At 42.9% G+C, this 60,948-nt stretch overlaps 1 protein-coding gene across 2 annotated transcripts; it reads right to left on the minus strand.

Moving 5' to 3' along the window:
• Positions 1–17,628: 17,628 nt before the first annotated feature.
• On the minus strand, positions 17,629–60,608 carry LOC122554888 (diamine acetyltransferase 1-like). 2 transcript variants are annotated; one of them, XM_087993091.1, is made up of 6 exons: positions 60,183–60,608; positions 34,851–34,902; positions 34,688–34,771; positions 31,542–31,643; positions 27,371–27,411; positions 17,629–18,248 (listed from the first exon to the last, which is right to left on the minus strand). In XM_087993091.1, exons 2-6 carry the CDS (start codon positions 34,879–34,881, stop codon positions 18,078–18,080), a joined length of 429 nt encoding a protein of 142 aa, XP_087849217.1. In that variant the 5' UTR covers positions 34,882–34,902; positions 60,183–60,608; the 3' UTR covers positions 17,629–18,077. The 2 variants fall into 2 exon arrangements, with proteins under 2 accessions (XP_087849217.1, XP_043556195.2); XM_043700260.2 differs by having other exon boundaries at positions 60,104–60,576.
• Between the last annotated feature and the right edge of the window lie 340 nt (positions 60,609–60,948).

Genomic DNA, 60,948 nt, shown 5'->3' on the forward strand with positions numbered 1-60,948 from the left:
GACTAGGAGAAAGACCTGGATCTCTGGTCTCATTCCATGACATTCTCAACTCTTTTTTGCTAAGAGGCCCACTTGATATCAACATTATGGGTACTGTTTAAGACACTCCTCAGTATTAATTCCATCAGATTCTTACACTGATATACAACACATTACAGCGCTCCAACTGACTGTGTTCAACCTTTCTGCATCTCACTCTACCCCCAGTGTCCTTCCTCTTCCCCTTCCAGCACTTATCACTAGGAAAGCTAGCAACAGGATGCACTCAACTAGGCAGATGAACTTGTTCTGCTGAATTTTGTCCAAACTCTGCTGGAAATTCTGGAGTTGGTGTCATTGGCTAAAAGCAAGTCAAGATGAGGTCCCATTGCAAACTTGAGGTGAGACCCTGACATGCAGACTTGAGGTGAGGCCAATGCATGTGGACTGAAGGCAAGGTCCGGCACAGAGTTGAGTTCACTGAGGCTCTGCCTTACTCAGAGTTGCTGGCTTTGACACCCAGTTCCTGCCACCTTCCCATCTCCACCATACTATGGAGTTACACGGATTGGGGTAAAAGGACTACAGATTGTGTACTTATTATTTCCTTACTTTTCTATTTTATTCTTCTGCTGGATTTTTTATTTCTTAATTTCTTTCATTTTATACCAAAGAATTGCTACTTAAACATCTGTCCCTAGGTATCATTTGTATGTAAGATGGTGTCGTAAATGGCACCTTGTAAACTTTTCACTATGTTCATGTGACAATAAGGCGAATTCTAATTCTAAAAAGTGCTGTCACATTTGCTTTCCTCTGGTTCCTGCTTGCCCAGTTGACTGCAAGTCAGTTTCCTATTTTGTCATTTCCATACTGGCCAATGGAGTTAAATTGTCAGTTAATGACAGTCTTGTGATGTGAATCCAACCCTGCTAGGAATTCCAGGACTTTTGTAGCTATCTGGAGTAAAGCTTCATTTTCAAAAGTAAACAAGGCACATCTTTTCATTACATTAGCACAACTCTCCACCTTCTGTACTTCAGAACCCTCAAGGCTGAGCAAATATTAAATTCACAACATTCCATCTAAAATAGTGAAAAAATGCTCCAGACTCCATGAATCTCATTCATTCCCCTATGTTGAAGCACCTCACTGTTTAAATTCAGCACAGTTTTGTGGAATAAACTGGGCCGAACACCTCTCAAGGGGCACTTTTCCATCATGTGAAGATCTCCTTCCTCTGGTTAAAAATCACACAACACCAGGTTATAGTCCAACAGGTATAATTGGAAGCACTAGCTTTTGGAACGCTGCTCCTTCATCAGGTGGTTGTGGAGAATAAGATTGTAAGACACAGAATTTATAGCAAAAGTTTACAGTGTGATGTAATTGAAATTATATATTGAAAAAGGCCTGGATTGTTTGTTAAGTCTCTCATCTTTTAGAATGGGCATGTTGGTTTCAGCTCTTCCCTTCGCATAAATCTCTTCCTGTCTCCCCCTCCTCCCAAAATCAGCCCCAAATCTAGATATAATTTGTGAAATAAGCTGCTAATTAAGGCCTTGACTCAAGTCACCAGACTGAGGCTCCCCACGCTGAGTTCAAAGGCCACTATCACCGCCAGGGTCTCTCTTTTCACTGAGACTGTGCCTTACTCAGAGTTTCTGCCTTTGACACCCAGTTCCTGCCACCTTCCCATCTCCACCATACTATGTCAGTAATCCTGGACAAGTGTCAACCCAGAGTAAAACCTAGCTTGACAGAATTTTCACTTTTGCTTCTTGTTTACCATTCAGGTCAGTAACTGAACATATTCACAGAAGTAGTTGCCAATGCACACTTCACAAAGAAACGCAGTTATTTATTTCAATGAGTTTATTACACACATCAAATAAAATGACAAACTGTTACATTAATCCAGCAAGGTAATTGCCCTGTTTTTATTTCTAAGCTCTGCCCAGATGGCCTTACTGGAATACTTTTCTAGGACATCCACCTTCATTACTCAGTGATTCTTTATTAATAATGCATTCATCCACCTCTGTAATTACCCCACGTATTGTACCCAAAACTTTTATACACTGGAATGTTGAGCTGTCAGTCCTGTCCTTCCTTCAATCATGTCTCCATATCTGCAAGCATATCATATTCCTACGTACTGATCAATACTCTGCGTTCATCTGCCTTACCAGTCAAGTTCCTTGAGTTGAAGTACTGGTAATTCTCACATAAAATATGTTTCGGCAGCATGATGTAGCTATAATGTCGCTGAAGAATTAGGGAACGGTATTTTCGAGAATGCTTACCTCTGTTTGCAATCAGTAGTGATTGTTTTGCTTGCTTCGTTCTGTATATGTGTTAATGTCAGCGTCAAAGTTTTCATACTGCTATGCACATGCACAGATATCAGTTGTCGTCAGAGCATGTGAGAGTTACAGTGCAATACATTGAGCAGCTTCATCTCAAACATTAAACTAATAAATAGAGTTATAGAGATGTACAGCACAGAAACAGATCCTTTGATCCAAACCGTCCATGCTGACCAGATATCCCAACCCAATCTAGTCCCCACATGTCAGCATCTGGCCCATATCCCTCCAAACCCTTCCTATTCATATACCCATCCAAATGCCTTTTAAATGTTGCAATTGTACCAGCCTCCACCACTTCCTCTGGCAGCTCATTCCATACACGTACCACCCTCTGTGTGAAAAAGTTGTCCCTTAGGTCTCTTTTATATCTTTCCCCTCTCACCCTAAACCTATGCCCTCTAGTTCTGGACTCCCCCACCCCAGGGAAAATACTTTGTCTATTTATCCTATCCATGTCCCTCATAATTTTGTAAAACTCTATAAGGTCACCCCTCAGCCTCCAATGCTGCAGGGAAAACAGCCCCAGCCTGTTCAGCCTCTCCCTGTAGCTTAAATCCTCCAAACCTGGCAACATCCTTGTAAATCTTTTCTGAACCCTTTCAAGTTCCACAACATCTTTCCAACAGGAAGAAAACTAGAATTGCACGCAATATTCCAACAGTGGCCTAGCCAATGTCCTGTACAGCCGCAACATGACCTCCCAACTCTTGTACTCAATACTCTGACCAGTAAAGGAAAGCATACCAAAAACAATGATCATTGCTCTCCCTCTGAGACAAGAATATTCTTGCATAATTCCTGGATAAGCCATGTATAATTCCTGCAGGACTGCATTAGTCTTGTACATACCATTTACTTTTCTCATTTGTTCTTGTACCTGTACATCACATAATCTACACATTCAAGAGGCTGATTGCAGCTACGGACCATGATAATAAGGATGATATTCGTCAATTTTGGAAAAGTTTTAATATGAAGAATGCTGTTGACATTGTTGTGGAGGCCTGGCTACGTACAGTTTGGCAGCAGCTTCTCCCAGAATTCTTTTCAAGATTTTAACAGATCTGAACCGTCAGGGGAGCTCCCAGGACTTAAAGTGCAATGCGTTGTCCTTGCAAAGCAGGTTGGCTTTGAAGAAGACAACTGTATTAATGAGGCAGAAATGAGGCAGAAAACTCGGAAAGGCACCATGCTGTAAGGTTGAGTGAAATAAGGGTTGATGGGAAGGGTGACAGCAGTAACAAATTAAAAATACTATACATGAATGCACGAAGCATTAGACATAAGATGGATGAGCTTGAGGCTCTTTTGGAAATTGGCAGATATGATATTGTGGGGATAACTGAGACGTGGCTTCAAGTGGACAGGGCCTGGGAAATGAATATTCAAGGATACACGTGCTATCGTAAGGACAGACTGACGGGCAGAGGGGGTGGGGTGGCCTTGTTGGTAAGGGACGATATTCAGTCCCTTGCGCGGGAGGACCTAGAGTCAGGAGATGTAGAGTCAGTGTGGATAGAGCTTCGAAATACTAAGGATAAAAAGACCCTCTTGGGAGTCATCTACAGGCCCCCAAACAGTAGTCTGGATGTTGGATGTAAGTTAAATCAGGAGCTGAAATTGGCCTGTCGCAAAGATGTCACTACAGTTGTTATGGGGGATTTTAACATGCAGGTAGACTGGGAGAATCAGGATGGTATTGGGCCACAAGAAAGAGACTTTGTGGAGTGCCTCAGAGATGGATTCTTAGAGCAGCTAGTGCTGGAGCCGACCAGGGAGAAGGCAATTCTGGATCTGGTATTGCGTAACGAACCAGAATTGGTCAGAGACCTCGAAGTGAAGGAGCCATTGGGAAGTAGTGACCATAATACAATAAGCTTCAATCTGCAATTTGAGAGGGAGAGGGTACAGTTGGAAGTGAATAAAGGGAATTATGGAGCTATGAGGGAGGAGCTGGCCAAAGTTCAATGGTGCAATACCTTAGCAGGGATGACCGTGGAGGAACAATGGCAGATATTTCTGTGTGTAATGCAGAAGATACAGGATCAGTTCATTCCTAAAAGGAAGAAAGATCCCAGGAGGAGGCATGGGCGGCCATGGCTGACAAGGGAAGTAAAGAAACATATAAAGTTAAAAGAGAAAAAGTATAACATAGCTAAGATAAGTGGGAAAACTGAGGACTGGGAAGCTTTTAAAGAGCAACAGAGGATTACTAAGAAGGAAATACGCAGAGGAAAAATGAGATACGAAGGTAAACTGGCCAAGAATATTAAGGAGGATAGTAAAAGCTTTTTTAGGTATGTGCAAGGCAAAAAAATGGTTAGGACAAAAATTGGGCCCTTGAAGACAGAAACAGGGGAATATATTACTAGGAACAAAGAAATGGCAGAGGAATTAAATGGGTACTTCAGATCTGTGTTCACTTGGGAAGACACAAGCAATCTCCCTGAGGTAACAGTGGCTGAAGGACCTGAACTTAAGGGAATTTATATTTGCCAGGATTTGGTGTTGGAGAGACTGTTAGGTCTGAAGGTTGATAAGTCTCCGGGGCCTGATGGTCTGCATCCCAGGGTACTGAAGGAGGTGGCTCGGGAAATTGTGGATGCGTTGGTGATTATTTTCCAGAGTTCAATAGATTCGGGGTCGGTTCCTGAGGATTGAAGGGTGGCTAATGTTATACCACTTTTTAAGAAAGGTGGGAGAGAGAAAGCAGGAAATTATAGACCAGTTAGTCTGACCTCAGTGGTGGGAAAGATGGAAAAAATAATAAAAAGTCTATTATAAAGGATGAAATTACTGCACATCTGGATAGTAGTAACAGGATAGGACAGAGTCAGCATGGATTTATGAAGGGGAAATCATGCTTGACTAATCTTCTTGAATTTTTTGAGGATGTAACTATGAAGTTGGACGAGGGAAATCCAGTAGATGTAGTGTACCTAGACTTTCAGAAAGCTTTTGATAAAGTCCCACACAGGAGGTTAGTGAGTAAAATTAGGGTGCATGGTATTGGGGGCAAAGTACTAGATTGGATTGAAAATTGGTTGGCTAATAGGAAACAAAGGGTAGTGATAAATGGCTCCATTTCGGAATGGCAGGCAGTGACGAGTGGGGTACCGCAGGGATCCGTGCTGGGACCACAGCTTTTTACAATATATGTTAATAATAATGATGGTATCAGCAATAACATTAGCAAATTTGCTGATGATACAAAGCTGGGTGGCAGGGTGAAAAGTGATGAGGATGTTAGGAGATTACAGGGTGACCTGGACAAGTTAGGTGAGTGGGCAGATGCATGGCAGATGCAGTTTAATGTGGATAAATGTATGGTTATCTACTTTGGTAGCAAGAACAGGAAGGCAGACTACTACCTCAATGGAATCAATTTATGTAAAGGGGCAGTACAGAGAGATCTGGGTGTTCTTGTACACCAGTCAATGAAGACAAGATGCAGGTACAGCAGGTAGTGAAGAAGGCTAATAGCATGCCGGCCTTCATAACAAGATGGATTGAGTATAGAAGCAAAGAGGTGCTTCTGCAGCTGTACAGGGCCCTGGTGAGACCACAACTGGAGTACTGTGTGCAGTTCTGGTCTCCAAATTTGAGAAAAGACATTCTGGCTATTGAGGGAGTGCAGCGTAGGTTCACGAGGTCAATTCCTGGAATGGCAGGATTACCTTACACTGAAAGACTGAAGCGACTGGGCTTGTATACCCTTGAGTTTCGAAGATTGAGAGGGGATCTGATTGAGATGTATAAGATTATGAAAGGATTGGACACTCTGGCAGTAGGAAACATATTTCCACTGATGGGTGAGTGCCGAACCAGAGGACACAGCTTAAAAATACGAGGTAGACCATTTAGGACAGAGCTCAGGAGAAACTTCTTCACCCAGAGAGTGGTGGCTGTGTGGAATGCTCTGCCCCAGAGGGCAGTGGAGGCCCAGTCTCTGGATTCATTTAAGAAAGAGTTGGATAGAGCTCTCAAGGATAGTGGAATCAAGGGTTATGGGGATAAGGCAGGAACAGGATACTGATTAGGAATGATCAGCCATGGTCATATTGAATGGTGGTGCAGGCTCGAAGGGCTGAATGGCCTACTCCTGCACCTATTGTCTATTGTCTAAGTGGGAAGTGAGGAGATTGAAGAGCTGCTTGAGTCCTACCATGAAGACCTCTCTACAACAGCTTGTCGCTGAGGAGGAATTGGAAGCTGGAGATGAAGGCAATGAATTCTGGGATGCAGCACCACGAGAGCTTTCCACTTCTCTTTTGTCTTCCATGCTGAGGGAAATTGAGAGGCAGTTGCAGCTCTCAGAGGACAATTACAATGCAGAATGCAGCAGGGCAGCAATATTTTTTCAATGTAATTTATCTTTGTTTTGTTAACAAATACAATTTAAACCTTCATTCAGGGTGTACTATACTAGTGTGACTTTGAGCAATCGTGAGTGATATTTTGTGTTGGTCTGCCCCTCATTCCACTTTTCCCATCAGCCCCATTATTTCTATTTCGTTGGAATTCAACTATGATGTTATAGGAGAGCTACCTGTAGATTCAACTCTGCATTCTAAACTTCCTTAAAAAAATACATTTATTCTTAGGAGATGGGCATCACTGGCTGGACCAGTGTTAATTCAACATTCCTAGTTGCCCAGAACACAGTTAAGAATCAACCACATTTCTGTGGGGTCTGGGATCACATGGAGGCCAGATCAGGTAAGGACAGCAGATTTCCTTCCCAGTGGGATGAGTGAACCAGATGTTTTTTTTTCTTGACAACCTGCAATGGTTTCATGGTCATCATTAAACTCCTATTCCCAGATTATTTGAATTCAAATTCTACCATTTGCCATGGTGGTATTGGAACACAGGTTCCCCAGAACATTACCTGGCTCTCTGAATTAGTAGGTGAAGTTCCTGATGAAGGGCTCCGGCCCGAAATGTCGATTCTCCTGCTCCTCGGATACTGCATGACCTGCTGTGCTTTTCCGGCACCACTCTCTCAAGTCTGATCTCCAGCCTCCGCAGACCTCACTATTCCTTTCTGAATTAGTAGTCTAACAATAATATCACTAGGCCATCACCTCTCATGTCCCCTAACCCGCTCATGTCTTCTCCACCTACTGGACTGGGAGACAGTGAGGACTGCAAATGCTGGAGATCAGAGTCGAGAGTGTGGTGCTGGAAAAGCACAGCAGGTCAGGCAGCATCTGAAGAGCCGGAGAATCAACATTTCGGGCATAAGCCCTTCATCAGGAATGAGGCTACTGGGTTGGGAGGTTGAGAGATAAACGGGAGGGGGTGTGAGGTGGGGGGAAGGTAGCTGAGAATGCTATTATTGGATGAAGGTGAGGGAGGAGGTGATAGGGTGGAGAGGAGGGTTGAGCAGATAGATGGCAAAAGTGCTGGACAGGTCAGGAGAGCGGTGCCGAGTTGGAGGCTTTGGACTGGGATAATGTTGGGGGAAGGGGAAATGAGGAAACTGGTGAAATCCGCATTGATCGCGTGTGGTTGCAGGGTCCCAAGGCAGAATATGAGACGTTCTTCCTCCAGGCGTCGGGTGGTAAGGGTTTGGCGGTGGAGGAGACCCAGGACCTGCATGTCCTTGGCGGAATGGGAGGGGAGCTGAAGTGTTCAGCCACAAGGCGGTGGGGTGGGTTGGTGCGGGTGTCGCAGAGATGTTCTCTGAAATGATCCACAAGTTGGCGTCCCGTCTCCCAGATGTAGAGGAGACCACATCGGGTGCAACAGGCTGCAATTATGGCATAGCTGCCAGCACCACCCTCTCGACCACCTACTGGACTGTCCTAGCGTTCCTTCGAGCTCTGATTTTATATCTACTCTGTGCCCCTGTTTAAAACCTCCCCAACAGCACAAGGAAACCTCCTATTAAGTTTATTTGATTCATTCCGATCCAAGTATTTTATTTACTTATGCAATTTCATGTACGTATTGGCTGTCTTTGACACCCTTATATAAGCTGCTAACTTACTTAACATATGATCTTCAAAAGCCTTGTCAGATGACATCTAAATACCTCTGCTTCTAGAGCTTTACTTTTACTATTTTTTAAACTGACCTGAGAGGACTTCTTTTCAGCTTAGACTGCCTGGAGACTGTTAATAACAGAGCCTCTGCTGTGAGAGACCGTCTCTCTCTGAATTATCCTGCACATTACCTGGATCATTCTGGCGTTATATGTTACTGGACTACTGTCATTAGGCAGCAGAATTTTTTTGCTCTCTTCTGTCCTTTTTGTCCTAATCCATCAAACTGTTCACTTGAGGGTTTAAAGAAGCAACTTAAATACATGTAAACAAGTAAAATCTCATATACCTTGTCACCGCTCTCAGAATAAATCTAAAATGAAACAAAAAACCAGGTCTTACCCTTAAAACACATAAATATAATTTTAGCTTAAAGCTTTACATCGCTCTTCCACTTTCGAACCCAAGCTCTCAAACAATATTATGAACCTTCATCACAACCTCAGCCTCACCTCTGACCTTTTGACACCAGGGCAGTAGCTGCTTGGGTAATGGTGCACAGTGGAATAATCCTGCCTATTTGTCTTTCCCTGGGTGAAACGCAGTTTGGAAAAGTCCCTTGATTATGAGTATGGCTTAATTTTCTTTAGAAACCAGTGCTTTGTGCACTAAACCCGTGAACTTGTATATTTGGAATCCACGCTGTAAAAACTACACAGGATCTTGAGAGTCTGTGAAGATTCAAACTTTCTACCCCATAACCCTAAGAGCATGGAGGAAGATTCCTATGCAGAGAACTTTCTACTGGAGCTCTTAATCAGTTGGGAGTTAAGTTTCTAAATCCTAATATTTCCCAATGTTTCATCAATTTGCCTTGTCAGTGTATAGGTGTAGGAGATTTAAGCAATGCCAACTGCAAAACAGGGCATGGAGGTCCTGGGCCTCCTTCACCGCCGCTCCCTCACCACCAGACGCCTGGAGGAAGAACGTCTCATCTTCCGCCTCGGAACACTTCAACCCCAGGGCATCAATGTGGACTTCAACAGTTTCCTCATTTCCCCTTCCCCCACCTCACCCCAGTTCCAAACTTCCAGCTCAGCACTGTCCCCATGACTTGTCCTACCTGCCTATCTTCTTTTCTACCTATCCACTCTAAATTCCCCCCTGACCTATCACCTTCATCCCCTCCCCCCACGCACCTATTGTACTCTATGCTACTTTCTCCCCACCCCTACACTCCTCTAGTTTATCTCTCCACCCTTCAGGTACTCTGCCTGTATTGCTCATGAAGGGCTTTTGCCCGAAACGTTGATTTTACTGCTCCTCGGATGCTGCCTGAACTGCTGTGCTTTTCCAGCACCACTCTAACCCCAACTGCATAACAGCATACCAGATACGCAAGGAGCAAAATTATCCCTCAACGCAATACATTTTATGCCTTGGAACATTGTGTAACAAGATTTATTTGGCCATTTTAAAAGCTGTCAGCTGGAGAAACACAAAGAGTGCTGCCAAGATTAACTATTTGACAATGGAGTATAATTATTTCAGCTGCGCCACAATGGGACCCAATTGTTTTAACTTTTTATGGAACTATAGAATTATTATAGCACAGATGGGGACCATTGTGCCCCCACCTTTTCCCCATAGCCCTGTGTGGTACATGGAATTGACATATCAGATACAGGTTGTTCTACTATAATGTTGTGTTCCTCTGCAACCTTGCGCTATAGAAAATTGTGCTATGGAAACCTGCTACAGAAATTTGCGCAGTAGAAAATCGCTAAAAGAAAATTGCTGTACCTATTCAGTAGAAAATTCATGTTATCCAAACAACGTCTACAATTTGTAAATCATATTAAAGCCAATTTGCACTAACAAAATGAGCGGTATAGCAGAACGACCTGTAATGTTGCTGGGCTCTGATTGAGGAAGGATCTGGTGAGGTCCTGCTGAACTGTGCCTCGGGGTTGCTAGTTTCACAAATATGGAGTTCAGTCCTCATATTTGTAATAATCCTGGATTCTGCCCATTATATTTCTGCACCCTAGAAATTCTTTCCTCTCGTAAAGTAATCAAATTCCTCAATTGAACTTGCCTCCATCACATTTTAGTACAGCAGTTCCTTCCACCTTTCTCGATGTTCTGCAGAGAAGTAGTTTGCAAGACCTTTTTAGGGTGTCCTTGTATTATTTAAACCACTTGATGTCATTTGCTGTGAGTCAGGTCCCCATAGAAGATCTGCCTGGCAATTTTGTGATCGTCCATGCAGGAGATATGACCAATGAAGGAACTTGTCATTTGAGATTTTGTCCTGCCGTAAGTTTGATGGTTGTGAGGCAACACTCTCTAACCCTTCCAAGCATGGTAACAACTCAATTGTGCACCAAATACATCAGCCTTGACTCAGTGGCAGCACACTCACCACACACCTGCTCCCCCTACATTTCCCCCGAATTGAAAGGTTTTGGATTCAAGCTGCACTCCAAAGATTTCAACGCGTGATCCATTCCAACTTTTCAATGTGATATTGTGAGAGTGCTGTACAGTTGGAGGTGTCATATTCAGCTGAGAAGCTAAACTGAGATTGCCTCTTCCCTTTCGAGTGGACATAAAAGATCTCATGACACAATTGAATTAGGAGTGGGAGATTTCTCCCCAAGTTTTCGGGCCAAAATTTGTCACTCACCAGCATCATTACAAGTCAGAATAGTTGATCACTGAAATGTCACTGATGTGTGTGGGACTATGTTGCAAAACAAAGGTCTGTCGTGTTTGTTTGGAAATTGTGAGGGAGTGAAACATCTGATATAAATACTGTTGTTTCCCTCTAAATTGGGACTTGTTAGTTTCCAAGAGTAAATGGGCAGGCAGGATGGTCATCAACAAAAAAGCTGAATTTTCTTAGTCCAAAGAGTGACAGTAAAATAACAGAAAATCATGCAGGAGCCTAAAACTCTTTCCCAAGGGAAGACTGGACACCAGGTCAGCTATTGCTCTTTGGAGAGGAACAGTTAATTAGGGCAACTAAGGTCTGCAAAGCAAGTATTTTGTAATGTTAATATCATTGAGTGGCAAGAGGAGATAGGTTCTCGCTTGTAAGCATTCATTGTCTGGTGCTTGTATGTTATGAGTTTGCTACTACTTATCCACTTGGTGGATCGGTTGTTAACAGTGTTTCTGAAAGATAGGATTTACATACATTTGGAGAGGCAAAGACAGATTAGGGATAGGGAATAGGAAAATTGAATTTTTTTAAAAAGTAACCAAAAAGATTGATGAAGGCACTCTGATAGATATTGCTTCCATAGACTTTGTAAAGCCTTTGACAAGATTCTGCATGATAGACTAATTAGTAAGGTTAGATCATATGGGATTCAGGGTGAGCTTGCCAACTGGATACAAAGTTGGCTTGACAGTAGGAGACGGACAGTAGTGGTGGAGGGTTGTTTTTCGGACTGGAGACCTGTAACCAGCGATGTACCACAGTGATTGGTCCACTTTTGTTTGTCATTTATGTAACTACTTGGTTGCGAATATGGGAGATATGGTTAGTAAGCTTGCAGATGACACCAAAGTTCAGGGTATAGTGGACAGTGAAGAAGATTATCTAACATTATGAGATCTTGATCAATTGGGTCAATGGACTGAGGAGTGACGGATGGAACTAAATTTGGATAAATGCAAGGTATTGGATTTTGGTAAAACAAGCAAGGGCAGGATTTATACAGTTACTTGTAGGGCCCTGGATAGTGTTGTAGAGCTGACAGACCTAGGGGTTCAGGTATGTAATTCTTGGAATTTTGCATCACAAGTGGACAGAGTACTTAAGAAGGCATTTAGCAAGCTTGCCTTCATTGCTCAGACCTTTGAGTATAGGAGTTGAAACGTGTCTGCGTGGGTTTCCTCTGGGTGCTCGGGTTTCCTCCCACAGTCCAAAGATGTGCAGGGTCAGGTGAATTGGCCATACTAAATTGCCCGTAGTGTTAGATAAGGGTATGGGGTATGGGTGGGGTAATGTAGGGGTATGGGTGGGTTTCGCTTCGGTGGGTCGGTGTGGACTTGTTGGGTCGAAGGGCCTGTTTCCACACTGTAATCTAATCTAATCTAATCTAATCATGTTGAGGTTGCTCAGCACCGTTAGTGAGGCCTCTTCTGGAGTATCATGTGCAGTTTTGGTCGTCCTGCTGATATGAAAGATATTATTAAACTGGAGAGAGTTCAGAAAAGATTTACCAGGATGTTGCTGGGAATGGTGGGTCTGAGTTATAAAAATAGGCTGGATAGTGAGTTGTTTTTACTGGAATGTAGGAGGTTGAGGGGTGAAGTTAAAGAGGTTTATAAAACCATGAGAGGCATAGATAAGTGAATAGCAAGGGTCTTTTCCTGAGGGTTGGGGAGCATATTTTTAAGGTGAGAGGTGAAGGTTTTAAAAGGACGTGAGGAGTAACTTTTATTTTACACAGAGTGGTTCGTGTGTGGAATGAACTGCCAGAGGAAATGGTGCACGCAAGCACAGTTACAATACTGAAAAGACATTTGGGTGAATACAGGAATGGGAAAGGTTTGGAGAGATATGGGCAGGCAAGTGGGATTTGTTTAGTTTGGGAACATGGTCGGCGGGGACAGGTTGGATCGAAGGATCTCTGTGTCCATGCTATATGACCCGATATGGCCACAGTCTATTTTAGTACCTGAATAGCTGCTGAAAATAATCAGTGAATTTCCCACTTCTAATCTTATGATGGAGGAAAAGTAATTGATGAAGTGGCTAAGGATAGTTTGGCCAAGATATGTTCTGAAGAACTCCTGCAGAGATGTCCTGGAGCTGAGATGATTGACCTCCAACAATCACAACCATCTTTCTTTCAACTCAATCCCACTCTAATCATATAGAGTTTTCCCACTTTTCCCATTGACTCTAGTTTCAACTTGATGCCACACTCAGTCAAGGCTAACCACTCTAATCTCAGTTCTCAAGTTTAGTTATTTTGTAGTTACTTTGTGGTTATTAGGTCAGGAGCTGAGTGGTCCTGGCAGAATACAATCTGACTGTCACTGAACAGGGTATTGTTGAGTAAGTGCTGCTCAATGGCACTGTTGAAGATCCATTCTGTTAGTTTGCTGGGGAGGCAATGACCCAGTGGTGTTATCACTAAGCTGTTAATTGAGAGACCAGGTAACATTCTGGGTACCTGCCATGGTATATTGGATTCAAATTCCACCACCTAAGGCTGAAATCAAAAATCTAATGATGATCATGAAACCACTATCAACTGTTAGGAAAAACCATTCACGTTCACTAATGTATTCTAGGGAAGGAAGCTGCTATCCTTATCTGGTCTACTCAAGACCCACAGCAATGTGGTTGACATTTAAATGCCCTCTTGACAACTAGGGATGGACAATGAATGCCAGCCTAACCAGTGAGACCCATATCTTGTGCATCAATTATAAAAATTTTGTTGATGATCAAGAGCAGACTGATGAGATGATAATTGGTTGGGTTGAATTTGTCCCGCGCTAGTGGACAGGACACAAGTGGACAATTTTCTTTCTAACAGGTAAATGCCAGTGTTGTAGCTATACTGGAGCAGCTTGGTGAGGGACACAGCTAGGTCTGGAGCACAAGTCTTCAGTACAATTGCTGGAATGTTGTCAGGGCCTTTCAGTGTTTTCAACTGTTTCTACATACCATGAGGAATGAACTGAAATAGCTGAAGACTGACATCCGTAGTGCTGGGGACCTCAGGAGAAGGTTGAATGGATCATCCATTTAGCATGTCTGGTAGAAAATGGTTGCAACTTGTTCAGCCTTGTCTTCTGCATTGATCTGCTGAACCTGGTTCATTAATTGTGGGATTGCTCTATCTTCTGCTGTTTGGCACGCAAGTAGACATAAATTATGTCCTCAACAAGTTGGCACCTCATTTTTAGGCCTGTGTTTTTTTTAAAATTCATTCATGGGATGTGGGCCTCACTGGCAGGGTCAGCATTTATTACCCATTCCCAACTGCCTAAAGGGCAGTTAAAAGTCAACTACATTGTTGTGGGTCTGGAGTCACACGTAGGCCAAATCAGGTAAGAATGGCAGTTTACTTTCTGTCATTCTCTCCTGCACTCTTTATTGTTGCAGGATTGATTCCCCGGCTTTGTGGTAAGGTCGAGTTGGGAGATATATTGTGTTGTTAGATTACACATTGTGATTGAGTTCAATTCTGCTGCTGCTGATGAACCACAGCACCTCATGGATGCCCAGTTTTGAGCAGCTAGGTCTGTTTGAAATCTATGAGGAGAAAGTGAGGTCTGCAGATGCTGGAGATCAGAGCTGGAAATGTGTTGCTGGAAAAGCGCAGCAGGTCAGGCAGCATCCAGGGAACAGGAGAATCGACGTTTCGGGCATAAGCCCTTCTTCAGGAATGGGGATAGTTTGTCCAGCAGGCTAAGATAAAAGGTAGGGAGGAGGGACTTGGGGGAGGGGCGTCGGAAATGTAATAGGTGGAAAGAGGTCAAGGTGAGGGTGATAGGTCAGACTGGGGTGGGGGCGGAGAGGTCGGGAAGAAGATCTCAGGTTAGGAAGGCGGTGCTGAATTTGATGGATTTGACTGAGACAGGGTGGGGGGAGGGGAAATGAGGAAACTGGTGAAATCCGAGTTCATCCCTTGTGGTTGGAGGGTTCCTAGCCGGAAGATGAGGCGTTCTTCCTCCAACCGTCGTTTTGTTGTGGTCTGATGATGGAGGAGTCCAAAGACCTGCATATCCTTGGTGGAGTGGGAGGGGGAATTGAAATGTTGAGCTACAGGGTGGTTGGGTTGGTTGGTCCGGGTGTCCCAGAGGTGTTCTCTGAAACGCTCCGCAAGTAGGCGGCCTGTCTCCCCAATATAGAGGAGGCCACATCGGGTGCAGAGGATGCAATAGATGATATGTGTGGAGGTGCAGGTGAATCTGTGGCGGATATGGAAGTTTCCTTTGGGGCCTTGGAGGGAGGTGAGGGGGGAGGTGTGGGCGCAAGTCTTGCACCTCCTGCGGTTGCAGGGGAAGGTGCCGGGAGTGGAGGTTGGGTTGGTGGGGGGTGTGGATCTGACGAGGGAGCCTCGGAGGGAGTGGGTCTGACGATGGAGGAGTCCAAAGACCTGCATATCCTTGGTGGAGTGTCTGACGATGGAGGAGTCCAAAGACCTGCATAGGCTGACGATGGAGGAGTCCAAAGACCTGCATAGTCTGACGATGGAGGAGTCCAAAGACCTGCATAGTCTGACCTGCATAGTCATTTCCGCTACCTCCAAACGGACCCCACCACCAAGGATATATTTCCCTCCCCTCCCCTATCAGCATTCTGTAAAGACCACTCCCTCCGTGACTCCCTCGTCAGATCCACACCCCCCACCAACCCAACCTCCACTCCCGGCACCTTCCCCTGCAACCGCAGGAGGTGCAAGACTTGCGCCCACACCTCCCCCCTCACCTCCCTCCAAGGCCCCAAAGGAAACTTCCATATCCGCCACAGATTCACCTGCACCTCCACACATATCATCTATTGCATCCTCTGCACCCGATGTGGCCTCCTCTATATTGGGGAGACAGGCCGGCTACTTGCGGAGCGTTTCAGAGAACACCTCTGGGACACCCGGACCAACCAACCCAACCACCCTGTAGCTCAACATTTCAATTCCCCCTCCCACTCCACCAAGGATATGCAGGTCTTTGGACTCCTCCATCGTCAGACCACAACAAAACGACGGTTGGAGGAAGAACGCCTCATCTTCTGGCTAGGAACCCTCCAACCACAAGGGATGAACTCGGATTTCACCAGTTTCCTCATTTCCCCTCCCCCCACCCTGTCTCAGTCAAAACCATCAAATTCAGCACCGCCTTCCTAACCTGAGATCTTCTTCCCGACCTCTCCGCCCCCACCCCAGTCTGACCTATCACCCTCACCTTGACCTCTTTCCACCTATCACATTTCCGACGCCCCTCCCCCAAGTCCCTCCTCCCTACCTTTTATCTTAGCCTGCTGGACAAACTTTCCCCATTCCTGAAGAAGGGCTTATGCCCGAAACGTCGATTCTCCTGTTCCCTGGATGCTGCCTGACCTGCTGCGCTTTTCCAGCAACACTTTTCCAGCCCTGTTTGAAATCTAGTCTATTTAGCATGGTAGTAGTGCCAAACAACACAATGAGGAGTATATCTCAATGTAAAGGCAGCACTTCATCTCTACTATTAAAGTGCAGGGCTCCCTCCTATCAATACTGTGATAAACATGTCTATCAGTGTGGGGGAAAAGCTAACGTTATTTGCTAATGTTACTAATCAGTTCGCAAGGTCCGAGTCTTGAGCGTTTTCTTCAACAATCAGTCACAGGTAGATTAGCGAAAATGAGATCAAATATGTTTTCATCGCATTTGGTTCCCTTACGGCCTGCTGCACTTATTTAGCAGTTACGGTTCTCTAAGACTCAACCAGGTCACTAGTGATGCTATCAAGTCACTCTGGTGATGGTCATTGATATTCACCCCACCCAAAGAGTACTTTCCAGGCTCTTACCATGCTCAGTGATTCTTTAAAGCAGTGCTCACATGGAGAAGTAATGATTTATGAGTGAGGACAGTTTGTGGAATAAGCAGGGGCTTTGCTCATGTTTAATTTGATGCCATGAGATGTTTTCGGGCCCAGAGTCAATGTTTAGGATTCCCAGTGTTACTCCTTCCTGACTAAGTAGCATTATGCCACAACCTCTGGCAGGTCAACATTGCCATGGAACATGATATACCAAGAAACAGTGACGGTGGTGTCTGGAAACATAGTCATACTTACTGCCTTAAGATAATTTGATTTATCCGTGGGTCAGTTCTCCCAATTTTGGTGAGTCCCCAAGTGTTAGCAAGGAGGATTTTTCATAAACATGGCTGGGTTTCTCATCAGCATTTCCAGGTGATTCATCCGGTTTCATTCATAGTGGCATGCTTTTGCTGAGTAGCTTGCTCTTCCATATTACTATGGACCTGGAGTCATTTATGGATCAGACCAGGCAAGCACAGCAGATTCCCTTCATTTGTGAACTAGATGGGTTTTCACAAAAATCAGTGGTTTCGTGGTCACTGTCAGACTAACTTTGCAAATTCAATTAACAAATATGGAATTAAATTCAATTTCTGTCAAAGAGGAGTTTGAATATGGTACCCAGAGTATTAGCCTGGCACTCAGGATTATAAATCTCATGACATTAAATCAAAAGAAGAAGTGAAGACAGTGGAGATGTGGTAGAGTTGAACAGGAAGGAAGCAACATTTTGGTAAAACATAAGTGATTTATTTAGCACCCAGTTTTCATCAATATCAACACCATATCCAAATAAAGCTATATATACGCATTAAAACACGGTTATAGCTCAGCATTTCCCGACAGGACAGAAATACTATCAATTGGCATAAGCAACATAAACCTGCAATGTACTAATTCTTGTATATACACACACACACACACACATATATATAAGGGTTTATTAGCAATGTTTTGCACAAAATAGTTGATTAAATAACACAGGCTCAACAACACAAATGTGACTGCAAAACGGATTCTAAATAAAAAATACATTGCAAAATGACTGTTGTAGGAAGTGATTCTATATTAAGCATAAAAACAAATTAGGGTCTTGAATTTACAACAATTATATAACTTTGTTAATTAAGGTTCTTTGGGAAGAAATACAATTGTAACTGGACTTTGCTCTTCCAACTCATTCTTCAGTTGCCATTTTAACCAAGCGATTTTTTGGAATCTCAAACAGATGCCATCTCTGTGTTTTGGACAGATCAGTAGCACCAAGTTTCTTGTAAAAGTTGATTGAACGCTGGTTCCAGTCTGCCACAACGAAATGCATGCTGCTACAGTGGTGCTGCATAGCAACCTGAGACACAGCAGAGTTTACTGTCAACACAAGTTTGTTCCCATAAGTACAAATCCAATGGCAATTTATTCAATGGCTCCTTTCAAAAAATCCACACACAATAGAAAGCAACCATTTAGTCCATTATATCTGTGCTGGCACTTTGGTAGAGCCATCGAATTAGCCTCACTGCCTTACTCTATTCCCATAGCTTCGTAATTTTCTTTCCTTCAAGTTCACAGAATTACTACAGAACAAGAGGAGGTTTGTCCCATCATGTATAATTGGCACTCTTAATGAGCACCTCACCTCATGCAATTTTCCTACCTTTCACCCTTAACTGTACTCTTTGGGGGATCCAAGATGGCAGCGACCCAGCAAGTCTGAGTCAATTGTGCTCTTCCCAAGACTTGGGTAAAGTGGGTCACCCACCCCCATCACACTCACCAAATCATTCATAATAGCTGTTTAATTTAATTAGTTGTTTAGTATTACATTTAAACAGTCTAATATTTAGTAAAAATGACCAAAGGGAAGGGAGCCCGCAGCTCTCAGCAAACAGGAACCCCTCCCCCACCCTCTCCAGCTGCAGCTGAGGCGTCCACAGCTGCCCCGGGGGACTTACCTACAGTGACAAGCCTTGTGGAGATGATCTCCAAGCTGGACGCAAAGATCGATGCTTTTATCGAGGAGTCCCGAAGTCGATGGGACTCACTCTCGGCCGCGCTGCAGAAGCACGACCGAGACATTAAGGAGATCGAGCGCCGAGTCGGAGGGGCAGAGCTAAAGGCCGCGACCTCCGAAACTACAGCTCAATCGGCGTGGATCAGGTCCGGACTCTCGAACAGCGAGTCCGGACCTTAGAAAATTACATTGACGACCTCGATAATCGAGGTCGTCGAAAAAATATTCGTTTGCTGGGCCTTCCCGAACAGGAAGAGGAAGGCCAGCTTACAGCGTTTCTCGAGCAGTGGCTGCCACAGCTTTTAAATCTGGAAGCTGGATCAGGCCGGGTAAGGGTGGAATGGGCCTACCGGGTCGCAATACGCGGGCTCGGCTCGAACCAACGCCCACGCCCGGTCCTGTTCCAGCTGCAGAGCTACAAGGAGAGGCAGATACTTCTAGAAGCCTCTAGAAATCTTGGAAAAGACCCCCAAGCTATGATCTATAAAGGATCCAAAATCATGTTATTCCAGGACTTTTCCCCAGCTCTGGTCCGAAAGAGGAAGGCATTCGACGAGGCGAAGAAGCGTTTAAGGGACTTAAATATTCAGTACCCCTTACGCTACCCAGTGACGTTACGCTTTAACCATGAAGGATCCGTGTACAACTTCAGATCGCCAGAAAAGGCTAAGGAATTCTTGGACTCTCTTAGATAATTTGTAAGAGATAATGGATGTTGGTTTGCCTTTCTCCCCGCTTTGGTTTATATCCCCCCTTTTGTTTTCTTATTTTACTGATTAATATTATTATGGGGGGTGGGGAGAGAGATTTCATTTTCTCCCCCCCCTTGGGGTTGTTTTCTTTTATTATTTTATGTATATATGTGGGATGTATGTATATGCGTGTGTGTATATATGTATATATATATATATATATAAGCTGGGAGGTTTGGTTAATGTTGGTGGGGGGAGGTGGTTACCTTATTCAATTTTACCTCTGTCTTTAGGAGCGGGGTTGTTTCTCCCTTGTTATTTTGTATTAGTATATTTAATTATTATTTGTTGAGGTTGTAACTTTATAGTTAAAATGTTTATATATAGTATTAACATTACCAAATATATCCAGGTGTTGGTTGGGGGAGGGGGGGGGGGGGGCGGGATAGGGTGCTTACTGTTAAATCGAGCTTTGTATTATATCTGAATTCTCCTCATTTTATTGAGGAGTGCCTGGGTCAAGGGTGGGGCATTGGTTGGGAGAGGATATGTTGGACTTTTGGAGAGGAAGTGACACCCCCTGGGAACAAAGGGGAAAATCTCCACTTAGATACGTTTTATATTTTTATTATTTAGAAATAGTTTTTTATTATAGTGTTGTGAGTGTATTAGAGAGCCTTTATTTTTGTAAATTTTATATGCTCTATGCTCGGGATGTTCTGGATAGGGTTCCCCCTCCCGAGGGGTCTCGGATTTGCCCGGATGATTATGGTTGATCAGTCGGTTAAGTGGTGCACCTGGAATGTCAAGGGGAGTAATTCGCCAGTCAAAAGGAAGAAAATATTATCAAATCTTAAGAGTCGATATAGCTCTCCTACAGGAGACACACCTGTCGGATAAAGAACACTTGAAATTACGACAGGGTGGATTTGATCAGGCCTTTTTTTCTTTTTTTAGCTCAAAAAGCAGGGGAGTTGTTATTCTTGTTCGGAAGAATTTCCCTTTCAAAATCCTAAATCAGATAAAAGACGAATCTGGACAATATATTTTGATTAAAGCCCTCATAAATGGAGAGGAATATGGGATTTTAAGTGTGTACTGCCCCCCGGCACACCCCTTTAAATTTATAACGGAAGCCTTTTCAAAATTGATGGCTTTTGGTGCCCGTCATACAATTATAGGGGGAGACTTTAATTGTATTATGGATCCGGAAATAGATAGGATTCCCAAGAGTACTGCAGGAGTATCTCCCAGATCTAGACAATTGGTGGATCTGAACAAAGAATTAGGATTAGTAGATGTATGGAGATGTCTTCATCCACAGGGCAGAGATTTTTCTTTCTACTCCAATCCACATAAATGTCATACCAGAATGGATATGTTTTTTGCCCCCTCAAATTTTTTAAATTCCATATCATCCTGTAAAATAGGTAGTATAGCAATTTCCGACCACGCTGCTGTATATATGGAAACTAAGGCGAGGAACAATGGGACATCCCCTCGGCACTGGCGTATGGACCCCTTCCTAATGAAAGATAGTAAATTTGTAAAGTACTTCTCTCAAGAATTTAAAACTCTTTTAGAAATTAATTCAGGTACAGCTAGCAACCCATCAATGGTGTGGGAGACCATCAAAGCTTACACGCGAGGTTTGATCATCTCCTACTCAGCGACCCAGAAGAAATTGAAGGGAGAACAACAGCGTCTGCTTGAAGCTCGCTTAAAAGCAGCTGAAACAGCATACGCTGATAGACCTTCTATTATTAAATTGCAAAGGATTACGGCTCTTAGGACAGCTCTAAACACTACTCTTACTCAAACGGCTAAGAGGGAAATATTATTTGCAAAACAAAGGTTATATGAATATGGCAACAAACTGGAGAGATACTTAGCATTTCTTGCAAAGAAATAAAAGGCCCCTCAGATTATTACGTCTATCAAGGAAAGTACGGGTATTCTGACTCATGATCATAAAGATTAATGCGATCTTTAGAGAATTTTATTCTCAGTTATATAAATCGCAGGATTGTGAAGATAGGACGAGGAGGATGCAGTCATTTTAAAAAAATTTGACCTTTCCAGGCCTAACTCCGGAACAGGTATCGGTCCTAAATGCTCCTCTAACAGTCCAAGAAATACTTGATGCAATCAGGCAACTTCAGAGCGGTAAGGCACCTGGCCCAGATGGTTTTCAAGCTGAATTCTATAAAGAATTTACAGAAATATTGGCTGATCCACTTATGGACATGTATAACTATGCATATAGTCATGCTGTCTCCCGCCTTTGCTGAAAGAGGCAAATATCTCTCTTATCCTTAAAAAAGGAAAGGATCCAGAAGATTGTGCGTCATACAGACCAATATCCTTGCTAAATGTAGATTTTAAAATCCTTTCTAAAACGTTAGCATTGAGATTAGAAAGGGTACTGCCACATATCATAAAGGAGGATCAGACGGGGTTTATTAAGGGCTGTAGATCATCCAATAATATTAGAAGGGTTTTGAATATGATTCAAGCCTGCCATCAGGGAAAGATACCAGGAGTGGTAGTTTCATTAGACGCGGAAAAGGCATTTGATAAGGTTGAATGGTCATATTTGTTTTACACATTGGAAAGGTTTGGCATTGGACAGGTGTTTACCAAAATGGGTCTCAACATTGTACAGTGATCCCAAAGCAGTTGTGGTTACCAATGGATTAGATTCGGATAGCTTCAGTGTGGGTAGGGGCTGCCGTCAGGGATGTCCCCTCTCGCCATTGTTATTTACGCTAATAATTGAACCACTAGCAGAAGCTATACGGGCTGATCCTAATATAACGGCCTCGAGGATTGGTACAGGTAAACATAAAACTACCCTGTATGCAGATGATGTTCTTCTATTCCTCAGTAATCATCTGATGTCCGTACCTCGCTTAATCCAAGTTATTAATACATTTAGCGCATTCTCAGGTTATAAAATTAATTTTTCAAAATCGGAGGCTATGCCAATGGGTGGCCTTGCTATGATACCCCACTTAGTGGACGGATCCCTTTTTCCCTTTCGTTGGGTCCCTGGAGGGCTTCTTATATTTAGGTATTTTTATTACCCCAGTATTTGGTCAGTTGTATAAGGCTAATTTTGGGCATTTACTGGAGAGGATAAGGCAGGACCCCCAGCGATGGGGAGACCTTCCAATTTCCTGGCTGGGTAGAATAGCACTAATCAAAATGAATGTCCTGCCCCGTCTCCTATACCCTATGAGAATGCTTCCGGTGATGCTGCCGAGGACGGCTCTACGTAAATTATATGGCTGGCTGGGTTCCTTTATCTGGAATCATAGACGGCCCCTCATTAAGCTGAAGAAGCTACAGCTTCCACAGGAAAGGGGAGGATTGGACTTCCCAGATTTTAGGAAATATCAGTTAAGTTCCCTATTAAGTTACATAGCTGATTGGGTCTTGTCTGATCCACAATCAATCTGGTTGGACATCGAGGCCTCTCAAGTAAAATACCCACTTATTAACCTTTTATTTTCAGACAAGAGGAAAATCATTACAGATCACTGTAAAAACCCTATAATACTAAACACAATTAAGGCTTGGAATATAATGCGGCAAAATGAGGGCAATTCACATAAAACATCCCCCTATGCACCGATAGTGGGAGCATGGGGTTTCCAACCGGGGTTTACAGATGCCACTTTTAAACTCTGGAGATCCAGGGGTATCTCATGTCTAGGGGACCTATTTAAAGATGGGGTCCTGATGTCTTTTGAACAGCTGCGTCAGAAATTCGGATTACCTAATGGAGATTTCTTTCTATACTTCCAAATTCGAGATTATATACAGAAGAAGATTACGTGATTAGATAGTCTTTATAAATCAGATAGAGAATGTAGTGTCCTACGACCAGTGGGGGTATCTTCTGTCAGTACTATTTATCATTTACTACATGATGAAGTATCGGGAGATATGGATAATCTGCTTAAAACATGGGATCAGGATTTGGGACTAGAAATCTCCACAGAAACGTGGAATGATATTTGGGAAAACTCTAGAAGAATTACTATCTGTAACAGAACCCAGGCTATCCAGCTGCAGATACTTCATAGGGCCCATATAGCACCGGTTCGACTGGCAAGATTTAAGGCAGGAGCATCTCCAATGTGTCCCAAATGTAAAATAGAGGTGGGCACTCTTGTACATTGCCTATGGACCTGTCATAAGATCCGTAGATATTGGACTAAAGTAGCAAGTACCCTGACAGAAATTTTAGGAACGGAAATTAAAGTAGACCCTGTATCTCTCTTTTTGAACTTTCCCTCCCTGGACATGTACGGGAAGAGACTATTTTCTGTTCTCTCTTTCTGTGCAAGGAAAAATATTTTGGTGAACTGGGTGGCTGAGGGCCCCCCTGGACTTTCAAATTGGCACAGATTAATTATGGAATGTATTCCCCTTGACTTCCTTACAAATATGGTGTACCGAAAGACCGAATTATTTTATAAAATATGGCAGCCCTTTTTGAATTACATAAATACAGATATCTCGGCTATCCTAACAAGGGCTTTTATTTAATTGAGATTACAAGCCTGGCTGGTTCGGGGCCCCTTAGGAGAGGAATCCCGCACGAATACGGGTTTTATTACATCTGATGTTAACACATTCCGAGCATGTAAGAGACTTAAATATACACTCTGGTTAGTTATAGGTTAGATTAGTAGATAGTTGAGTTTTGTTTTTTTTCTTTTTCGGTATTTTTTTATTTTTTGTTAAATTTTGGCTATTGTATATTTGATTTAATTGTATATCAATGTTTATATTTGAGAGTTTTGTTTATTTTTGTAAAGTTGTAAAAATGTTAAATTTCTAATAAAAATATTTTAAAAACTGTACTCTTCAAATAATAATTCAATTCCTCTCTGCAAACCTTGATTGAACTTGCCCCACCCCCCACTCAGGAGAAAGTGAGGACTGCAGATGCTGGAGATCAGAGCTGAAAATGTGTTGCTGGAAAAGCGCAGCAGGTCAGGCAGCATCCAGGGAACAGGAGAATCGACGTTTCGGGCATGAGCCCTTCCTGAAGAAGGGCTCATGCCTGAAACGTTGATTCTCCTGTTACTTGGATGCTGCCTAACCTGCTGTGCTTTTCCAGCAACACATTTTCACCCCCCACACTCAGGCAGTGCATTCCCAAGCACTGTGAGAGAGACAAGGATTTTTCAGATTTTGTTTCCTTCTCACATTGATTTAAAATCTGTACCCTCTTGTTCTTGATTCGATCAGAATGGACATTTTCTCCTCATTTACTCCTTCCAGACCTCATGATTTTGAATCTCCTTTCAGCCTTATCTTCTGCAAGGAGAAGAGTCTCAGTTTCTCCAATTCATCTTGAGAACAGAAATCCCTGGAACTTCTCATAAATCTCTTCCTGCACTTACTGGAATTTTTAATATCTTATCTAAAAAAGATTGCTGCCCAGAACTGTACACCAAACTCCAGCTGAGGCTGAAATTAGGTGTCTTATGCAAGATAATTTCCAATACCCTTTGGAAAATTACCACTGAAGTAGCTTTTAGGTATCATCATCCAGAGCACTGCATTTAAAAATAACGTTGAAATGTCCCCCTCTGGTTCTTTTGCCATTTGTGTCCTCCAATAACCAACTATACTGTCAGTGGAAACAGTTTCCTATTATACCATTCATTATTTTGGATAGTTTCATCAAATCTCAATTATTTGTGCAGGAAGAACAATTCTAGATTCTCCATATAACTGGGGTCTCGTACCTTGTAGCATTGTAAAATATTGTGCGGCATGGTGGCTCAGTGGTTAGCACTGCTGCCTCACAGCACCAGGGTCCCAGGTTCGATTCCAGCCTCGGGTGACTGTCTGTGCGGAGTTTGCACATTCTCCCCGTGTCTGTGTGGGTTTCCTCCGGGTGCTCCAGATTCCTCCCACAGTCCAAAGATGTACAGGTCAGGTGAATTGGCCATGTTAAATTGCCCATAGTGCTAGATGCATTAGTCAGAGGGAAATGGGTCTGGGTTATTCTTCGGAGGGTCGGTATGGACTTGTTGGGCTGAAGGGCCTGTTTCCACACCTTGGGAATCTAATCAGTGAGGCCGATGGAATACTATATGCAGAAATATGGAACATGCTGTCTGCACATGGTGGAGCCAGATACTCTCACAACATGAAGCAGCATCAGGCTGAGCACTGAAAATGCCAGGGCATAGTAGCTAAGGACCAAGTGTAGGTAAATGGGATATTAAAGGAGCACTGTCTTGTCCCAAGAGAATGTTTGAAGCATAACATTAGTTTGTCATTATTGGTCGGCATAGACATGGTAGACCAAAGGGCCTGTTTCTATGTTGAATGACTCTTCTACAAAATCTTCTCTGCGCCTTTCCCCAAATGCTTAACATCCCAGGTATTTGAACACAATACCTTAACAAAGGCTTAATCGTTATTTTATAAAGATTGAGTGAAACAACTCACTTATGTACTCCATGCCTCAAAGTACTTTTTGAATAAATCTCAACATTTGGCATTAAGAGAACATGAAATACAGCAGGAAAAGTCACAAGACCTCTGTCCATAACATATGCACAGTCCAGGGCCTCATTTCTATACAGACTCTTAGTAGAAAGGACTTATAGTACACAGAGGGTAATGGATTAACAGGGATTATTAATGAATAAGGCTTCTTCCTGGAGGCGAGTATGAACAGCACAGTAATATCCAGGAAAAGCTCAATGAAGGGATCAGCTCCCAGTTGCCTGAAACCCAGACCCAAATCTGGAAAATTATGCTGGTGAGGAAAAAATGAACTTGCATATTAAAGGGGCACTCTCTTGTCCCAAGAGAATGTTTGAAGCATGACATTATATTTAAATAGTTTGAATAATGGGGACAGAGAGGACGAAAGAAGAAGAAAATAGTCTCTTTTTCTTAAGAGTTCTTGTGATGGCTAGCATTTATTGCCCATTCCTAATTACTCTGCAAAAAGTGGTGGGGAGTTTCTTTCATTCTCAAACTGCTGCAGTCAATGAGAGGCAGGGTGGGTGGCTGTGGCCACAGTGTCACGAGCCGGGGGGGGGGGGTCTTGGGATTTTGACCCAGCGATCCTAAGTCAGGATGGTGATGAACTTGAAGGAGAACTTGCAGGAGGAGGTATCTTCCATCCATTTCCAACATTCTATGCTTTTGGTTTGTGGCACACCTCATTACATTAATTTCATTCCCACTCATCAAGGCCAAAGACTTCATTCTAGGGCTTTGTGTACCAGAACTGGGATGATTTTCCGCAGTTACCTTTTCTTAACTCTCGCAAAGCTATTTTAGTTTTCCTTGCTCAGATTGCGAAGGCTAAAACTCAAAAGAGGAACAGAATGGGAAGTGGTGACCAGCAGTTGAGAATCCCAGGCTAATCTTTATGGTTTGAATCCCACCATGGTATGTGGTGAAATTTTAATGTACTGAGTTAAAAAAGTGCTGGTCTAATGCCAACCACATACCACTGTCACTCGGGAAACCTCACCTGGTCTGACTGATACGTGATACCAGATCCACAGCAATCGGATGATTACGATGGGAAATAAGTGCATACCAAGCCAGCAACACCCATATCCCTTATATCAACAAAAAGAAAAATGCTCTCACATCAAGAATAAAATTTGGAAAACTCTCACCCTCAACAAACATGTTTGTGCCTTCTCATTCCTTGAGAAAAGTAGCTATAAAGAGAAGCTGAAAGATAGTAAATAGGAATCACTTTTTGTTTACCTGACTGATCTTCTTCAGAATTTCTGAACCAATTCCATATCCTGCAAAGGGAATCCAAAACATTACTATAGCCCAGGTAATTTGCCTAAAGAAAATTTACTGGACAGGGAATGCTGAAGGAGTTGGTCACATTGGGACTTTGGTCTCTATAAATCTTATCAGTCATAGAGTCATAGAGATGGTCAGCATTGAAACAAACCCTTCGGTCCAAACCGTCCATGCCGACCAAATATCCCAACACAATCTAGTCCCACCTGTCAGCATCTGGCCCATATCCCTCCAAACCCTTCCTATTCATATACCCATCCAAATGCCTCTTAAATGTTGCAATTGTACCAGCCTCCACCACTTCCTCTGGCAGCTCATTCCATACACGTACCACCCTCTGCGTGAAAAAGTTGCCCCCTTAGGTCTCTTTTATATCTTTCCCCTCTCACCCTAAACCTATGCCCTCTAGTTCTGGACTCCCCGACCCCAGGGAAAAGACTTTGCCTATTTACCCTATCCATGCCCCTCATAATTTTGTAAACCTCTAAGGTCACCCCTCAGCCTCTGACGCTCCAGGGAAAACAGCCCCAGCCTGTTCAGCCTCTCCCTGTAGCTCAGGTCCTCCAACCCTGGCAACATCCTTGTAAATCTTTTCTGAACCCTTTCAAGTTTCACAACATCTTTCCGATAGGAAGGAGACCAGAATTGCACGCAATATTCTAACAGTGGCCTAACCAATGTCCTGTACAGCCGCAACATGACCTCCCAACTCCTGTATTCAATACTCTGACCAAGAAAGGAAAGCATACCAAACGCCTTCTTCACTATCCTATCTACCTGCGACTCCACTTTCAAGGAGCTAATAACCTGCATTCTAAGGTCTCTTTGTTCAGCAACACTCCCTAGGACCTTATCAGTTTTGTTTATTCTCCACAGTTCCTTTGGAAATATGCCAGAGAATAATAGACTAGTGCTTGACTGGAGGCATGCTTAGATTTGATTCCCTACATTATGAAAACAGGCCCTTCAGCTCAACAAATCCACACAGACCCTTCAAACAGTAACTCACCCAGACCCATTCCCCCATCCTATATTTAGCCACCGTGCCCACCCCATAAACTGGTTAAAAAAAGTGTTCACTGTTAATTGAGTATCATTTGGATGTTCACATGTCCGCTTGGTGGTCCATAACTGGGGACTTACATGTGCTTATAGATTTTTTTTAAACCAACCTGTTCAGAGATGCTCTGGGGCAGGTGGAACTTGAACCCAGATCTCTTGTTCCAAAAGTGCCACCATGCCACAAGATGCCCCCCATCTGTGTTTTTATAAGAGGCTTTGGTGCATCTCCAAACAAACATGAGTAATGTGCATATTTGTAAGTCACAGCTTGTAAATATACATAGTTAGGTTCAAGCTGCACACTTCACCTGGCTGTGTTGTGACACTGAGTTCAATTATCAATGCAAACATTTATATTGCACTGAAACATATCTTAGGACAACCTGAAGGCATTTACAATCAGTCAATTATGTATTTTTTGGTCACCATTAAGTTGGGTTTGAAACTACAAACTGGTATGATTAGGTAGGGTTTAGAGGGATATGAGCCAAGTGGACAAATGGGACTAGATTAATTTAAGACATCTGGTCAGCATGAATGAGTTAGACCAAACAGTCTGTTTCCAATGACTCTATGACTGTTTGCATGCACTTGATAGGAAAAGCTAAGTGACCCACCACCAACAGGTGGATAGAGCTTGTAAGAAGGCCTATGGTGTATTAGCGTTCATTAGCAGAGGGATTGAATTCAAGAGTCGTGAAGTGATGTTGCAGCTGTACAGGACCTTGGTTAGGCCACATTTGGAGTACTGTGTGCAGTTCTGGTCGCCTCACTTTAGGAAAGATGTGGAAGCTTTGGAGAGGGTGCAGAGAAGATTTGCCAGGATGTTGCCTGGAATGGAGAATAGGTTGTATGAGGATAGGTTGAGAGTGCTAGGCCTTTTCTCAATGGAACGGCGAAGAATGAGGGGTGACTTGATAGAGGTTTATAAGATGATCAGAGGAATTGATAGAGTAGACAGTCAGAAACTTTTTTCCCCACGTACAACAGAGTGTTACAAGGGGACATAAATTTAAGGTGAAGGGTGGAAGGTATAGGGGGGATGTCAGGGGTAGGTTCTTTACCCAGAGTGTGGTGGTGGGGCATGGAATGTGCTGCCTGTGGGAGTGGCAGAGTCAGAATCATTGGCAACCTTTAAGCAGCAATTGGATAGGTACATAGATGGGTGCTTAAGCTAGGACAAATGTTCGGCACAACATCGTGGGCCGAAGGGCCTGTTCTGTGCTGTATTGTTCTATGTTCTAACAGATCAGATCTAAGCGCTGCGGTTAAATAATGGACTGGATGGGGAAGCTCTACAAATATCCCCATCCCCAATGCTGGGGAAATCAAGCACAAAAAAGATGAAGTTGAAGTGTCTGGATTAACCTTTAGTAAGAAGTTCTGAGTGAATGAGTGACCTTGGTCACTCCTGAGGTCCCCAGCATCACAGATGTAATTCCTAATGAAGGGCTTATGCCCAAAGCATCAACTCTCCTACTCCTTGGATGCTGTCTGACCTGCTGATGTGGTTTTCCAGCACCACACTTTTCAACTCCAGCATCTGCAGTCCTCATTTTCTCCCAGCATCACAGATGCCAGGCTTCAATCAATTCAATTCACCTCACAGGATACCACGAAGTGGCTGAAGGTGCTGGATATCGCAAATGCTTTGGTCCTTGATAACATGCTGGCAATAGTACTGACAACTTGTGCACTAGAAGTTGCCATACTCCTAGATAACCTATTCCAGTAAAACTACAACACTGGCATCTACTGAACAATTTAGAAATTGTCCAGGTATGTTGTGCCAACAAAAAAAAAACAAGAATTAATCTACTTGTCAATTACCACCCCATTAGTCTACACTTGACCATCAGTAAAGTGATAGAAGACATTGTCTAATGTGTGATCAGCAGATACATGGGAACACCTGCACCTACAAGTTCCCCTTCACACTACTCACCATCCTGACCTGGAACTCTCATTGTTCCCTCAAATATCATTGGGTCAAATTCCTAGAATTCCCTCCTTAACACCTTCAAGGGCAAATAGGGATGGGCAATAAATGCTTACTTAGCCACTGACACCAACATCCCATGAACAATTTTTTTAAAAACTGTAGCCTTTGTTACTATGCAGCTTTGCTCAAAGAACAAGTTGACCAAAAACCAGTTAATACATTTTGGTGATATTAGGCAGGGTTTTCAAAGTGTCATGGAATTGTTTTCAACTTCCACCTCAGCAGGCAGAGAGAGGACCTTCATTCAACAACTGAACCAACATCTCCAGTGAATTAACACTTGGTCAGCATTGTAATGAAGCATTAGTCCAGAATATGTACTCATGGCCTCTGACTCATTGTCAAGCAGACCAGAGCACCATACATTCCCTACTGAGGTCTTAAAATCTACAACACAGAAACGTTAGAGGTATCTAATCTGTACTTTTAACATTAAAAGAATCATAGAATTGCTCTCAGAGGAGGGCATTGGCAAATGCCTGCACCAGGTCTTTGAATGAGCAGTTCAGTGTCATTTTTCTTGTAGCTCTGCTCATTCTCTTTTCACCTTAGTGCCCAATTTCCTTTTGAATGCCTCAATTGAATCTGCCTCTGCCACCTTCTCAGGCAGTGTATTCCAGGCCTTAGCTACTTCTGGAATGGAATATTTTTTCTCAATTCTCATGTATTTCTTTGGCTAGTTGCATTAAGTCTGTGCCCTCTCATTCTTGATCCTTTCACAAGTGGAAATAGTTTCTCCCTATCTACTCTATTCAGACCCCTCATTATTTTGATAACTTCTATCAAATCTCCTCTCAGCCTTCTCCTATCTAGGGAGAACAGTCCTGACTTCTATCTTTGTAAATGAAGTTCCTCATCCCCAGAACCATTCTCATGAATTTCCTGCAGTCTTTCCGATGTGTTCACATGATAAATATGCAATAACAAATGCAAGATATTCTTGCATTAGCTAAAATTAGTTTTAATGATACAGACAATTAAACCTGGGTCCCCCTTTTGCAAATAGGCATTTGCATCACTTAGCAAGTCTTCTTTCCAAAACAGAAAGTTTTACTTTACCTCGAAATTCTTCCATTACATAGAAATCTTCAAGATATAGTGATTTTCCAGTCCAAGCATCATATGTGTTGTAGTACATAGCATATCCCACAATACTGTATCCTAAAAAAGGATATCAGATACAACAGTTTTAAGGAATGAAAGATGCATCCCCAAAACGTTATGTAGAGTCCACATTTGTATGCACTCAGTTAAGTATATGCAGTTTTTAAGGAAACTAATAAATTTGCATTGTGACATTGCCTTTCATGAGCTCAGGATGTGCCACATTGGCTGTGAAACAATGAATTGAAGTTAGTCACCATTGCAACATAGGAAATATTGCAGCCTTTTTGAATAGATCAATAGCCACAGTAAACTTGATAAGCAACTCATAACCCACTTCAATAATGTTGCTGCCCTGATAAAATTTCATCAGGGGTTTTCTTCATCGTTTCGTGCAACAGGCTCTTTCACATTCACTTGAAAAGGACAAGACAGGGCTCAATTTAATATTTCATCCAAGAGATGGAATCTATTACCGACCAACACCTCCCTTAGTACTGCACTGAAGTGTCAGTCTAGATCACATGCCTCAAGTCTTGAGTCAGACTGAGAGCGCTAGCTTCTGATTCACAAATAACTACGAGTGCTGCCCTTGAGAAATGTAGGAGGCAAATCTGGAGTGTGGACTTAGAAGTTCAATGTACGGCTGTCAAAAGTGTAAAAAGCTGGGGTGGTGGGTGCGCTAATACCAGAATGCACTTTGGGGTGAGTGGGATGGATGTTGTAGGACTGAATCACTTCGAAAAAAAAGACAGCAGTGACACCATGAAGTGATTTCATGATCATTTTAAGCACCTTTCCCAACCTCAGGGCATTCCAAGCATTTCATGGCCTTTGAGTAAAGACAATGTTCTGTAGGTATTACAAGCAAGTGTGCTCACAGCAAAGTCACACAACCAATGAGGCCAATGATCAGATTGTCTATTTCTGCTGGAGGAATATACATTGGTCAGAACTACCCCATTTATGAGATCTCAACCTCAGAACTTTTAAAACATTATTTGTGGAATGTAATGTTGCTGTCAATGCCAAGAGTCATTGTCCATCCCTGGATGACCCAAGATTAATGATCCGAGATGCCCTAAAAAAGGTAACTAAAATAGACCACTTTGTTCTGAACTGGTGTCACAATGGTGAGAGCAGCCAAGGATGACAGGCCTCTTTGGTTAAAAAAAGGATTAGTGAATTATTTGTTATTTTTTTCTAAATTACTAACAAAAAGATTCATTTTTTTTAAACTGAGTTTGGATATTCATTATCCAAGTTTTATTTTACATGCATGAATCATATTCAGTTTCTCAAAATGCTATGGTATGGGTTGCACTTCTGCCCTCTATTATTAGTTCATGCCTTGCTATTAATAACTAGTGATGTAGCCATTATACTATTTTATATATTTTAATCTACGCTTAGAAACTGCTGAATTTAAATGGTCAAAAATAAAGATTTTACAGCTAAGTGAACGTTTTATGGTGACTATCTCCTGGAATGACAGCTTGAAACCTGTAAAAATAGATCAGACACGTACATGCTAACAAGATTCAATAAATACTGTGCCACTAAAATCAGAAGTTAGCTAAACTACTCATTAAGTACATACTTGAAATGGCAAGTTAACAAACGTTTGATTCTACACAGCAGATCAGAAGGGTACCATGTGTCCACCCCAAATCCATCCTTGTTTTGCCAATTACCATCTTCAATTTCTGGTAAAACTGTAAAGTTAATCACTTTGCCTTGTTTTCAGGAGGAGGTGGAATGTCTTATTGAGCCCTGCGAACAATTTAAAGAGATTTCTGAAATGAGAGTGCATGCAACAGTTCTGATCAACCATGCTTTGTCCTCTTTAAAAGAAAATTACAAGTAGCATATCCCTCTGAGCCTTACCTCCTTATCAAGACCACTTAAATGTTTAATAGATCTTTCAGATACCAGCCTGCCTACCTATGTACATACCTAGATCCATGTACATGGCAAAGCTATAGACTGTAACCTGAAGATTGGGGATAAAGTTTTAAAAAAAAGAGTTTGTTCAACATGATTAAAAATAAGAAGTGGATATTTAAACAATAAAAAAGATAAATTTCATAATTAAGTAAACTCAATTAATCTAGTTAAAAATCACACAACACCAGGTTATAGTCCAACAGGTTTAACTGGAAGCACACTAGCTTTCGGAGCGACGCTCCTTCATCAGGTGATTGTCAGATGAAGGAGCGTCGCTCCAAAAGCTAGTGTACTTCCAATTAAACCTGTTGGACTATAACCTGGTGTTGTGTGATTTTTAACTTTGTACACCCCAGTCCAACACCGGCATCTCCGATTCAATTAATCTAGCTCAACTTTTGGACCACTTCACTTGATTACAAGAACACTAATGCGCCTACACAGCAAACTCAGACCTGGATGAGAATCTTCGGCTGCTGCATAAAGTTGCTTTCAGATTAGTCTTAAAATAGATTGAGATGTTGTTTCTCTGCATTCATACTATTAAATTCAATTTTGTTAATTCAGCGTGTGACTTGCACATCCTGTTCAAACATTGCATTCAAAATATGTGCAGAAACTGGATTCAAATGTTGACTTGGAAGACCACTATGAAAAGCCTCAACATATTTATAAGAATTAGTATAATTACCAAGACACACACCAGTTGAAAAAATATTTTCATATTAGTAGCCTCTCAACTACTTAACCAAACAATATGGTTTAATACATTAAAAATATTCATTCTTTGTCTGCATCTCTGAAAAAGGAAGAAGAGTTCTTGTTAATCAGGAAATAAACAACATTTCACTCAGCAAGATGAGTGCTGGTTTGATATGCAGGACTGGTGAACCCTGTTGCAATCAATGCTGGAATGACAATCATGACAACCTCTCCTAAAGCCAACATGAGTATATAGACACGTCAATATTGATCTAAAACAAATTTTCTGATAGCCCTTATGTTAATATGTATGCCACAGTAGGGTTATATAAAATCATACTTCCTTTGTGGACATCTGCAAACAGATATGCAACTAAACACCGAATTTAAAACAGATTAACAAAAACGAAAACTGCCAAGTCATGTCAATAGCTAAACAAAACAAAGCCTACCTTCAGGAGTTGCATCTTCTGCTGGCACTTCTGCAAGAAAGCAGTGATAAAATGGATGCTCCCCAAAACCATCTTCAAGCAGATCTACAAAACAAATTACCAGCATGTTCACCACACCTTGAATGGTTCTATGAGGAAATTGTTGCAAGTATATTTGATTTACCTTTCTCAGTCAACATCACATCATTTTCCATTTCTTCATACCGAGCAAGTTCCTAGAAAAGAACCACAAACATGAATATTTGATCTAAAACTCCTCAATTATTCTCTTATAAAAGTACAGCACTGGGTTCATATTCCAATTTACATGCTTGAGGAATGACTTGTGGTAGCTAGCTTAACATTGAGATGGGGAAAAACTGACAACAGCTCCATAACTCTCTGTTCTCAGATTTTAACAATTATCACATTTAAATAGTACCAAGAGAAGTATGTTAACCTCTTATTTCTCCTTCTATTCCACTTAGCTTGCAGATATTTTGTTTTTCCGAATTTGGTTTCAAGATAACCAACAATACAAATCTATGTTGTGGTTCTGTTCGCCGAGCTGGGAATTTGTGTTGCAGACGTTTTGTCCCCTGTCTAGGTGACATCCTCAGTGCTTGGGAGCCTCCTGTCTTGTCCTATAATAGTAGTGTTGTCCCAAATATAGGACAAGCCAAACAGAGAACAGCCAGGGAATTCCTAGAGGCATGGCTCTCATCCACAGATTCAATCAATAAGCACATTCGACCTGGACCCAATATACCGGCCACTGCAGCGGACAGCTGGAACTGACAACCGGAAGCGGCAGATACAAATCACTACAAATGCCGGAGGAAACATCACAGAAGCGCTTCACAGGAGGCTCCCGAGCACTGAGGATGTCACCAAGACAGGGGACGAAACGTCTGCATCACAAATTCCCAGCTCGGCGAACAGAACCACAACAACGAGCACCCGAGCTACAAATCTTCGCACAAAATATGAAAACAAATCTATAGTCATCACCAAACCTGTAATATGTTCGAGGGATTCCCTACTTTCACATCCTTGTAGCTACCTAATATCTTCATTTAGCACCCAAGATTGGCATCCCCACTGCCACTACTGCCCCATCTCAAAATTGGAAATCTGTGTCTTACAACATGGGAGAAGATTGTGGCATGATGTAACTCCAATGGACTAGTAATCATAATTAATGCTAGCTAATGCTCTGGCAGTGGTTTCAAATCCCAACACAGCAGCTGATAAAATTTAAAATCAATTAATAAAACCATGCATTGAAAGTAGTTTCAGTAAACATCAATTTTGGTAAAGACCGATTTGGTTTGCTAATGCCCCTTTTCTTTAGATTCATCGAGTCATACAGCAGATTAACAGACCCTTAGGTCCAACTAGTCCATGCCGATCATGTTGCCAAACTAAACTAGTCCCATTTGCCTGCATTTGGCCCATATCCCTCAAAGCCTTTCTTATTCATGTACCTGTCCTCAACCTTCGAAGATCCAGGGAAAAAAAGTCCCAATTTCTCCTGATAACTCAAACCCTCCGGTCCTGGTAAAATCCTTCTAAATCTTTCTGCACCCTTTCCAATTTAATAATATTCTACAGTGTAGCAGGGTGACCATAATTATACACAGTACTCCAAAAGTGGCCTCACCAATGTCCTGTATAACCACAACATATTGTCCCAATTCCTATACTTAGTGCTCTGACCAATGAAGGCAAACGCCTTCTTCACCACCATCTACCTTCTGAAACTGTATTCAGATCAACTGCATTGACTTCTTCTATTTAACCACATTCTTCAAAAAAACCTCAATGCATGTTAATAATCATGACTCCTTTGAAATAACCCTATGCTCGTTGTTCTTGAAGACCACATTTGGAGGCATTTTAACTTCTAAGTTAAGTAAAATGGTTTACAACTTACATGCACCCTCAGACTTCATTTCCCTTTCATTAAAGAGTATTGTCCATCCTCATCGGGTCAGGCCTACATATGATTCTGGACTTCACTACAATGTGATTGACTTCCAATGGTCCTGAAAAGACCAGCAAGCCACTCAGTTCAGGGGGATTGTGGTCCTATGGTCTTATGATTGGGGATGGAAACAAATATTAGGCAGCAACACATCCCTTAAAATAATGGTCAAAAATAAAAACTTGCATTTGTACACGTTCAACTGTAATAAAATATCGTAACAGGACTGTTAACACCCGTTAACAGGCCACATAAGATCATTAAAAGAGTATCAAAGCTTAAAAAGGTTAGATCAGAAGGAGCATCATATAGAAAGGAACTGAGAGCTAAAGATGTTCTGGAACAGAATTCAAGGCTTAAGGCCCAGGCATCAAAATACTAGCCCCCTGTGTGCAGCAAGTCAGATGTACACAAACTACACCCAACTTTGGTAATCATTGTAGTTTATCTAGCAAATACCAAAATACTTTGACTTGCTGCACACAGGTAGCAAGTTCAGTTTCACCAGAAGCCTATTAAGTCTATGAAAAAATCCTTTAATTTCTTCCTCACACTGGTAACTAAGACCCCTTTAATAAAATCAAAGATTTATTACTGTCCTGCTTGTAACATGGTTCCAAAAAAAAGGGAACTATAGTGTGCTTTCTGACATCAATCCTGACCTTGTTTATTAGTTAGTATCTATAGCTTGCATCTCTGTTTTGCAATGATGATTTTGTTTCAAACTGTGCTCAAGGCTAACTACTACTGAAAGTTGATAAAACATGTCACTGAAAGAAAAGCACAGCAGGTCAGACAGTATCAAGAGAGTCAACGTTTCGGGCATAACTTTTCATCAGAACACATGATCCTCAGATGCTGCCTGACCAGCTGTGCTTTTTCCAGTGCCATGCTTTATCAACTCCGACTCTCCAGCATCTGAAGTCCTTTCTTTCTCCTAACTACTATTTAAAGAAATCCTGCTCACCAAGTTACTCTAAGCAGTTTTCACCATTTACCTATTCTCAAGGCTCAGGAAAGAAACTTGAATTTGTATTGAATCTTTCACAATCACAAAACATTGTACAGTTGATGATGTACTTCAACAGTAGATATCCTTGTAGTGGAAGAAACAATAGACACTTGGTGCACAGCAAGGTCCAACAAACAGCAACGTATTAATGATCCCTCTGTTCTTAGGTGTTGATCAAAAAATATTATGTGGGCCAGGATATCAGGAAGAACCTCCCTGCACTTTGAATTGGGATCCTTTACTAGCATCCGAGAGGCAGACAAGACTTCAGTTTAATGTCTCTTTTGAAAGACGGCCCTTCTGCAAGTTTACCACACGCTGGGGAGGGAGTTAGACCCAGGGCCTCCTGACAGAAAAGAATGATACCAGGGAGCCACCGCATATAGAGATGTTCAAACTCTTTCTCACTAACAAGATCGTCATTTGTACACTGTTTCCAAGAGGCTTTGGTCATGGACACTGAACAGAACATTTAAGGCCTCACACTATTTACCTTCAATATGACAGTCTCAGATATAAAACTCTTCCTCATTTAAAAAAGTTGCTGCCCTGAAATGACAACTCACTTATTTTGCCTCCAGATACTCCCTTTCAATGTAACATCCTAGTAACAATATTCTTCTAAATTGTAGGATCTTTCATTTATCCAGTGGCTCCGCAAACAGGGCTTGCAAGTTTGGAGTACCACCCCAGGACTTGGGACACAGGAAAGGAAAAGGATCAAATTACGCAGGCCAAGTAAAACACTTCACAAAGAATGAGACAGTTACATCTGCATGGCATAGTTGGATTTAAGAGAAAGTCAGATGAGGAATAAGGAGAGGAATATAGTGATAAGTGGTCTGGAAGCTTGTGTGGATCAAACACCAGTTAAAGAGGAATCTCGATTATCCGAAGATGATCTCAAGGTCCCGATAGAAAGATTACATCAAAGAGCTGTTTCAACATTGATGGAGTCTTTTGTGTACAATGATTAAAAACTATCTCGGCTCATTAAAATGCGGCCAAGAACAGTCCTGAACACAAATGAGAGCCCAGGCACCGTCTCCAAAGGACTGACCTCCCGCCCTCTCCCCACACTTTCCCTGGAGTTCTCCACAGGGGTCTATCCTAACCCCACTTCTCCACATAATCTCTCCAATATTGTCCTGTACAGGGCACAGGTGGGACTTGTCAAAAAGTTGCAGTAAAAAGTTGCGTGTGTGGCTGCGTGCGTGTGTGTGTGGTTGCGCTCGCTATTTTGACACTCACCCCCCCAAAGGCAACAGCAGTCTTACTGTTGGTGTCCAGCCCGGCTGCCCTGGAGACAGGGTGGGGGAGCTCATGGAGGCTGACAGAGGTGGGGCCGCACGGGGTGGGGTGGGGGGGGAGCAGTGGAATGGCCAGGGGGCAGTGTTGGACGGGGTTGGGGATGGGACAGATGGGTGGGTGGGGGGGAAAACGGGGGCTCACGCACAATATGCTGCTGCCTCGGCTCCTGAACGGGGAGCGGACCTAACAAGTGCTTGCTGTGTCAATCCCATTGAACTGGGGTGGGGGAGGTTGGAGATGGTGGGAGGCTTCAGCAATGCTGCAGGTCCCTTACACACAATTGGGTGTCTGCTCAGAAACAAACCCTGACACAGAGAGAGGGGGCAAGGCAGGCAGAGCGAGGAAAAAGAAATTTCAGAAAACTCCGAGCCCCAGAGGAGAAGCATTGAATCAATTAACCGAATAATCAATTATCCGATTGAAAAAGTGCCCGCCCATCTCGTTCAGATAATCGAGGTTCCTGCATACAACATTATAGCATCACCTATTCTGTTGCAATGCATATTGTGCAATTCTGGGACACGTGCACATCGGGGTTGCACCACCAGCAATGTCTGTCCCTGTTTAATTGCAGCGAAGGCAGACCAGGGTTGCTGGGATGGTAAACAAACTGTTTAAAAAGCTTCCTTTGGGAGTCTGCGGCCTCCATTTTAATTGCAGCGAAGGTGGAGAGAACAAGAACCAGGGAACTGCCGGGAAGGTAAACAATTTTTCAAAAAGCTGATATATTCGGGCAGCAGCTGAACCTGAGACACTATCCATGTAGTGTCTCCCATCGCCCTCTTCCTCTAACCAAAAAAAAGGACTCTATGGCGTGTGAATAAGGTAAAGGTTTTGTTAAGGTAAGTTGATAAAAAAAACTTTTCCTTCCTTTATCGTAACTTTAGTCTCAACTTAGATAAAGCTTAAGTTTAAAAATGGCAGAAGATCTCAGACCCATGTTATGTTCCTCTTGCTCAATGTGGGACAAAGCTGATGTCCCTGGCTCCTTCATGTGTAGGAAGTGTACACAGCTCTTGTTAGACCTCATGACAGCACTGGAGCTGCGGAATGGACTCACTTTGGAGCATACATGATGCTGAGGGGGTCGTAGATAGCAATGTTTAGTGAATTGGTCACACCACACATTAGGATTGCCGAGGGAGAAAGGGAATGGGTGACCAAAAGGCAGAGAAAGAGCAGGAAGGCAATGCATGTGTCCCCTGCAGTCATCTCACTCCAAAACAGGTCTACCGTTTTGAATACTGTGGGGGGAGATGGCTCACCAGGGGAAGGCAGCAGTAGCCAGGTTCATGGAACCATGCTGTACAGAAGGGCAGGAAAAAGAGTGGAAGGGCTATAGTCATAGGGGATTCAATTGTAAGGGGAGTAGATAGGCATTTCTGTGTCTTGAATGATACTCCCAAATGGTATGTTGCCTCGCAGGTGCATGGGTCAGGGATATCTCCGATCGACTGCAGAAAATTCTCAAGGGGGAGGGTGAACAGCCAATTGTTGTGGTGCATGTAGGCACCAATGATATAGGTAAAAAAATGAGGTGAGATCCTACACAAGGAATTTAGGGAGTTAGGAACCAAGTTAAAAAGTAGGACCTCAGAGGCATGATATCAGATATTTTGGGACATTGGGACCGGTTCTGGGGGTCTACACCTGGGCCGGAATGGAACCAATGTTCTTGGGGGTGCTTTTGCTAACGCTGATGGGGAGGGTTTGAACTAATGTGGCAGGGGGATGGGAACCAAATGAGGTGGTTAGTGGACAGAAAGGAGTGAGTAACTAAAGCCTGTAAGGAACAAGATAATGAAGTCAGTGTGACTAAGGGGGAGAGTAGGCAGGAGGCAGAGGATGAATGCTGAGGGACTGGTGGTCTGAGGTGCATTTGTTTTAATGTAAGAAGTGTAGTAGGTAAGGCAGATGAACTTAGGGCTTGGATTAGTACCTGGGAGTATGATGTTATTACTACTACTGAGACTTGGTTGAGGGAAGGGCATGATTGGCAACTATTCTTCAGGATATAGATGCTTCAGGGGGGATGGAGAGGGAGGTCAAAGGGGTGGAGGAGTTGCATTACTGGTCAGGGAGGATATCACAACTGTGCTGAAGGAGGGCACTATGGAGGACTTAAACAGTGAGGCAATATGGGCAGAGCTCAGAAATAGGAAGGGTGCAGTAACAATGTTGGGGCTGTATTACAGGCCTCCCAACTGCGAGCGAGAGATAGAGGTACAAATATGTAAACAGATTATGGAAAGATGTAGGAACAACAGGGTAATGGTGATAGGAGATTTTAATTTTCCCGACAATGACTGGGATTCACTTAGTTTTAGATGCCTGGATGGAGCAGAATTTGTAAGGAGCATCCAGGAGGGTTTTCTAGAGCAGTACGTAAATAGTCCAACTTGGGAAGGGGTCGTACTGGACCTGGTGTTGGGGAGTGGGCCCAGCCAAGTGGTTGAAGTTTCAATAAGGGATTACTTTGGGAATAGTGATCACAGTTCCGTAAGTTTTAGAACACTCATGGACAAAGATGAGAGTAGTCCTGCAGGAAGAGTGCTAAATTGGGGGAAGGCGAACTGTACCAAAATTCGGCAGGAGCTGGGGAATGTGGATTGGGAGCAGCTGTTTGAAGGCAAATCCACATTCGATATGTGGGAGACTTTTAAAGAGAGGTTGATCAGAGTTCAGGAGAGATATGTTCCTGTGAAAATGAGGGATAGAAAAGGCAAGATTAGAGAACCATAGATGACAGGTGAAATTGTAAGACTAGCTAAGACGAAAAAGGATGCGTACATAAGTTCTAGGTGACTGAAGACAGACGAAGCCTTGGAAGAATATCAGGAATGGAGGACCAATCTGAAATGAGAAATTAAGAAGGCAAAAATGGGCCTTGAGATATCCTTAGCGAGCAGGGTTAAGGAAACCCCCAAAGCCTTTTATTCATAGATAGGGAGCAAGAAGGTAAATAGGGAAAAGATTGGACCATTCAAGGACAAAGGAGGAAAGATATACGTAGAGTCAGAGAAATATGTGAGATTCTTAATGAATACTTTGCATCGGTATCCACCGAGGAGAGTGACATGGTGGATGTTGGGGTGAGGGATAGATCTTTGATTACTCCAGGTCAAGTTGGCATAAGGAGCAAGGAGGTGTTGTATATTCTAAAAGGCATTAAGGTGGACAAGTCCCCAGGTTCGGGTGGGATCTATCCCAGGTTACTGAAGGAAGCGAGAGAGGAAATAGTTGGGGCTTTAACAGGCATCTTTGCAGCATCCTTGAACACGGGAGAGGACTGGAGAATTGCTAATGTTGTCCCCTTGTTTAAGAAGGGTAGCAGCGATAATCCAGGTAACTATAGATCTGTGAGCCTGACAGTGAAACGAAGCTGCTGAAGAAGGTACTAAGGAATAGGATATACACCTATTTGGAAGAAAATGTGCTTATCAGTGATAGGCAGCAAGGTTGTGTGAAGGGAAGGTCATGTCTTACAAACCTAATAGAATTCTTTGAAGAGGTGAGAAACTTGGTTGATGAGGGAAAGGATGTAGAGTCATATACATTGACTTCAGGAAGGTGTTTGATAAAGTTCCTCATTGTAGGCTGATGAAGACAATGAAGTCGCATGGGGTCCAGGGTATTCTAGCTACATGGGTAGAGAACTGGCTGGGCAACAAGAGACAGAGTAGTAATGGAAGGGAGTTTCTCAAAATGGAGACCTGTGACCAGTGGTGTCCCACAGGGATCTGTGCTGGGACCACTGTTGTTTGTGACGTGCATAAGTGATTTGGAGGATATGTTATTTCAGAACAAGGTAGGGATGTGCTAAGTGTTCGTCTTAATGAGCAATGCTGTTCGACACATTTCATCTGCTGGTGTACAGATTTAGCACAGAAGTGAAAGAAAATTACTGCAGACAGCGGAGGCCAGAAATAAAGTGCAGAAGAAACTCAGCAGATCTGGCAACATCCGTGCAGTCAGAAACTGCTACAATTTTGAGAACAATAGGACTCTTCTTCAGAACTTTGTTTGTTAACAGAACTCCTGTAAGGCACTTTGAGAGGTCTTTAGGTCATGAAAGACAATAAAAGGTGAAGACCTCTTTTGTCTTTACACAATAAGTGCAAAGAGAGAACAGAGTACAAATATTTTGGAAATCAAATTCCTTTAAACACAAAACAGCATACAGGATATTTACAATTTAAAATGTAGGGACTATTGGATAAAATATCTTCAACATTGACCAGAAATTCTGATGCTTTGACTTTACTTTAGTCTCCTTCTTTCTGCTGCAGCCTGAGTAGGCTGTCTGAACCCTCTCTCCTTCCTTTCACTGGATTTGCTCCTCATTTCTCTTGATTTGCCTGTTAATGAATTGGGGAAAAGTATCTCTTCATCTCCTTCCCTCACACCCCACCAGGTTCCTGCCAATCTGTCGCTGTCTCTTCACCAATTCCATATCATATAGCTAGCAAACCTTTCTCCAACAGATCCTGTTTTCAGAGTAATGCCTCTCTCTCTTGTCCATCTCTGATGCTGCCTGTCTATCTGTCTATGTCTCCCCTCTCTGTCTGATGCTGTCTGTCTATTCTAGCTTCCCTCTGCCTCTGTTGCTGTCTGTCAGCTTCTAACATTGGGAGTACCTCTGTATGGACACACTGTCTGTGATGTGTTGTGCCTTCATAGCCCCACCCATTCAATAGAAATGCACACAGATAGAGGATGGTGCCATTGATACAAACCAGATCACTTCTAGCTTGCATTAAAGAAATGTGAACAGGATTGAGGGGAAGTGAAAGAACTGAATCAAGCTGGCTATGATTTAATAGTATATAGGTATCCAAATTAGTACGGTGTGCTGAATCTGAACGTATCAGAGTTTCAAGTGTGTAATATTGGTGAGTATTTCTGTCCTTTAAAGCAAAAGTAACATATTTGGTTTGTGCTAAGGTCTGTAGTTTTGTCCTTTTTATTAAAAATAGCTTTTCGGTACAGGATTGATTAGTGAATTAAAAATAGTTTTAAAAAGTACTCCAAGGGTGACTCAATATCAAGAACACTGGTGTGATTTAGTGCTTAAATAAATTTATAGAGACAGCAGGTCAGGGTGGTGTTCTGGAGTTGCGGCATATGGGGGTGGCTGCACACCAAAGGTATTCACAGTCAACTGCAGCCACAGTAAGTTTGTGTAACTTTGGTTCGGAGTTTGGAGTCTGAGCTGCAGACATTGTGCCGCGGTGGGGGGGGGGGGGGGGGGGGGGGGGGGGGAAGAATCTTGCGTGAATACTCTTGTCCAGGAGGTAGTCACACCCTTAGATTAGCTAATTTACCAGGATGTGATTATAGGTGAGGCAGGTACAGGAACTGGAGAAGCAGCTCCTGATGAGCCTCTGTCCCAGCAATTATCTCATTGTTACTAGGTCTTGCAAGCTGCGGGGAATACTGGGAGGCTGAGTAAACTGATCAAGGCACCACAATGCAGGGACCTATTCAAAAGGTGGGAGGAAATAGAAACGCAGTAGTGGACATTATAATTAGGGGATGGATACTATTCTGTGGAGCTGTGAGCATGAGCTCTGTAGTAAGTTGCCTGCCTGGTGTCAGTGTTTAGCAATCTCCTCAGAGCTGGATGGAAACTTGCAGGAGTGGAGGGATCCAGTTGCTGTTGATCACATTGGTGTTCGCCCAGATGCTTCTGACGATTTAGAAGCTAAATTAAGAAAAAAACATCCAAGGTAATGAAACAGCTGCAGGAAACCTGGCACAGAGTAAATTATGATTTGGAGATGCCGGTGTTGGACTGGGGTGTACAAAGTTAAAAATCATACAACACCAGGTTATAGTCAAACAGGTTTGATTGGAAGCACTAGCTTTCAGAGCACTGCTCCTTCATCAGGTGGTTGTGGAGAACACAAGTGTAAGACACAGAATTTATAGCAAAAGTTTGAGTGTGATGGAACTGAAATTATACATTGAGAAATACCTTGATTGTTTGTGGAATCTTTTGTCTGTTTGAATACCATGATAGTTTCACTTCTTTCATGTGTAAATCACAAAACTTTTATTTTAAGCTAGTGTGCTTCCAATTAAACCTGTTGGACTATAACCTGGTGTTGTGTGATTTTTAACTTTGTACACTCCAGTCCAACACCGGCATCTCCAAATCATGACTTTTATTTTAAAGTTGCATTCTCAGGTTAACTGCAACAATTGGTGTTAGCTAGACAATATGTTGAAGGTGTTAGCCCCCTGTGTTCTCTGTCTGTGCCATAATGTTTAGACTGATTCTAATCTAAAAAGTGAGATAACGAAGTCTTACATAAATTCATGCAGTTTTTGAGCAAAGTAAAATGTAACTCTACAAGTACAAATTCACCCCACAAACGTATATGTATATGCGTGCACGTGGGTCTGTGTATGTGTGTGTCTGTCTGGGTTAGGGGGTTGTGAGTGTGAGAGAAAGTGTATATGTGTGTGTATGTGAGTGTAGAGTGTCTTAAATCTGTGAGGGGGTGTATGTGTGAGTGTGTGTGTCTGTAGAAGTGTGTGTGTGTCTGGGTTGGGGGGTTGTGAGTGTCTGTGAGAGAGAGTGTATATGTGTGTGCGTGAGTGTAGAGTGGTCTAAGTCTCTGAGAGGATGCATGCGTGAGTGTGGGAGTGTGGGTGTCTGTAAAGGTGTCTATGAATGTCTGTGTGCATGTCTGTGTATATGTGTGTCCGTGTATGTGTATAGGAGTGTCTGTCTGTCTGTGTAGTGCAATGGTGGTCACCTGTAATGTGACATGAACCCAAGGTCCCAGTTGAGGCCCTCCCTACAGGTATGGAACTTAGCTATCAGCCTCTGCTCAGCCACTTTTCGCTGCTGCCTGTCCCGAAGTCTGCCTTGGAGGTTGTGGGCGGCACGGTGGCACAGTGGTTAGCACTGCTGCCTCGCAGCGCTAGAGACCCGGGTTCAATTCCCGCCTCAGGCGACTGACTGTGTGGAGTTTGCACATTCTCCCCGTGTCTGCGTGGGTTTCCTCCGGGTGCTCCGGTTTCCTCCCACACTCCAAAGATGTGCAAGTCAGGTGAATTGGCCATGCTAAATTGCCCGTAGTGTTAGGTAAAGGGGTAAATGTAGGGGTATGGGTGGGTTACGCTTCGGCGGGTCGGTGTGGACTTGTTGGGCCGAAGGGCCTGTTTCCACACTGTAAGTAATCTGTAAGTAATCTAATGATCACCCAATGGTTGGGTGACCATCCTCCAAGGCGGACTTTGGGACAGGCAGCAGCAAAAAGTGGTTGAACAGAGGCTGATAGCTAAGTTCCGTACCTGTAGGGAGGGCCTCAACCGGGACCTTGGGTTCATGTCACACTACACACACAACACACACACATACACTCCCCCAACCCAGATACACATACACACTCCTATAGACACACACACTCACACATGTACCCCCGCACAGATTTAAGACACTCTACACTCACATACACACACATATACACTCTCTCTCTCTCTCACTCACAACCCCCTAACCCAGACAGACAGACACACACACAAAGACCCACATGCACACATACATATATGTTTGTGGGGTGAATTTGTACTTAGAGTTACATTGTACTTTGCTCAAAAACTGCATGAATTTATGTAAGACTCTGTTATCTCACTTTTTAGATTAGAATCAGTCTAAACATTATGGCACAGACAGAGAACACAGGGGGCTAACACCTTCAACATTTTGTCTAGCTAACACCAATTGTTGCAGTTAACCTGAGAATGCAACTTTTAAATAAACATTTTGTGATTTACACATGAAAGAAGTGAAACTATCATGGTATTCGAACAGATGAAAGACGCCAGAAACAATCAAGGTATTTTTCAATGTATAATTTCAGTTACATCACACTGTAAACTTTTGCTATAAATTCTGTGTCTTATATCGTGTCCTCCACAACTACCTGATGAAGGAGCAGCGCTCCGAAAGCTAGTGTGCTTCCAATTAAACTTGTTGGACTATAACCTGGTGTTGTGTGATTTTTAACAGAGTAAATTAAGTCAATAAGTTTGGTGGGGTAGAAATATGTTTTAATCACCAGTACTGGCACCAGTATTAGGAAAGAGGAATTCTCACCAGAACTATACTTACAGAGTAAAGAGTTATAGCAGCATGCTGAAAACAGTTTTGATAATGACACCCAGGGTGGGAAAGGAAGGAACTGAGTGAACAAGCATTAAAACATCATAGCATATATAGTAAAAGGGGGGAAAACAAGATGGTAAAAGACAAAATTAATGACTCTCAACTTAAATGCATATAATACTCAGAAAAAAAATGAATTAATGGCACAAATAGAGATCGATGGGAGTAATATTATAGCCATTAAGGAGACATGATTATCAGCAGCTCAAAGCTGGGCATCAAACATTCAGGTGTTTGTAACTTTTCAAAAGGAAAGGCAGGAAGGAAAAGGTTGCTTGGTAGCCTTATTAGTATGGGATGGAATAAGTACGATATACAAGAAATTATCTAGGATTATATGATGTAGACGTATGTGTGGAGGTAAGAAATAACAAGGGGGAAGATGATATTGGTATATGGTTCTCCTAACAGCAGGAAAATAATGAGGGCATGTCAAAAGGGCAGTACATTAATCATGGGTGACTTTAATCTTCATATTTAAAATAAAATTGCCATGAGAAAGAATTCATAGAGGTTATTCAGGAGTTTTTTTTCCTCCGAAGATCAACACGTTGTGGCTCCAACCAAAACTCAGGCATTTGTTTTCAATCTGCGGAGGTATAAATGAAGTAGGTTTGACTAAATGATCTAAGATTGAAAGATCCTCTAGGGAACAGTGATCATAATACAGTAAAATGTAGCATTCAGTTTGAGAGTGAGAAATGTGTCAAACAACTGACCTCAACTTAAATAAAAGATAATTACATAAAGCTGAAGGTAGATCTAGTTGAAATGAACTGGGAAAGGAGTTTAACGGAAAATATGATTGAGGAACAACAGCAGACATTTAAGAAACTAGCTCATGACACACGCTACACATGTATTTGAGTGAGGGAAAAAGAATTCTAGGTAGTGGATAAACTGACCATGATAAACCAAATCAAATAAGGAAAGTATCAAATTGAAAGAAATCATACCATGTGGGAAAAATATAGTGATAAACCAGAGAATTGAGAAAGTTTTAAACACCAACAAATGATGACCCAAGAAGAGCAGAAAATAACCTGAGGACAAAATGGCAAGTAATACAAAATAGATAGCACAGCTTTCTTAAACATTTGAACAAGAAAAATAAGCTAAGTGAATATTGGGCCATTGAAAATAAGGCTGGAGAAATAATAGTGGAGAACCAGGAAACAGCAGTTTTCACAGGAGGCAGGATTCTGGATAATCCAACATGGAGGACAGGAAAAATTTCTGGCTATAACAGGCTGCTCCTTTTTTGAGGTATTTTAGGTGTTGGAGGTGATTCCCTTGAATTCCAGAAACAGCAATTACTGTTTTATATGCTGTTGCATTGATTTGGAACTTTGGAGAAAAAAAAGTCAAAACAACAGCACTTTTAAAAGGAGAGGAACAGACAAAGGCAGCACATGGTCAGGTCAGTGCAGGAGAGAGAGAGAGAGAGAGAGAGAGAGAGAGAGAGAGAGAAAGAAAGAGAGAGAGAAAAAGAAACCCACACTGCTAACTGACAAAGCAGTGAACCTGCACAGTTAGTGCCTTTGCAGTTGAATTCATGTATCGCTGGATATCGGAGTGAGTCTAGGAAAATTAACAAACAGTGAAATTCGCAACTGATCTTGGAGGAACCTGTTTGGGAGAGGTCAAAGCACAGAAATAGATAAGTGAATAGTTTTAAGTATAGAACTAGAATTACAATGTGGAAACAGACCCTTCAGCCTAACAAGTCCACACCAACTCTCCGAAGAGCAACCCGAGATCCACTCCCCCACCCAACTCCACCTCACCATCCCACATTTACCCCTGACTAATGCAGCTAACCTACACATCCCTAAAAACTATGGGCAATTTAGCATGGCCAAATCACCTAACCTGCACATCTTGGGCTGTGGGAAGAAACCAGAACACCCCAAAGGAAACCCACGCAGACACTGGGAGAATGTGTAAACACCACACAGACAGTTGCCCGAGGTTGGAATCGAACCTTGGTCCCTAGCACTGTGAGGCAGCAGTATTAACCACTGAGCCATCGTGCCCCCTGCCCCCATAGCCTTGCTGTAAGACTGAAATAGTGAGTAGGATGGGTTCTTTCTTGATTCTGTGCTTTATTGAGATATGTCTCTTGATTAAACTTAAAAATCTAAGCCATAAGTACGAAGTTAACCTGGAGCAGTGTTTTGTAGAGGAATAAGACAGTGCTGTTTTCTGGGTCTGCAGATTGGAAGAAGCAAAAATGGTCCTTAGTAGAGTGATATGTTCTTCTTGTTGGATGTGGGAGTTTAGGGAGAGATTAGGATTATATCTGCAATAAATGCTGTTGGTTGGGAATCCTATCAGGTTGAATGGATCGGTTGGAGCGACAGAGGCAATGAAGAATTTACAAGAGCAAGGGGGTGTGATGGATGGAAGGGGAGAAAGTCTCAAATACAGTAACATAGATGGGTTAACTCCAGGTAAGGTAAAAGAGGTAGGCAGGTAGTGCAGGAGTCTTCTGTGGCTATCCCCATTTCAAACAAGTATTGGAGAATGTACGGGGTGATGGATTCTCAGGGGAATGTTGCACAAACAGCCAAGTTTCTGGTATCGAGACTGGCTCTAATGCAATGAGGGGTACGTCGGCTTCCAAGAGATTGATTGTGTTAGGGGACTCTCTAGTCCGAGGTACAGACAGACGTTTCTGTGGCCAGCGGCAAAATATCAGAATGGTGTGTTGTCCCTCTGGTGCCAGGATCAAGGATGTCTCAGAGAAACTGTAGAATGTTCTCAAAGGGGAGAGGGGCCAGCAGGAGGTCATTATACACATTGGAGCAAACAACATAGGAAGGGAAAAGGTTGAGATTCTGAAGGGAGATTACAGAGAGTTAGGCAGGAAATTAAAAAGGAGGTCCTTGAGAGTAGTAATATCTGGATTACTACTCCAGATATTACTACTCTGAATATCCTAGTGAGGGTAGGAATAGGAGGAGAGAGCAGATGAATTCATGGCTGAGAAGCTGGTGTATGGGAGAAGGGTTCACATTTTTGGATCATTGAAATCTCTTCTGGGGTAGAAGTGACCTGTACAAGAAGGACGGATTGCACCTAAATTGGAAGGGAACGAATATACTAGCAGCGAGATTTGCTAGAGCTGCTTGGAAGGATTTAAACCAGTAAGGTCTGAGAATGCTACATTTGGGAAAAGAAGCGAGTCAAACAGTCAGGGCTAAAGCAGAGAACAAGGTAGGACTAATAAATTAAACTGCTTTTGTTTTGATGCAAGACGCCTGACAGGGAAGACAGATGAACTCAGGGCATGGTTAGGAACATGGGACTGGGATATCATAGCAATTACAGAAACATGGCTCAGGGATGGGCAGGACTGGCAGCTTAACATTCCAGGATACAAATGCTACAGGAATGATAGAAAGGGAGGCAAGAGAGGAGGGGGAGTGGTGTTTTTGATAAGGGATAGCATTACAGCTGTACTGAGGGAAAATATTCCCGGAAATACATCCAGAGAAGTTGTTTGGGTGGAACTGAGAAATAAGAAAGGGATGATCACCTTATTGGCAATGTATTTTAGACCCCCTTAATAGTCAGAGGGTAAACGAGAAACAAATTTGTCAGGAGATTTCAGTCATCTATAAAAACAATAGGGCGGTTAAGGATGGTGATTTTAACTTTCCAAACAGACTGGGACTGTTAAGGGTTTAGACGAAGAAGAATTTGTTTTGAATGTACAAGAAAATTTTCTGATTCAGTATGTGAATGTACCTACTAGGGAAGGTGCAAAAGTTGAGCTACACTTAGGAAATGAGGCAGGGCAGGTGACTGAGGTTGTCAGTGGGGGAGCACTTTGGGGCCAGCGACCATAATTCTACTAGTTTTAAAACAGTGATGGAAAAGGATAGATCAGATCTAAACGCTGAAGTGCTAAATTGGAGAAAGGCTAATTTTGATGGTATTAGGCAAGAACTTTCAAAAACTGATTGGTGGCAGATGTTCGCAGGTAAAGGGACAGCTGGAAAATGGGAAGCCTTCAGAAATGAGATAACGAGAGTCCAGAGACAGTATATTCCTATTAGGGTGAAAGGAAAGGCTGGTTGTTGTAGTTCATGCTGGATGACTAAAGAAATTGAGGGTTTGGTAAAGAAAAAGAAGGAAGCATATGTCAGGTACAGGCAGGAGAGATCGAATGAATCCTGAGGAGTCTATAAAGGCAGTAGGAGTATACTTAAGAGGGAAACCATTAGGGCAAAAGGGGGACATGAGATAGCTTTGGCAAATAGAATTAAGGAGAATCCAAAGGGTTTTTACAAATACATTAAGGACAAAAGGATAACAAGGGAAGAATAGGGTGCCTTAAAGGTCATCAAGGCAGCCTTTGTGTGGAGCCGCAGGAGATAGGGAAGATACAAAACAAATATTTTGTATCAGTGTTTACTGTGGAAAAGGACATGGAAGTATGTAGGGATGTAGGGAAATAGATGGTGAAATCTTGAAAAGTGCCCATATTACAGAGGAGGAAGTGCTGGATATCTTGAAACAGGTACAAGTGGATAAGTCCGCAGGACCTGATCAGGTGTACCCGAGAACTCCATGAGAAGCAAGGGAAGTGATTGCTGGGCCCCTTGCGGAGATATTTATATCATCAATAGTCACAGGTGAGGTGCCGGAAGACTGTAAGTTGGCTAATGTAGTGCCACTGTTTAAGAAAGGTGGTAAGGACAAGCCAGGGAACTATCGACTGGTGAGCCTGACGTCGGTGGTGGGAATCCTGAGGGATATCCAGAGAGATATACAGCATGGAAACAGACCCTTTGGTCCAACCTGTCCATGCCAACCAGATATCCCAACCCAATCTAGTCCCGCCTGCCAGTACCTGGCCCATATCCCTCCAAACCTTTCCTATTCATACACCCATCCAGATGCCTTTTAAATGTTGCAATTGTACTAGCCTCCACCACTTCCTCTGGCAGCTCATTCCATACACGTACCACCCTCTGCATGAAAAAGTTGCCCCTTAGGTCTCTTTTATATCTTTCCCCTCTCAACCTAAACCTATGCCCGCTAGTTCTGGACTCCCCGACCCCAGGGAAAAGACTTTATCTATTTATCCTATCCATACCCCTCATACTTATATAAACCTCTATAAGGTCACCCCTCAGCCTCCGTTGCTCCAGGGAAAACAGCCCTAGTCTGTTCATCCTCTTCCTATAGCTCAAATCCTCCAACTCTGGCAACATGTTTGTAAATCTTTTCTGAACACTTTCAAGTTTCACAACATCTTTCCGATAGGAAGGAGACCAGAATTGCACGCAATATTCCAGAATTGGCCTAATCAATGTCCTGTATAGCTGCAACATGACCTCCCAACTCCTGTACTCAATACTCTGACCAATAAAGGAAAGCATACCAAACGTCTTCTTCACTATCATATCTACCCACGACTCTAATTTCAAGGAGCTATTAACCTGCACTCCAAGGTCTCTTTGTTCAGCAACACTCCCAAGTGTATAAGTCCTGCTAAGATTTGCTTTCCCAAAATGCAGCACCTTGCATTTTTCTCAATTAAACTTCATCAGTCACCTCTCAGCCCATTGGCCCATCTGGTCAAGATCCTGTTGTAATCTGAGGTAACCTCCTTCGCTGTCCACTACACCTCCAATTTTGGTGTCATCTGCAAACTTACTAACTATACATCCTATGTTCACATCCAAATCATTTATATAAATGACGCATGGTAGTGGACCCAGCACCGATCCTTGTGCCACTCCACTGGTCACAGGCCTCCAGTCTGAAAAAACAACCGTTCATCACCACCCTCTGTCTTCTATCTTTGAGCCAGTTCTATATCCAAATGGCTAGTTCTCCCTGTATTCCATGAGATCTAATCTTGCTAACTAGTCGCCCATGGGGAACCTTGTCAAACGCCTTACTGAAGTCCATATAGATCATAACTACCACCCTGCCCTCATCAATCCTCTTTGTTACTTCCTCAAAAAACTCAATCAAGTTTGAGAGACATGATTTCCCATGCACAAAGCCATGTTGACTATCCCTAGTCAGTCCTTGCCTTTCCAAATACATGTACATACTGTCCCACAGGATTCCCTCCAACAACTTGCCCACCACTGACGTCAGGCTCACCAGTCTATAGTTCCTTGGCAGGTCCTTACCACCTTTCTTAAACAGTGGCACCACGATAGCCAACCTCCAGTCTTTCGGCACCTCACCTGTGACTATCGATAATACAAATATCTCAGCAAGAGGCCCAGCAATCACTTCCCTAGCTTCCCACAGAGTTCTAGGGTACACCTGATCAGGTCCTGGGGATTTATCCACTTTTATGTGTTTCAAGACATTCAGCACTTCCTCCTCTGTAATATAGACATTCTTTCAAGATGTCACCATCTATTTCCCTACATTCTATATCTTCCATGACCTTTTCCACAGTAAATACTGATGCAAAATACTTGTTTAGTATCTCTCCCATTTTCTGCAGCTCCACACAAAGGCCACCTTGCTGATCTTTAAGGCGCCCTATTCTCTCCCTAGTTACCCTTTTGTCCTTAGTATATTTGTAAAAACCCTCTGGATTCTCCTTAACTCTATTTGCCAAAGCTATATACATGTCCCCTTTTTGCCCTCCTGATTTCCCTCTTAAGTATACTCCTACTGCCTTTATACTCTAAGGATTCACTCGATTTATCCTGTCTATACCTGACATATGCTTCCTTCTATTTCTTAGCCAAACCCTCAATGTCTTTAGTTATCCTGCCTTCCCTATACCTGCCAGCCTTTCCTTTCACCCTGTCTCTGGATTCTTATTATCTCATTTCTGAAGGCTTCCCATTTTCCAGCCATTCCTTTACCTGCGAACACCTGCCCCCAGTCAGCTTTTGAAAGTTCTTGCCTAATACTGTCAAAATTGGCCTTTCTCCAATTTAGAACTTCAACTTTTAGATCTGGTCTATCCTTTTACATCACTACTTTAAAACTAATATAATTATGATCGCTGGCCCCGATGTGCTTCCCCACTGACACCTCAGTCACCTGCCCTGCCTTATTTCCCAAGAGTAGGTCATGTTGCACCTTCTCTACTAGGTACTTACACATACTGAATGATAAAAATTTTCTTGTACAATTTCCTCTCCATCTAAACCCTTAACATTATAGCAGTCCCAGTCTATGTTTGGAAAGTTAAAATCCCCATCCTTAACTGCCCTATTATTTTTACAGATAACTGAAATCTCCTGACAAATTTGTTTCCTGTTTTCCCTCTGACTATTAGGGGTGTCTATAATACATTCCAAATAAGGTGATCCTTTCTTTCTTATTTCTCAGTTCCGTACAAATAACTTCCCTGGATATATTGGAAAGACAATGACTGATTCGGGATAGTCAACATGGCTTCGTGCGTGGGAAATCATGTCTTACAAACTTGATTGAGTTTTTTGAAAAAGTAACAAAGAGGATTGATGAGGGCAGAGTGGTAGACGTGATCTTTATGGACTTCAGTAAGGCGTTCGACAAGGTTCCCCATGGGAGACTGGTTAGCAAGGTTAGATCTCATGGAATACAGGAAGAACTATTCATTTGCATACAGAAGTGGCTCAAAGGTGGAAGACAGAGGGTGGTGGTGGAGGGTTGTTTTTCAGACTGGAGGCCTGTGACCAGTGTGCCACAAGGATCGGTGCTGGGTCAACTACTTTTTATCATTTATATAAATGATTTGGATGTGAGCTTAAGAGGTATAGTTAGTAAGTTTGCAGATGACACCAAAATTGGAGGTGTAGCGGACAGCAAAGAAGGTTACCTCATATTACAACGGGATCTTGATCAGATGGGCCAATGGGCTGAGGAGTGGCAGATGCAGTTTAATTTAGATAAATGAGAGGTGCTGCATTTTGGAAAAACAAATCTTAGGGCGACACGGTGACTCAGTAGTTAGCACTGCTGCCTCACAGCACCAGGGTCCCAGGTTCGATTCCAACCTGAGGCGACCGTTTGTGTGGAGTTTGCACATTCCCCCCGTGTCTGCGTGGGTTTCCTCCGGGTGCTCCGGTTTCCTCCCACAGTCCAAAGATGTACAGGTCAGATGAATTGGCCAAGCTAAATTACCCATAGTGTTAGGTGCATTAGTCAGAGGGAAATGGGTCTGGGTGGGTTACTCTTCAGAGGGTCGGTGTGGACTGGTTGGGCCAAAGGGCCTGTTTCCACACTATAAGGAATTTAATCTAATAGGACTCATACACTTAATGGTAAGGTCCTCGGGAGTATTGCTGAACAAAGAGACCTTGGCGTGCATGTTCATAGGTCCTCGAAAGTAGAGTCACAGGTAGATAGGATAGTGAAGACGGCATTTGGTATGCTTTCCTTTCTTGGTCAGCGTATTGGGTACTGGAGTTAGGAGGTCATATTGCAACTGTACAGGACATTGGTTAGGCCACTGGTCTCCTTCCTATAGGGAGAGGTTGAACACACTGGGGCGGTTTTCCCTGGAGCATCAGAGGCGGAGGGATGACCTTATAGAGGTTTATATAAGTATGAGGGGTATGGATAAGATAAATCAACAAAGTCTTTTCCCTGGTGTGGGGGAAGTCCAGAACTAGAGGGCATAGGTTTAGTGTGAGAGGGGAAAGATATAAAAGAGACCTAAGGGGCAACTTTTTCACGTAGAGGGTGGTACGGGTATGGAATGAGCTGCCAGAGCAAGTGGTGGAGGCTAATACAATTGCAACATTTAAAAGGCATTTGATTGGGTATATGAATAGGAAGGGTTTGGAGGGATATGGGCCAGGTGCTGGCATGTGGAACTAGATTGGGTTGGGATATCTGGTCGGCATGGACGGGTTGGACCAAAGGATCTGTTTCTGTGCTGTACATCTCTGTGACTCTGACTCTAACATTATTTTCAAAAACACTCAATCAAGGAACACTGGGTAGGGATGGGGAAGGATAAATACAACAGCTAGTATAGAATCATAAAATCCCATTTGGCCCAACAAGTCCACACAGACCCTCCGAAGAATATCCTACCCAGACCCACTTCCCTATTACTCTTCATTTCCCCTGACTAATGTACTTAACCTACATATCCATGAACACATTGGGCAATTTCTCATTGCAAATTCACCTAACCTGCACACCTTTGGACTGTGGGATGAAACCGGAGCACCCTGAGGAATCCCACACAGACATGTGGAGAATGTGCAAACTCTACACAGACAGTCGCCTGAGGCTGGAGTCAAACCCAGGTCCCTGGTACTGTGAGGCAGCAGTGCTAACCACTGAGCCACGATGTTGCCCGCTTGAGCAAAATAGTATAGAAACTAATGGATCTAAAGGCTGATAAATGTCCTGTATCCAGGTATTCAAAGGAAGTAGCTGCAGTGATCGTAGATGCACTGGTCGTCATTTTCCAAGATTTTAGACTCCAGAAATGTCCTAGAGGATTAGAAAATTGTCAATGTAACACCCTTATTCATAAAGACAGGAAGGCAAAAAAAAAGCCAACTATACATCAGTTAGTTGAACAACTGCAATTGGGTAAATGTTCGGATGTATTATAATAAAAGTAACAGTACCCAACATTTAGCAATACATAATTACAATAAAGCAGAGTCAGCATGTCTTCATGAAGGAGAAATCATACATGACAAATTTATTAGGTTCTTTAAGGAGGTAACAAGAAGGGTAAGTAAAAGACAACCTATGGATGTAAAATATTTGGATTTTCAAACGGCATTCATTAAGTTACTGCACATTAGCCACTTAAGATACAAGTCCCTGATGTTATAGAGTCATACAATCAGAGTCATACAGCACGGAAACAGATCTTTTGGTCCAACCATAATCCCAACTAACCTAGTCCTACCTTCCTGTGCTTGGCTCATATCCATCCTCTAGGAGAAAGTGAGCACTGCAGATGCTGGAGATCAGAGCTGAAAATGTGTTGCTGGAAAAGCACTTTTCCAGCAACACATTTTCAGCTCATATCCATCCTCATGTACTTATTGAAATGTCTTTTAAATGTTGATCTGTACCAGTATTCACTACATCCTCTGGAAATTCATTCCGCACACGAACCTCATGTCTTTTTAACATTTTTCTCCTCTCGCCTTAAAAATATGTCCCCAGTCTTGAAATTCCCCACCCTAGAGAAAAGACACCAGCCTTATCTGTATCCCTCACGATTTTATAAACTTCTATAAGGCCACCCCTCAACTTTCTACACTGCAGTGAAAAAAAGACCCAGCCTATCCAACCTCTCCCAAAAATTCAAACCCTCCAGTCCCAGCAACATCCTGGTAAATCTCTTCTGACCCTGTCCAGCTTGATAATAATCTTCCTATAACTGGGCGATCAGAACTGGACACAATATTCCAGAAGAGGCCTCACCAACGTCCATACAACCTCAACATGGCTTTCCAACTCCTGCACTGAAAGGATTAAGCAATGAAGGCAAGCCTGTCAAACGCCTTTTTAATCACCCTGTCTATATGTGACGCAGACTTCAAAGAATAATTTACATGCATCTCTCGGTCTTTCCATTCCACAACACTACCCCAGGTCCTACTTTTAATTGTATACATCCTGCCCTTTTTAATAAAACCTTGCATTTATCCAAATTAAAATTCATCTGCCATTCTTCATTTGATTGACCCAATTGATCAAGGTCTCTTAGACTGCTTTTCTTCACTGCCCACTATACCACCAATTTTGTTGTCATTTGCAAACTTACTAACCATGCCTTTTATATTCTCATTCAAATCATTTATAAAAATGAAAAGCAGAAACGGATCCAGCACTGATCCCTGTGGTACACTGCTGGTCACAGAGCTTCAATATGAAAAGGTGTGGAGGCGTCGGTGTTGGACTGGGGTGGACAAAATTAAAAATCACACATCAGGTTATAGTCCAACAGGTTTATTTGGAAGTATAAGCTTTCGGAGTGCTGCTCCTTCTTCAGATAGCTGGTGGGTAACTACCTGACGAAAGTGCAGTGCTCCGAAAGCTCGTATGTCCAAATATACCTGTTGGACTATAACCTGGTGTTATGTGATTTTTAATTTCCTCCGGTATGAAAAACAACCCTTTACCATCATTCTGTCTCCTGCTGTTAAGCCAAAGTTTGTATCCAATTTGCAAGATCACCCTGAATCCCATGTAATCTAACTTTACTAATTAGTCAATCATGCAGAATATTGTCAGAAGTCACATGACACCAGGTTATATTCCAACAGGATTATTTGAAATTACAAGCTTTCGGAGTAACGCACCTTCATCAGGTCACCGACGAAAGCTTGAGATTTCAGATAAACCAGTTGGACGATCACAGAGTGTCGTGTGACTTCCTACTTTGTCCACCTCAATCCAACTCTGGCACTTCCACATTATGCAGAACCTTGACAAAGGCTTGGGTTTGTTGGAGTAGATACTTGGCTCAGTAACAGAAGACTGAGAATTACGATAAATGAGGCATTGTCAGAATGAAAGGAGAAAGTGAGGACTGCAGATGCTGGAGATCAGAGTCGAAGAGTGTGGTGCTGGAAGAGCACAGCCGGTCAGGAAGCATTCAAGGAGCAGTACAGTCGGCATTTCGAACATAAGCCCTCCATCAAGAATCTGGATTCCTGGTGAAGGGCTTATCCCAAAACGTCGACTCTCCAGCACCTCAGATGCTGTCTGTCCGGCTGTGCTTTTCCAGCACCACACTCCGTCAGAATGGAAACCTGTCACTAATGGAGTACCACAGGGATTAGTGCTGGGACTATAATTATTTCCAACATATATCAATGATTCGATGACTTAAGTGAATATCGCTAAGTTTGCAGATGAGACAAAACTAGGTCGGAAGGTTAAGTTGTGATGATGATACAGAGTCTACAGAGGGACAGAGCAGATTGAATAGGCGTAATAATCATGTAGGGAAATGTAAGATTATGCACTTTGGCAGGAAGAAGAAGATAGCTGAATATTACACAAATGGGGAATGACCACAGAAAGCTGAACACAGAGAAATTTGGGAGTCCTGAAAAATGAATTACAAAACATTAGCATCTATAGGTAATAGGAAAGGGAAATAGATTGCCAGCCTTTACCTCCAAGTGTTAAAATAGGGAAGTCTTGCCAAAGACACTAGTTGCAACGCCATGAAACAGTGTGAGTCCCTTATCCAAGGAAAGAATATACTGGCATTGGAAGCAGTTTGGAGAATGGGTACTGGGTCGATTCCAGTTATTTTCTTATGAGAAGAGATTGAGTAGGTTGGGATTGTTCTAGTGAGTTGAGAAGAATGAGTGGGTATCCTACTGAAACATAAGATTCTTAGGTGACTTGGCACAGCAGCTGCAGAGACATTGGTGCCTCCCTCCCTCCGGCTCTCCCCACTCCCTACCTACTCAATGGCAGCGCCAGGGAACAAAGGTCGAGATCTCAAATGGTGAAATTTATTTAAGACTGATGAGGTTAGTGAATCTGTGAAAGTCTTTGCCAGAGAAGGCTGGATCATTAACTTTACTCAACGTTGAGACTGACATTTACCATCAGCAAGGGAATCAACGGATATGGAGCAAAATCAGGAAAACGGAGTCAGGGATGATCGGATCAGCTATGATCTCATTGGATGGCAGAGACTCAATGGGTCTCCCTAGTTAAGGTAAGCCGAGACCACATGAGGGAAAGCCAAGGATTCTTCTCCCCTCCCCCAGTGGGGGTAGCTGGAGGTAAAGGATTTCAATGACTTGATGACTGAGGGAGCTGGAGGCCAATTCAATCCACGTTTTCAAAAGAGCTTTAGACCATTCCGAGCTGGAGAAAATACTGTAGGGTCAGAGGCCGGGGGGGGGGGGGGGGGGGAGGATGGAGGGAAGCTGACTGCTGCTTAGAGAGCGAGCACAGACAGGACGGGCCGAGAGGCCGCCTTCTGGATTGCACTCGTTCTGATCAACACGGGAAGCTCACCCTGATGAGGCGGAGGATGTCGGCGCAGTCCCGGGGAGTAGCTGGTCGGACAGTGTAACTGGCCATTTTCGCCTCTTACTTTTCTTGCCCTTTCTCTGGAGAGCCCGGTAATTGTAAAGTAGGAGCAGGCTTTTCTTCATCCGCGTCCCACTAATCAACCTGGGACCACTCCTCGTGTCAGGATCAGCGTGTTATGCACAATATACACTCCGTTCCCAGTGTGAGCTCCCGTTTTCCTCCAGTCTGCTGTTTATAAAGTCTGCCGCAGACTCGGCTCCTCCCAACACTTAAAGAAAGTCTCCGCCTCCTAACCCAGAACTTCAGGACAAACCAAAAGGCTGCAGAAACTTTTGAGAGCGGACACTTCGGAAAAGACAAGGTTTGTGTCTGGATGTAAGTGGCTGATGCAGAGACACAAAATTGTGGATTCACTTGTCCTATTTCACAGAATTCAGGGTTGACAATTCCTGTACAGCACAGAGGTGGATGGCAATTAGAAAGATTCCTGATCAAATCTGCAGCCTTTGTACCTTCTCTTGTCCAAATGTTGTACTGAATCCTTTTGATTCCGTTGGGAGGAATGGGGACATAGTCACTCAAATTAAAGTCTTCCAAAATGAATTGGATTGAATTTTTTTTTCACGTGTACTGAGACACAGTGAAAAGCTTTGTCTTGTGAGCAATACAGGTAGATCACAGAGTTAAGTAGCATAGATAGTAAATAATAGGTAAACAGCGGCAAAAACAAAACACAGGTAACAGGCAAATGTTAGGGGTTTGAGAGTCCATTCAGTATTCTAACAACAGTAGGGTAGAAACTGTTTCAAAGTCAGCTGGTGTGTGTG

Source organism: Chiloscyllium plagiosum, unplaced genomic scaffold, assembly GCF_037043375.1.
Source record: "Chiloscyllium plagiosum isolate Xiang-an unplaced genomic scaffold, Cpla_swu_hap1 HiC_scaffold_12, whole genome shotgun sequence".
In the NCBI taxonomy this organism is placed as follows: Eukaryota; Metazoa; Chordata; class Chondrichthyes; order Orectolobiformes; family Hemiscylliidae; genus Chiloscyllium; species Chiloscyllium plagiosum.

Excerpts from the sequence above, each read along its gene's own strand:
- LOC122554888 (XM_043700260.2), bottom strand. The coding sequence starts at position 60,169 with ATGGCCAGTTACACTGTCCGACCAGCTACTCCCCGGGACTGCGCCGAC. Across the intron at positions 31,644-34,687 it reads AGAAGATGCAACTCCTGAAG|GATACAGTATTGTGGGATAT; the intron begins GTAGGCTTTGTT and ends ATCCTTTTTTAG. Across the intron at positions 18,249-27,370 it reads TTCTGAAGAAGATCAGTCAG|GTTGCTATGCAGCACCACTG; the intron begins GTAAACAAAAAG and ends GCTGTGTCTCAG.